The sequence below is a fragment of the Erinaceus europaeus genome, chromosome X, assembly GCF_950295315.1.
Source record: "Erinaceus europaeus chromosome X, mEriEur2.1, whole genome shotgun sequence".
NCBI classification, from domain to species: domain Eukaryota; kingdom Metazoa; phylum Chordata; class Mammalia; order Eulipotyphla; family Erinaceidae; genus Erinaceus; species Erinaceus europaeus.
In genome coordinates, this window is record NC_080185.1 from 5,717,779 (window position 1) to 5,789,533 (window position 71,755).

At 48.1% G+C, this 71,755-nt stretch overlaps 2 protein-coding genes, 1 long non-coding RNA gene and 1 pseudogene across 3 annotated transcripts; 1 reads left to right on the top strand and 3 right to left on the bottom strand.

Annotated features, from left to right (window-relative positions):
- Positions 1-8,233: 8,233 nt before the first annotated feature.
- On the bottom strand, positions 8,234-23,023 carry LOC132535914 (uncharacterized). The gene is made up of 3 exons (XM_060183465.1): positions 21,650-23,023; positions 21,124-21,319; positions 8,234-8,250 (listed from the first exon to the last, which is right to left on the bottom strand). The coding sequence occupies exons 1-3, from the start codon at positions 22,940-22,942 to the stop codon at positions 8,234-8,236; spliced, it is 1,506 nt and encodes a 501-aa protein (XP_060039448.1). The 5' UTR covers positions 22,943-23,023.
- A 4,671-nt stretch (positions 23,024-27,694) lies between these two features.
- On the bottom strand, positions 27,695-29,245 carry LOC103120129 (melanoma-associated antigen 4-like). Its single transcript, XM_007530494.2, has one exon. The coding sequence runs from the start codon at positions 29,193-29,195 to the stop codon at positions 28,155-28,157; it is 1,041 nt and encodes a 346-aa protein (XP_007530556.1). The 5' UTR covers positions 29,196-29,245; the 3' UTR covers positions 27,695-28,154.
- A 28,158-nt stretch (positions 29,246-57,403) lies between these two features.
- Positions 57,404-58,057, top strand: LOC132535867 (uncharacterized). Its single transcript, XR_009547615.1, has 2 exons — positions 57,404-57,520; positions 57,694-58,057. It is a non-coding gene; the product is annotated as an uncharacterized LOC132535867 (long non-coding RNA).
- Positions 58,058-69,539: 11,482 nt separating this feature from the next.
- The window catches only part of LOC103120130 (major facilitator superfamily domain-containing protein 6-like), an 8,319-nt pseudogene continuing 6,103 nt past the window's right edge, over positions 69,540-71,755 (bottom strand).

Genomic DNA, 71,755 nt, shown 5'->3' on the forward strand with positions numbered 1-71,755 from the left:
GGAAAACCCATAAGATCAGCAGCAGAATTCTCCACACAAACACTACAGGCCAGAAGAGAATGGCAAGGTAGCTATCGAGTGCTCAATGAGAAAGGCTTTCAACCAAGACTACCGTATCCTGCTATACTGTCATTCAGACAAGATGGAAGTAGAAAAACCTTCTCAGACAAGCAACAGTTGAAAGAATCAACTATAACCAAACTGCCCTGAAATAAGTTCTGAAAGGTTTCCTATAAACAGTCAGACAATCATAAATATGCCATCTATCAGAACACTCTAAAAAATACAATAATGGTGTTAAAATATCTTCAGTCTTTGATATCAATAAATGTCAATGGCATGAATTCACCTTTTAAAAGGACAGAGTAGGAAGATGGATCAGAAACACAACCCAACAATATGCTGTCTACAAGAAACCCACCTAACTCAACAAGACAAAACAGACTTAAAGGTAAAGGATGGAAAACTATTATATAAGCCAGTGGCCCACAAAAAAGGCCAGTAACAGCTATTTTCATATCTGACATGATAGACTTTAACATAAATAAAATTTAAAAAGATAGGAATGGACATTACTTAATGCTCAGAGGATCTGTCAATCAAGAGGATTTAACAATTATTAACATCTATGCACCCAATGAGAAGTCATCTAAATACATCAAACATCTACTGAAAGAGATACACCAATATATTAACAGAAACACAGTCACAGTAGGGGACTTCAACACCCCACTCTCTCAACTTGACAGAACATCCAGGCAGAAAATCAATAAAAAAGGAGGGAGCTAAATGGGGAGATAGATAAACTAGAACTATTGGAAATTTTCAGAGTCATTCATCCCAAGAAACTGGAATACACATTTTACTCAAGTCCACATGGGTCATTCTCAAGGATAGACCATATGTTAGGCCACAAAGACAGCATCAGCAAATTCAAGAGCATTGAAATCATCCCAAGCATCTTCTCAGACCACAGTGGAATTAAACACTTAACAATCAACAATATATTAGTAATAGTTTCAAAATGTAGAAGCTCAACAGCACAGTACTTAACAACTACTGGCTCAAAGAGGAAATAAAGGAAGAAATCAAAATTTTCGAGAGTTCAATGAAAATGAAGACACAAGCTACCAAATATTTGGGACACAGCTAAGGCAGTACTGAGAGAGAGGTTCATAGCCATACAAGCTCACATTAGGAAACAAGAAAAAATACAAATAAACAACCTGATTGCACACCTTAAAGACCTAGAAGAAGAAGAACAGAGGAACCCTAAAGCAACCAGAAGGACAAAAATCACTAAAGTTAGGGAAGAAATCAATAACATTGAAAATAAGAAAACCATACAAAACATCAGTGAAAGAAAATGTTGGTTCTTCCAAAGAATGAACAAAGTCGACAAGCCTTTAGCAAACTCACAAAACAAAAAAGGGAGAAGACCCAAATTAATCAGATCATAAATGAAACAGAAGATATCACAACAGACACCTCAGTAATTCATCATATCATGTGAGACTTCTATGAATAACTACGTGCCATCAAGCTTGAGAACCTGGGAGAAATGGACAATTTCCTAGATACCTACGAACTTCCAAAATTAAATAAAGAGGAAACAGGTAATAAGAACAGGCCCATCACAGCTAATGAAATTGAAACAGTTATCAAAAACCTTCCCAAAAATAAAAGTCCTGGACCAGATAGTACTACCAACGAATTCTACAAAACCTTCAAAGAAGAACTAATACTTCTACTTGTAAAAGTCTTCCAGAATATTGAAGACTCTAGAATATTCCCTTCCAGCTTCTATGAAGCCAATATCACTCTGTTCTGGTGCTCATGTGGAGTGGCTCCAACTTGGGGGAGGGGGGTAAGCCTCTGACCCTCCCTCACCAGCTCTAGTGGCTGCTGGTGAATTTCTAGTGAATTAGAAAGATACATCGGGAGATATTCTGGTATGAACATCTGTTTATTTGGAGATGTGTAAAGGATTTTATACTGAGTTAAACAAAGAACATTTTCCACATATGTCAGAAATTACAGGCTTCTTAAATGTCAATGAAATGAATCCAATTACAAAGAAGACTAAGGCAAGCATAAACATATGGGACTACATCAAATTAAAAATGTTCTGCGTAGCAAAAGAAACCAATTCCCAAACAGAGACTCTTCACAGAATGGGAGATCTTTCCATGTCATACATCAGACAAGAGGCTAATAACCAAAATATATAAAGAGCTTGCCAAAGTCAACAAGAAAACAAATAACCCCATCCAAAAATGAGGAGAGGACATGGCTAGAATATTGACCACAGAAGAGATCCAAAAGGTGGAGGAACACATGAAAAGATGTTCCAAGTCTTTGACTGTCAGAGAAATTCAAATAAAGACAACAATGAGATACCACTTCACTCCTGCGAGAATGTCATACATCAGAAAAGGTAGCAGCAACAAATGTTGGAGAGGTTGTGGGGTCAAAGGAACTCTCCTGCATTGCTGGTTGGAATGTAAATTGGTACAAGCTCTGTGAAGAACAGTTTGGAGAACTCTCAGAAGGCTAGAAATTGACCTACCCTATGATCCTGCAATTCCTCTCCTGGGGATATATCCTAAGGAACCCAATACTCCCATCCCAAAAGATCTGTGTACACATATGTTTTTAGCAGCACAATTTGTAATAGCTGAAACCTGAAAGCAACACAGGTGTCCAACAACAGATGAATGGCTTAGCAAGTTGTGGTATATATACATAATGGAATACTACTCAGCTATTAAAAACGGTGACTTCATCATTTTCACCTGATCTTGGATGGAGCTTGAAAAAATCATTTTAAGTGAAATAAGTCAGAAACAGAAGGAAGAATATGGGATGATCTCACTCTCAGGCAGAAATTGAAAAACAAGATCATAAGAGAAAACACAAGTAGAACCTGAACTGGAGTTGGCATATTGCACCAAAGTGAAAGACTCTGGGGTGAGTGGGAGAATACAGGTCCAAAAAGGATGACAGAGGACCTAGTGGGGGTTGTATTGTTATATGGAAAACTAAGAAATGTTATGCATGTACAAACTATTGTATTTACTGTTGAATGTGCAACATTAAATCTCCAATAAAGAAATTAAAATAAATAAATATTTTTAAAAAGAAAAACAAAATGAAAATATGTATGACAAAAAGATAAAGAAAACATTTTTAGAGAACAAAGGTAGCCATCCACACATTTGGAATACTTGTCAGCAATAAAAAAAGAAGTGAACAACTGGTGCACACACACAGCTTGGATGCATCTGAAAAGCTATCTGCTTAATGAGCGAGGTCACACCCCCAGACTGCATAGCATGAGACCCAATTAATTTCACCAGTTCTGAAAGTTAGAACTGTAGAAATGGATTTCTCACCAGTGACTAATAGGGCTTAAGGCTGGGGAAAGGCCAAATCCAGAGAGGCAGTTTCAGGTGATGGCTGGTGGGGTGGGGGGTGTTCTTCTGCTAAAAAATAAAATTAAAAAAGTTTCGTCTTCTAGAAGTCATCCATTCTATCTCTAGACATATGTGAGAGAATCACATAGCCACTAGAAGGGTAAATGAAGACAAGAACATGCTGAGCCATTTTCGTGGTTACAACCACAACCTTGAGACTAAACCCACATCTGAAAACATCAGAACAGTAGAGCAATCCTGGCCTCATCATGGAAGGGCATGCTGCATAGCTGTATGACAACGAGAGGGAAGGAAAGCAGTGGAGGCACTATAGATGAATCTCACCCAAACAAGGAATCTTGAGAACAGGAGCTAAGAGGCCCATGCCGAGTTTGAGCCCTGTCACCATCTGGGAGGTGCTAAAGCACTGGAGAAAGTTCCCAAGATGTACTATCTCTCTTTCTGGTTCTCTCCCCATTTATCTGGAGGAACAAAAAAAAGTTAGCTCTGAGTGGTTGAGATCATGAAGCCATGAGGCCCTGACTCTACAAAAGATTGAAAGAAAGGGAAATGAATTAAGAGGAAGGGAGGATTTTAATGAGCATCTATCTAGATGGACTAGGTAGAGGACACCTGGTAGAGTGCACACATTCATGTGAAAGGGCCCTGGTTGAAGTCCCTGGGGGTGTGTCTCTCTCCCTCTCCCTCTCCCTCTCCCTCTCCCTCTCCCTCTCCCTCTCTCTGTCATTCACCCTGCCTTGTATAAAAATGGCCACCATGTAACAGTGGGAATTGTGTAGCCACCAAGCCTCAGCCACAATCATCATGAAAAAACAAAAAGAAGAAAAAAGAAAAGAATTTACAAGGCCTGAGAATTTAAGACCAATCTATGAAGCCAGTGTTGCTGGAGTCATCTGGCAGGTGCAAATGTCAACACACAGACATTGTTTGGGCCCCATCAGAGAGGATACCATGTGACGTGGTAGGCATTTGAGTTGCCTGTAGTTGAGAGGAGAATAGGTACATTGAGTCAATGCCAAGGCCTCAGGGAGAGAAGAGTATCAGCCCACAGCCTCACACACCTGGGGAGGAGGCAGGACTGGTCAGAGGGAGGAGTGAAGGGAGGACTCAAGCATCCCCGGCATCCCCCCCACCCCTCCCCCCCCCGCACGCCTGCCCCAGCACTGTAGTAGCTTTCATTCCCAGAAGTCACTGCTCAGGTTCAGTCACTTGCCTCAGCTCCCCAGCCACCTGGAAGGAACGGTGCAATTGCACGCGATGGCCACCAGAGAGCAACGTCCTGCGGCCACACTGCTGCTAGCCCATCTAGACAGAGGGTGCATGAACTTCTTGACTCTTGTCCCAGTGCCACTCACCAGCACCTCAGCTGGCTGTCACAGCTTCCCGAGGCCAAGCCACTGCCTGTCCGAAGACAACGCATGTATGCAATGAGCCTACCCTGGAGCCTGACAGTGCTGGAAGCTTAGTCCTCAGGAAGAACTATCTAGAGAACCTGTGGGAGCCTGTGCAGCGTGTGTTCTGGCCTGCGGGAGACTCCCCTGGGCCTTGACCCCTGGTCCTTTCTGCATGTAGCAGTGGAGTCCTGCGGGTCGCCTGGTCCTGCCCTGGCAGCCGGGTCACGTGGTAAGGGAAAGCCAAATGTGCCGCCGCCTGGACTAGTAAGCTATTGGCCTGCACCTGCAGCAGAAAGGAGGGGGGGCGACCTGAGTTCTCAGTACCCCACCACACCATTGGACTACCTCCCACCACCTACCACTACACCACACTCCACCCCACCTCAACCCCACCCTGACTCCTGGTGGCCCTGCCCCACCACACAGCCATGACAGGTCAGATCTTCTCAAGACAGAAGCAGTGGTTACCCAGGGACACCTGGGTCCTGCAGCTGTACCTTCCCAGCCTCGCTGCTTGCTCGCCATCTCACAGCCCCAAAACCCACACTAGCTCACAGCCCGTTCTCATACCCCAACTCAAAGCGCCGCCCCCACCCTTCTCACAGAGCTACCCACATCCTGTTAATGGCCCGAGCTCCCCAGCTCATAGCCCTGCCCACATACCCACTCACAACCTACTCTTAGCCCCGCCCCCAGCTAATACTCCCAACCCTCCCTCAGCTAATGCTCCCCTCCCCACCTCCATACCACTCATAGCCCCACCCCACCTAGCTCACAACCCCGCCCACAGCACCAGATAACCCCGCCCATATTTCTTGCTCAGCCCCACCACCAGCCTACTCAGAGACCCACCCCTACACTGCTCACAACCCCACCCATATGTCTCGCTCATAGCCCCGCCCCACCCTGCTCACAACCCTGCCTACAACTCATATAACCCTGCCTCCACCCTGCTCACAGCACAACCCACAGCTCTCACTCATAGCCCAGCCACACTGTGCTCACAATCCCTTGCACAACTTCCCATAGCCCCAACAATGTTTCTCTCTCACAGCCCCATCCCAGCCTACTCAGAGCCCCGCCCTACCCTGATCACAATCCCACCCACAACTTCCCATAACCCCACCCCACCATGCTCACAATCCCACTCACAACTTCCCATAACCCCACCCATATTTCTAGCTCACAGCCCTGTCCCAGCCTACTCAGAGCCCCACCCCACCCTGCTCACAGCCCCACCCACAGATCTCACTCATAGCCCCGCCCCAGCATGCTCACAATCCCACCCACAACTTCCCATAGCCTCGCCCATGTTTCTTGATCACAGCTCCAATCCATCTAGCTCAGCCCCGCCTACAATTTCCCATAGCCCCACCCATATTTCTAGCTCGCAGCTGTCCCAGCTACTCAGAGCCCCGCCCCCACCCTGCTCACAGCCCCACCCATATTTCCTCGCTCACAGCCCCACCCACTCTGGACACAGCCCCACCCACAGCTCTGCTCATAGCCCCAGACCCACCATGCTCATAATCCCACCCACAACTTCACATAGCCCCACCCATATTTCGTGTTCACAGTCCCTCCTTACTCTGCTTATAACTCCACCTTCAACTTCCCATAGATTCGCCCATATTTCTTGATGACAGCCCCACGCCACCCTGCTCACAACCCACCCACAACTACCCATATACCCGCCAATAATTCTTGCTCACAGCCCCACCCCATTCCACTCACAGGCCCCCCCTGCTCACAGAACCTCCACCCTGCTCACAACCCCAACCAATTTTGCTCACAGCCATGGCTCCAGCCTATTCAGAATCCCACCCCACGCTGCTCACAGCCCCACCCTACCTTGCTCACACCCACCCACAACTTCCTATAGTCCGCCCATATTTCTTGATCACAACCGCACCCTATTCCACTCACATGCCCACCCCCAGACTACTCAGAGCCCCAACCCAACCCGCTCACAGAACCACCCACAGGACACTCATAGCCCCGCTCCAATCTACTCACAATCCCACCCATAAATTCCATAGTCCAGCCCATTTTTCTTGCTCAGTGCCCAACCCCATCCTACTCATAGCCCCGCCCCCACCCTGCACACTGCTCACCCACAGCTCTTGCTCACAGCCCTGCCCCACCCTGCTCACAATCCAGAGGTCTTATAGCCCCACCCAAATCTGTCACAGCCCCGCCCCAGCCTACTCGGAGCCCACCCTCACCCTCCTCAGAGCCCCACCCAGAGCACTCGCTCATAGCCGCACCCCACGCTGCTCACAACCCCACCCACAACTTCTCATAGCCCCGCCTATATTTCTTGCTCACAGCCCTGGCCCCATACTGCTCACAGCCCCAACCTACCCTGCTCACATCCCCACTCACAGCTCTAATAGCCCTGCCCCTCTGTGCTCACAATCCCACCCACAACTTCCCATAGCCCCGCCCATATTTCTTGATAACAGCCCCACCCCTTCTTGCTCACAGCCCCAGCCCATATACTTACAGCCCCACCCACAGCTTTCACTCATAGCCCCGCACCACCTGCTCATAATCCCAACCACAATTTACCACAGCCACACCCATATTTCTTGCTCACAGCTCCACCCCATGTAGGTCATAGCCCTGCCCCAGCCTACTCACAACCACGCCCCACCCAGATCACACCCCCACCCATACCTCTCACTTATGCAACACCCCACCCTGCTCACAGTCCCACCCAGAGCTCCCGCTTATACCCTTGCCCTAGCCTAATCAGAGCCTGCCCCACCCTGCTCACAGACACACTCACAGCTCTAGCTCACAGCACCAGCCCACCCTGCTCACAACCACACCTACAACTTCCCATAGTCCCACCCATTTTTCTATCTCACAGCCCCACCCCATCTTGATCACAGTCCTGCCCCCAGCCTATTCAGAGCCCCGCCACCACCCTGGTCACAGCCCCACCCACAGCTCTCACTCACAGCCATCCTCACCTTACTCAAAACCCCGCCCACACCTCCCATAGCCCCACCCATATTTCTTGATTACATCTCCACCCAATCTGCTCACAGCTCTGCCCCAAGCCTACTCAGACCCCGCCCCACCCTGCACACAGCCCCATCCACAGCTCACACATAGCTCCGTCCCACCCTGCTGACAACCCCGCCCACTCACAGCCCCACCCCATCTCGCTCACAACCATTCCCCCAGCCTACTTAGAGCCCTGCCCCCACCCTGCTCACAATCCACCCACAACTTTCCATAACCCCACTCATATTCCTCGCTCACAGCCCTGCCCCCACCCTGTTCACAGCCACCTCACCTTGTTCAAAGCCCCACCCACATCTCTCATAGCCCCACCCCACCCTTCTCACAACCTCGCCCACAACTTATCATAGCCCTGCTGCCGGGCTAGGGCTAGCGTTGGGGTGCCTCTTCCCCGGGTGAGCGCTCTCTGGGTTGGAATGAACTTGACTGGAGTCAGCCTGGGCTACTACTCACTCAGCAACGCAGAGATTCTTGAACTCGTGGTGGAGTAGTAATGCAATACCTTTTTTGATCAGAGACAAGGCTTTTATAGGATAGAACCGGAAGTGGCAAGTCAGAAACGGAAATGGATAGGAAACGGGGGTGGAGAAAGCCAAAAGCGAGCTGGGAAGGTAAAGTTCCTCAGCAACCTTTGCGAAGGTTTTATCTGGTGGGATTAATGTTACCCTGCATGCGGGGAGGGTCTCGAGGTAGAAAATAGATCAAAGGAATGGAATGGGAAAAACAATGATTATGTAAATAGGCAATAGTATCAGGAATGCAGGGTGGAACAGGGGGAGCTGGCTTAATGCCCAACACCCCACCCATATTTCTTGCTCACTGCCTATCCCACCCTGCTCAAAGCCCTACCCACAGCTCTCGCTCACAACCTGCCCCACCATGCTCACAACCCACCTACAACTTCCCATAGCCCCCCCATATTTCTTGCTGCCCCACCCTGCTCACAGAACCATCAACAGCTCATTCATAGCCCCACACCACCCTGCTCACAGCCCCGCCCACAACTCACATAGCCCCCGCTTCCAAAATGCTCATAGCCTCACCCAATCTTTCTCAAAGCCCCACCCACCCTGTTCACAGCCCCACCCACAGCTCTCGCTCATAGCCCAGCCACACTGTGCTCACAACCCCGCTCATAACTTCCCATAGCCCCGCCCATATTTCTTGCTCACAGCCTCACCTCATCCTACCCACAGCCCCACCCTCAGACTACTCAGAGTCACACCCCACCCTGATCACAAAACCACCCACAGCTCACCCATAGCACCACAACACCTTGCTCACAACCCTGCCCACAACTCAAATAGCCCTGCCTCCATCCACACTGCTCACAGCCTCTCCCAATCTCACAGCCCCAACCCACTCTGCTCACAGCCCCAACCCACTCTGCTCACAGCCCCACCCACAACTTCTCATAGCCCCGCTCATATTTTTTGCTCAAGACCCACTCCATCTCACTCACAGCACCACCCCTAGCCTACTCAGAGCTCTGCCCTCACCCGGCTCACATCCCCACCCACAACTTTCACTCATAGCCCTGCCAGACCCTGCTCACAATCCCGCCCACAACTTTCCACAGCCCCGCCCATATTTCTTGCTCAGAGCCCAGCCCCATTCTACTCACAGCCCCGCACCCAGAATACTCAGAGACCTGCCCCCTGCTCAAAGCCCCGCCCCCTGCTCACAGAACCATCCACAGCTCACTCACCCTGCTCACAACCCCACCCACAACTTCCCATAGCCCCGCCCATATTTCTGGCTCACAGCCCCACCCCATCCTGCTTACAGAGCCGCACCCTCACCCTGCTCACAGCACCACCCACAACTCTCACTCATAGCCCCGCCCATATTTCTTCCTCAGTACCCAACCCCATTCTGCTCACAGCCCCGCCCCAAGACTACTCAGAGCCCCGCCCCCACCCTGCTCACAGAACCACCACAGCTCACTCACCCTGCTAACCCCACCCACAACTTCCCATAGCCCCGCCTATATTTCTTGCTCACAGCCCCACCCCAGCCTGCTTACAGCCCAGTTCCCAGCCTACTCAGAGCCGCACCCTCACCCTTTTCACAACTTCACCCACTACTCACTCATAGCCCCGCCCCACCCTGCTCAAAACCCCGCCCACAACTTCCCATAGCACCACCCATATTTCTCGCTCACAGCCCAGACCCAGCCTACTCAGTGCGGTGATCACACCCTGCTCACAGCTCCACCCACAGTTCACACTCATAGCTCCGCCCAACTGTGCTCACAATCCCGCCCACAACTTCCCATAGCCCCGCCCATATTTTTGCTCAAGCCCCACCCCATTTCGCTCACAGCACCGCCCCCAGCTTACTCAGAGCCCGGACCTCAACCTGCTCACATCCCCACCCACAGCTCTTGCTCATAGCCCCATGCCACCCTGCTCACAATCCCGCCCACAACTTGCTGTAGCCCCGCCCATATTTCTTGCTCACAGCCCCGCCCCATCCTGCTCACAGCCCCACCCTATCTCGCTCATAGCCCCGCCCACAGCTGCTCACAGCCTTTCCACCTCCCCAACTACTGTCTCTCCTCGCACTTCATGGGGGCCGGCTCCTAGCAACGCTTCTGAGTGCTGACCTAAGCCGGCTTTCACGTATGCGCAGCCTCCCAGGTTCGAGCCCTATGATTCCTGCGACCCCCGCGCAAGCTACTGATGTCCCGTGCGTGACGTAGAAAGGTGGAGTCCACCTGCGGGGCCGCAAACGCGGAAGTGCCCGGGACCTCCCATGCCTGTTCTTTACCGGTCCCATGTCCTCGCGGACTCTGACCCTGAGCACAGGTAGCACCGCCGGGGACTGGGCTGGCCCCAGTGCTGTGGACAGGCCTGCGGTGTGTCTCCTGGGGCGGAGGGCTGGGGAGCCCCTGACCCTGCTGTCGGGGTAGGGGGGCGGTCCCTATAGGCGTGGTGGATGGTCCCCCAGCTGACCAGCCCCAAGGGACCCGCCCCAAGGGACAAGGGACCCCACGCTTTCACTGGCGCAGCCACCGCCTCAATGTGGAGCCTTCACCTCCAGGCAGGATGCCTCACCCTGGGGCTGAGACCCCCCCCCCCCCCCCCCCCCCCCCCCCCCCCCCCCCCCGGTCTGCCCCCTCCTCCTGCCCCTGCCCGGGACCCTCACGGCCAACCTGCACCTGGGAGGGGTGTCTGCCCTCCACCTGTGGGCGCCAGACCACACCCGTGCCCACCCTCCCTCCTGGCTGCCGTGTGACCTGGAGCACTGGCTGCAGGGGCTCCTGCTCTCAGCCTGCAGGGGCTGGCCCTACATCCATTCCTGCCTGCCGAGTGTTACAGGGCGAAATCAAACCACCATCCACTAAGAGGAAGCAAAAGATGTTTATTCACGAATTGCAATCTGGGCCAAGATGGTGACCGGCGGCAGTCCACCAAGCTCGACCCTGAACAAGGCTCAAACCACACAATTTATAGGAATTCAGACTACACTCAGGGAGGGGGAACACATCACCTTATCAACCTACATCCAATAACAGGCTATAGCAAACACAAAATCCAATCATTTCAAACTTAGCAAAAGCATGATCCATTCAAAGCAAAGTGCGGGCTAATTTCAAACATTGCAAAGTCACACAACCAATAGAATCTAGCCAGGTTGGGTCACCACATCCCCCCGCCATCAGCGGCCCCTTCCTAGAAAATAATTTCCTAGTGCAAAGGCCCTGATAAGCTTTGTCTGTTTGCAGGGTCTTGGTAAACATCCGGTGGCTTACTGATTCTGGGTAAACAACCAGTGGCTTACTAATTAGGACCTGTTCCTTTCAACCGGTGGCTTAGTAATTAAGTCCTATTCCTTTCAACCAGTGGCTTACTAATTAAGTCTTGTTCCTTAAGGGACAAAGGGAAAGGAATTTTCTCTATCTCTCACCACCAACAACTTATACTAAAAGCACTTAACGAATAACTGCATGAAAGAGAACTTTTAAAATGACTTCTAACGTTCCTTAAAACTACTGCTTCTAATATTCCCCACTAGTCTTGGCTAAGAATCAAATCCTTGATTCATCTTCATCTTCTCTTTCTGTTGAAGCATCAGCATACCCGGTTCTAAGAACCATTATCTTAAGAGTCCTCTGTTTCAGTGGGCTCAGCAACTGCCCTCTTCAAACAAGTGTGATGAATCTAGTGGCACTTTCCGGCAACCTTTGCAGCAGTTGGTGTACTCAGGATCACGATATAAGGTGTTTCCCAAAGGCTCGTAGCACAACATTCTAATTTGTCCTGCAATATAGGCTGGAGATCTGTAAGAACTTGGTAACAGTTCTGGGATGGATCAGAGACAAAAGCATCACAGATCATGACAGCAGCAGTCTGCCAAAAGCCATTTCAGAGGGAGACAGTTAGTTTACAAATAGCAAACAGTACACTCTCAGAAGAGCCAGGGGCAGCAGTGGTACCCATCCCCCATCAGTTTCAAGGGTTAATTTAGTTAAAGTCTCCTTCAGGGTCTAAGTTATCTCTCTCTTTCTCTGCCCAGAGCTATGGGGTCCATTAGCACAATGAAATTTCCAATTTGTTCCCATTTCTCGGGCCACTAACTGAGACACAAAAACAGTGAATGTCTGCTTACCAGAACCAATAGTGAGAGGCAACTCTCCACCTGGGCACTATTTTATCTAAAATTTTCTTGCTCACCATCTATGCCCCCCCATACTTTATTGGGTAAACCTCTACCCAACCTGAAAATGTGTCTATAGATATCAGCAAGTACTTAAACCCAAAAGTCTCTGATTTTACTTCTGTAAAATCTATTTAGTTTCTAGTCCTAATCTCTCACCCATCTTATCTTTCTCCTTACTGTATCCAGGGTCCTTTGAAGCAGGGAGTCTAGTAGAATCAATGCCAAGGCTGGCCCTGCTTGCTGTGTAGCTGCACAAGTGGCTTCATCTGCCCTCCAGTTTCTCTTCTGATGTCCGGAACAATGGGTCACGGCTGCTTCTTGCAGGGTCCATGCGGCCTCCAGTAGGTTCCTTGTGCTGGATCATCTTCCCGGTGGGAGTCAGGAATCTTCCCTCTCCATGTGCTCCATGCACACGCCATGTAGCAAAGGCATACCCCTTGGCAGTCATGTTTTTGCGGGGAGCCTCAGGATCCGTCTACAACATCAGGGTGGCAGAGTTCAGCACTGAATTTCACTCATGGCTGGTCTAGGAACAGAACTTGGTAGCAGGTTAGGTGGGCATTGGACTTGCCCCAGTGATTGCTTCTCTGCTTTCCTTACCAGCTGTGCCACAGGTGCTATTGTCCTCAGTCATTTTTGTCCATCCAGCAGCCACTGGGCCAAATATTTGACAAATAGGCAGCGGGTCTGTGCCATGGCCCAAGGTTTTGGGTCAGCACTCCCCGGCTTATGCCTTTAAGTTCATCCACAAGCAGTCTAAATGGCTTGTTAATAAAACAGCCTTTCTTCCAGTGTCCTTTTTTCTTTGCAGTAACATCACTGATCTTTCTCTACCCTTAGCCCCATCTTTCTGACTTTTCTTTTCCCTCTGGGCACTGTCCCAACTTTCTCTTTCTTTCTTTTCAAAGTCTAATGTCAAAACATTTACCAACTTCTTAAAATCTCTCTGAGCAATCTCTCAACTTTTCTTTAAATCTTTCTGTCTTCTGTAACTTTTTTCTAACACCTGGGGCAGATTTGAGCAACAAAAGGCCAAATTTAGTGCCATTTTATTTACCTTAGAGAAATTTGTGGGCCATTTTACTGCCCCTTGGAAACCCCCTAAGAGAATCTGGCAGTATGATTGAAGGGGTATCACTGCTGTACTTGTACATTTGTAACCAGTAAGACATACAAAGCCAAATTAGGAGTTTACCAAAATTGACAATCTAATGACCAGAATTGGCCTATACATCTCTATATAATTTTAGAAGGCCTTTTTAACAAACATATATACCAGTATAGTATAATTTTTAAAAGCAGAAAGATATAAAGAGGAAAGCCAGAGCAAAAGCCTCAGGCTAGAAAATCATTAATATAACCACTGTGTTATTTTTCACTCACCTAAGCCAGTTCTATTTCTTTAGTTGAGAAGGTATTTTTAAACTTTTACATGTCAATAACCTTTCTGCCATTTTCCACAGGAGATAGAGACATATCTTCAGTGTGTTATACCTAACTTGAGAGGCTCTGTTTGAATTTTAAAGAGCATACATTTAAAAGTTATCTTTTTAACCTCCTGTAGCAATCCCCATAACCAGGATCTCTAAACCAAATTCAGTTTAACTAATTTTTAAACTTTAAACAAACTCTAATTACTTAGAGAGTTAACACATACTAGTGACTTCTCAAAACAGTTCCAGTGTCAGACAAATGCCAAATTTACTGTGGACCAATATCAGTTAAATACATAGATAATTTGCATATCAATTTGGAGAAGATGAATTGTCACATTAAATACTTAAGACTTTAAATCTTTAGCTGCCCTAGCAAATTAATTTTTACCCTTATATTACCACATAAGAACTGTATTGAAAACTCTTTTTCTTAAAAAAAACTTTGATAAGAATGCAGCTTTAAAGTTACTTACACTTTTAACCTTAAGATTAACGTTTCTCAGGCCACAAAAACAAACCTAAAACACACATATAAACATGTAAGACATATCATAGTCACCTTTTTATCATTTATATATCTGGGCTGATTGCTTAAGGGAAAAAAACAGCTTTTAACCAGTACAGACACATCTTAGCAACATATCTGGTCAAACACAAATTCAGATCTGCACTCACACAGTTTTCAAGATGAAACATCTCACATTTATACACTAAGATTTTTCTTTTAACCCACAGCTCCTAGGACAACCTTAACTAGCCCTAAAAAAAAACAAAAACAAGGAGGAATAAACAAATTCTTTCAGCTTCTCTCCATGAGGAGCCCAAGAGGACCAAGGACAGTTTCCAGACAGCTCCAGTCAGCTCCGGGGGCATGGGTAAAGCCACACACACACCAGCACTCGCACCCGTCTGCACCCATGGGCCCGTCCCGGGTGACAGCCACACCGAGGCAGGGCAGGGTGTAGCCCCTGCACTAGAGCTGCTGCCTGGCCAGGCTCCAGGCCCCTGCTGCGACCAGCCCGCCTGACTCCTGTGCGGGCGGGGTGGCGCCCTCAGGGTCCTGCCTGGGCCAGCCTGAGGACATGGTTCTGCTACCCAGGCTTAAAAGAGAGACAAACACAAGGCAAAATTCAGCTGGCAACTTCAGGCCGGAACCAAATCTGGTCTCCCGTCGCTCTGAGATGATTTTCTAATGTTGACCAAAAAGACACAGGGACACAAAAAAACACAGAAACACATCTTACCTGGAAGGTGGGCCACTCTGAGGAACAAAAAGTCATGAGTTTATATTTACGCACTCCTACCCCCAAACTATGAGCTTGGGCCTTAACTTCACCCATGTGCCCAGTCACCAGGTCCAGTGGGGTAGATGCCGCCTGGCCCATTCCTGCAAAGTGAAAGTAAGTGAACACGAAACACAGACTGACAGACAAGACACACACAGACAAACAAGCGTGCTTAATCAATTTGATATTAACAAATGTCTAGACAATACCTAACACCCCGGATTCCACGTCGGCGTGGCCCGGATTCCACGGGTTCCTTTCATACTTCCTCTTACAGCCGGCTGGCACACCGTTCTCTCACTCTCACACACTTTTCCAACTAACCCAAAGGGTGTCCACTTGGGACCTTCTCCCTTATCTGGGCCGTATGGAGTTCCTACAACACGCACACAAGCAGTCACATCAAGGCATTCATTTAGTCAAGAGGAGGGTGATTACCTGACCAGCCACCGCTACTAAGATAGAGAAGAGCAGAGGCCACAAACAAACAGTAGAGAGAGAGAGAGAGGGAGAGGGAGAGGGAGAGGGAGTGGGAGAGAGAGAGAGAGACAGCCACAGAGAAGGAGAGCCAGTCCTGCCACGACAGCTCCCCCCTTGGGGCCGCTGCTGGCAGCGGGGCCAGACAGTAGGAGCTAATCGTGCCACAAAAAGCCCCTAGCCCTCCTGGGCGGTGCGGGTCCCCTTCGCAGCCCTTACTGGCAGCTGCAAAACCATCAAACCAGCACCAAACCCCAGTCCCCTGACTGAGCGAGGACCTCAGTCCTCCTGCCTGACCTGGTTATGTGCTGGTGCCTGACCTGTCATTCCGCGGCCCTACAGTCTGTCAAACTTCAGTCCTGGGCCTCACCCAGCTAATTCAGGAGCTAGACAGCTGGCCAGCCGGTCCCTTTCTGCTCCCCCAGGACCTCAACCTACTTCCTCCTGAAGCGGTTGGCAACCTGGCTGCCACGGAGAGGCCGTCGCCTCCGGTGCTGAGGTTGGGATTAACGCGGCGTCCCGCAATCCGCAAGCCTCTCCCCAATCCGCAGAAACAAAACACAAAATGGTACCGTGCACTAAAATCAGGCCTGACTTACCGGCGCCGGGCTTCCAAGGCTGCCTAGGGTCCAGACCCAGGATGGGGCGTCCTCGGGGATCTCTGTCCTCGGAGATCTCACTGGGGCCTCCAAATGTTACGGCGCAAAATCAAACCACCATCCACTAAGAGGAAGCAAAAGATGTTTATTTACGAATTGCAATCCGAGCCAAGATGGTGACCGGCGGCAGTCCACCAAGCTCGACCCTGAACAAGGCTCAAACCACACAATTTATAGGAATTCAGACTACACTCAGGGAGGGGGAACACATCACCTTATCTACCTACATCCAATAACAGGCTATAGCAAACACAAAATCCAATCATTTCAAACTTAGCAAAAGCATGATCCATTCAAAGCAAAGCACGGGCTAATTTCAAACATTGCAAAGTCACACAACCAATAGAATCTAGCCAGGTAGGGTCACCACATCCCCCCCCCCCCCCCCGCCATCAGCGGCCCCTTCCTAGAAAATAATTTCCTAGTGCAAAGGCCCTGATAAGCTTTGTCTGTTTGCAGGGTTTCGGTAAACATCCGGTGGCTTACTGATTCTGGGTAAACAACCGGTGGCTTACTAATTAGGTCCTGTTCCTTTCAACTGGTGGCTTACTAATTAAGTCCTATTCCTTTCAACCAGTGGCTTACTAATTAAGTCTTGTTCCTTAAGGGACAAAGGGAAAGGAATTTTCTATCTCTCACCACCAACAACTTATACTAAAAGCACTTAACGAATAACTGCATGAAAGAGAACTTTTAAAATGACTTCTAACATTCCTTAAAACTACTGCTTCTAACACCGAGCTGCCCTGTGATCCCTCCTTCCTCACCAGCCCTTTTGTTTCTGTACATGCCAGAAGCTGAGGCCCACAGAGTCCCCCTCCTCTCAAGGCCCCAAAGCAGGTACTCCGGGGACCAGGGGCAGAGGCCCTCACCAGCCTGCCTTTCTTCTCAGGTAGCTCTCATCAGGGAAGCCCTGTCCCCCAGTTGAGGCTCCTGGCAGTGACAGGTGTCCACGACCCTGGCCTAGGGGCAGAGTGTGGTGCTGGCCCAGCCCCTGATGATGTTTAGCTCTCACGTTAGGCTATGGGGTCTGGGTTCTGGGTTGCCTGTCCTCACCACCACGTGGAGCCTGAGCCCACCTGTGAGGTGTTCTGTCTGGGCTTAGCATGGACCCAAGGTCCAGTTGAGGGTGCGGAGGCCAAGCTCACTGCCTGGGAGGTCTACAGTTTGGCCAGGTATTGGGGCCTCCATACCTTGTTGCTGGGAACTGAGGTGTCAGGGGTGGAGTAGTGAACATATTACTATATGTGAACCATAGCAACCATAGTGCGCCTGCATAGTGTGATAAGACAGAGAGACATATGTATACATAGGATAAGACGTCAACCTGAACCTGATTGGCCAATGAAGATGTAACCTTAAAACCAGAGGCTAGTTAGTATAAATAGAGGCTCAGAAACCAGCTGAATGAAGCGCCTTCACCACTACTAACCGGGATGCTGCCGGTGCTGCTAAGGAAACTTAAGCACATGCGGCTAAGCTAAGTAGCTGTTTTCCCAGCTTCCAGAGACTCTCGTTCATCTGGTTGCACCAGTGGACGAAGGACCTCTAGTCTGGCAACACAGCGGCTGGTGACTACATCGTGAGTCTTACCTGTGAAGGACTACTGAGTAACGAGAGGTATCGGGTTGACTGTGTGTTGTGTGACCCTTCTCTGGCATCTAAAATAAGTAAAGAATCATTGCATCTGATACGCTCTCTGAGTGAGTCCTTACTCTTATATCTTGTTTGCGACAGGTGGGTTTTGGAGAGGCAGCAGAGCCCAACACTGCCCAGCACCTCCTGCCTCAGCCCCAGCTGGCTGGGTGGTTGGATGGTTGGGTGGGTGGAAAAGCCTAAGACTGTGAACTACTAGCCTTGTCTGCAAGCCGCACTCTCTCCTGTCTGTGCCTTGCTCCAGCTGCCTGCCAAGGCAGACACCATCTGGGGAGCTAGGTTCTCCCTTGTGAGCCCTCCCTTGTGCCCTGGGGCTGGCCATCCAGGTGACAGCAGAGTCAGAGCTACTTTCTCTTTCTTTCCTCTGGTTCAGGGCGGTGGGGGAAGGGCTGGATGCTGGCTCACACCCTTGTTGCTTTTGCCTAGGCCAACTGGGTCCCAAGAATCTGGGCCAGAAAGATCTCCTGCCTGTCTTCCCACCAGTCTTACTCAATGGGGGTCAAGACTCTGGAGACCCTGCTGTGTGTACACCAGAACCATACGCTGGAGGTGCACATTGCCCACCCACAGGGACTGGGGCTTGGAGGTGGCTGCGGCTGGGGACACAGGATATACGCTCCACCCACATCCAGGCCCTGCTGTACCAATGGGGACCAGTTTAAGCCGCTGTGAGGTGATAGCAGGTGCTCAACTCTGAACCCATGGAAAGGGAGGGACTCTCAACTGGATCTGGAGGGCCTGGCTCCAAGCCTTCCCTGACCTGCTGCCTGCCCCATGGCACCTGGCCTGTGCCCTCATGCTGTCTGCCCTCTGGACCTTCAGTGGGGGGGTCTACAACCTACTTTTACACCTACCACCTGGACAGGCTTACCTGCTGCCCAGCTTCTGCCCCTCGCTGGGTGGGTCCTTGAGAAGGTGAATCCTCTCCATTGATCTTTGCTGCATCCTAAATCCCTGCCAGGGACCCCGTCTGAGGAGTGGACTGGAGGAGTAGGACATAGATGCTCCTCTCTACGCAAGGCTGGTGGACATTGGGGAGATGATGCAGTGCCCATACAGCCTGTCCCCCGAGGAGGTATGAGCACTGAGGAAGCTTGCCCTACTGCCTGACCTGCAGCACAAGTTTCTGACTGAGATCACCAACCCCCATTGGCTGCTGGTGCCCCTGACTACAGCATGGCAACCAGGGTGTCTTCCGGGTAGACATCTCTGTGCACCTCATCCCGGGGCTCCCCTCACAGGGAGCAGGTCCACCAATTGCCCTCTCGCCCCTATCTGCTGTTCCTGGTTGAGTCTCTGGAGTTCCCTGGGAGCTGCTGGCCAGTGCTGAGCAGGGTCCCCCTGCCCACACATGAGTCAGGGCCCAGGGGACCTGCCCTGGGCTCAGGGTCACAGCTGCCAGGACTGGGCCTTGAGGAGAGGCAAAGCTCACGCTCCTTGCTCTGAGCCTTGATACTAACTTCTGGAATGGTCAGCGATGAGGGGGGAGCCAACTGGGATCCTGGAAATGCCCAGACCACCAGGTCACTCCCCTGAGTGTTCCTCATTGGCCTCCTTGAAAGGATTATGTGGCGGACTCAGACCAGGTGTGCAAGGTCCAAACTTCCAAGATTATAGTTGTGAGGAAAGGATAGTATAGAAGATGTAGAAAAACTTGGTAAAAGTCCTCCAAGGAGGCCCAAAGAGAGAGGGCCATCCTCCTCCCTCTCTCTGGACTGTGTCCATCTCCTTTTCTTAAACCTTATGCACAGAGGCCCCATTGTTCTGCTGAGACCTCAGGTGTGGTTCCCTTATTAAAAAAAAAAAAAAAAACTTCCACACTGTGCAGTGTGCTTCCTTTGTGCTGCCTAGGACCTGCCTTGCTCCCATTTCCATGGAACTTGCAATGTCTTCCCTCCTGGCATGGGTGGGAGGGGGGCACAAATGCAGTGGGGTACATCCCAGCATCCCTGTTCTGGGTGCTCCTGGGGTGCTTGTGGCTTCCAGGTCTGACTCTCTGGCGTGACTGCCCTACAGACTCCAACAGCCAGGATGCCTGCTTTGTCCATGCAGCCAGGACCACACTGGGCTTTGCACCTGTGCTATCCCCAGCACAGTCTCTCAGTAGGAGGGTACAAAACATAGATGGGCATCCCACAGCAACACCTCACTGCTTGGGGCGCTTCCCTTCAGCACTGTGCTATATCTTGGCTGGACTCTCAGATCAGGGGATGTACCTACCTCCTCATGTCTTTAGGAGTGATCCCAGAGTCCAGCTCTGGGGTCCATGCCCAGTGGTGAGGCTCCCTGGGAAGCCTATGTCCTCCCTGAGGTTGCTTCCTGGGGGACACTCTCCCCTCCAGCCCCACTTGACTGGAACCACCCGCTGCTCTGAGACAAACCACACTGTCCTGAGGTCCCTGGCAGCAGGGGTAATTCAGTATCTGGGGGTCACTCTATGGAAGGCCTCAGCTGCTCAGCAGAAAGGGCCTGGCCCCACCAGGTCCCTGATGACAGACCCTCCCATGTCAGGGGCACTGGTGGTGGCCCGGGTCTGTCCGGCCACTGGTCTGGGCACCTGTGAAACGTGTGGATGGCGGGAATAAAAGACATGGACTGAAGATTCACTTTAGGATGTTTATTTATTCCCATAGAGATCTACTATTTCTTTATTAGGGATGAAAATACATTCTGGCTTGTGAGTAGCCATTTTTATTAACAGCTCAGGCCTCATGGTTTGGGGTTTTTCTGGAGCTGATCACCCACAGAGTGGTTAGGATCAGCATTATTCTCCTCGGTCTCAGGGCGTCTATTGGCAGCCATGGCAGAAAGTGTGGCCATGAGTATGGAATAGCAAGTGTTGTACAAAGACAGCACTGATTCGTAATTAGGATAATCTCGGGATCTATTGGACACACGCCCTGAGCCATGCCTTCTGGCCCTTGACAGGGACACAGAGGGGATGCTTCTGGATGTCCCCTCCCCACTTGGGCCACTCTGCTCCCTAGAGTAGTTGTGGTTCCCGGGGCAGTCAGCTGTACTGCTCACCGAGCAGATCTCAGGGAATGGGATGGGTTGGGGTGCCCTGAGTCCCTCAGCACTTGGGACTCCCTGCAGGGCATTTTCCTCCATGTAATCTTTCTGGTGGAGTCGTGGGGATCGTCTGCTGCCTTTTGCCTTCTTTCTTCGCTTTGGAGTTGGCTCTGCCATCTCTGAGGAGCTGGCCACATTGATTTTTTTCTGGATGGTCTCAACAAGCATAGGCTGGTCTCTCTTAAACTTGGAATTGCGGTAAAACTGTAACGAAAGGAAATCAGTCAGTCACTTTGAAGCAGTGTTCCCTTGCCCACCCAATCCTTGCTTTGGAGAAAAGGTCTCTTCAGGGCTGGGGAGATGGCATAAATGGTTCTGCAAAAGACTCTCCTGCCTGAAGGGGTACCATTCCTGTGAATCTCTCCACTGTCAAGGGCTTTATCCATCTTCCCATGAACTTCCTAGCTCTCACATGGGCAAGAGCCTTCCTAGAAAGTGAGCCCTGCCTCTGTGTGTCCTCCCCGCCCCCAGGCCTCCTCCCAGGATGGGGTCAAGGAACAGGGCACAAGAGTAGGGGGAGAGTTTTTACTCTACCATGATCTTCCTGTTCTGGGAAGAGTGAACTGAAGGGATCTTAGAGCGTGCCCTTCTGAAGCCATACAGGCTCATCAGCCGTTTGAAGATTTTCAGGCTATCTGTTTCAAACAGCTTCCCTTCGCCTTCTTGTTGGAGAACATTAATCTGGAATTCATGCTCTTCAATGATTATAGTGTCCCCCTCATCACTCCAGTACACGGAGGGTAAAGCCTCATCCTCCACTGCCATCCAGAGCCTAACAGGGAAAGGCAGGCTCAGGGTGTTACTTTCCTCTGGCTTAGCTTTGCCTGGATATGGCTTCCATGGCCAGGGTTTGTTTCCAGTTTGTGAGTCTGGGCTCATGTTTTCGTTGCTGTCCATCTTTAAAGCCTCCCCTGGACTCTGGTCATCCTCGGGGCCCAGTCCGTCACTCATATCCGGGACATTTTCTTGTCTCAGGTGGCCTTCGGGATCTTGGCTTGCTCTCACAACTTGATCATCATCTATCTTCAAATCCTGTTCTTGTCCCTGGTTGTCATCAGGCACTTGCCCTAGACCCAGATGGTCACCATCTATCTCCACAGCCTGCCTTGGTCTCATGGCTTGGCCTACCTCCATCTCAAAAACTTCCTCTGGTGTCTGGTAGTCTTCAGGGGATTGGGTTGAACTTACTACATGACTATCATCTATCTCCCAAACCTCCATTTGAAGCTTGTACGTAAAGCCTAGACCTGAACTTAGGACCTGTTGAGCAACCATGTCCAAAGCCTCCTGTTGTATCTGGTCTTCATCAAGGCCTAGGGCTGAGCTCACAACTGGGTAACCAGCCATTTCTATAGCCTCCTCTGTTGTCAGGTCATCTTCAGAACCTGAATCTGCGCTTATAATTTGTTCTATTTCTACCAGTAGAATGTCGCATGTTAGTGTGGTGTCCTCTGGACTTGTGCTTTCAGCTTGGTCAAAGACCAATTCCAAGGCCTGATTTGGTTGCTGGCTGCCTTCCCCATCTCGTCCTGCACTCACAACTTGGTCACTATCCATCCCTGATACCACTTCTAGGCATGGGGCGTCTTTAGAGACGGGCTCAGCCTTTACTACTGGAGCATCGCCCATCTCAAGCACCTCCTCTGCTCTTGGGTTGTCTTCAGAGCTTGACTGTGGGCTTTCAGGTTGACTGAAGCCCATATCCACACCATCCCCTGCGTCCACTCTCGGCCCCAGGCTTGAATCAGGTGGGAGTTCCATGGCTGGTTCTCCATCTCTCAATGGGGCCAGATCCACTCCATAAATCTCACTCGGCTGAGTCTCCATATCGCTACTTGCTACTCTAGATCATGGGCACTTCCTACCTGAAATACTCGCACTGCTGCCTCCAGGCACAAATGGCTCTGGCCAGAGCCAATATGCCCAGTGTAGGCTGTGCCTCAAGTTCTAGAATCTCTGTAGTGAGGCAACCAGCTGCTTAAGTCACCAGATTCTTTATTTGTCATATGATGTCATGACCAATCAGGACCAAGTGTGTGTATGTATGTTGCGGGGGAGGGGTGCATATTTCCCTCTTTTATGAAAGTAGGACAGTGTGATTTCAGTCCCATGAACATCTCCCATCTACTGACAGGACACTTTTTTAAAATTTTATTTAAGAAAGGATAAATTAACAAAACCATAGGGTAGGAGGGGTACAACTCCACACAATTCCCACTACCCAATCTCCATATCCCACCCCCTCCCCTGATAGCTTTCCCACTCTCTACCCCTCTGGGAGCATGGACCCAGGGTAATTATGGGTTGCAGAAGGTGGGAGGTCTGGCTTCTGTAATTGCTTCCCCGCTGAACATGGGCATTGACTGGTCAGTCCATACTCCCAGTCTGCCTCTCTGTTTCCCTAGTAGGGTGGGTCTCTGGGGAAGCTGAGCTCCAGGACACATTGGTGGGGTCTTCAGTCCAGGGAAGCCTGGCCGGCATCCTGATGACATCTGGAACCTGGTGACTGAAAAGAGAGTTAACATACAAAGCCAAACAAACTGTTGAGCAATCATGGACCCAAAGTTTGGAATAGTGGAGAGGAAGTGTTAGGGGGATACTCACTGCAAACTCTAGTGTACTTCTGCTTTCAGGTATATATTTTGCAGTAGTTTATGGATACGTGTGAACATATGCTCTCTCTTACAGAAACTGGTGTATATCTAGGTTTTGGGACTTTGTTAGAAAGTGAACCACCTGGGATAGAATTAAGAGTATACTATGAAAGGAAAGGTCTCACCCGAGTAGTGAAGCTGAAGGGTTGTCATTCCACACGTGAAGTCTCTGGACACAGTCTGAAGTGAAGCATGTTTAGGTGCCAGCTGTGGCGTTGATTAGGTTGTGATCAGCAGATGCAATATTATTTTATATGGATTGGGAGAGGCATACGGGAAAGTGGGCCCTATCCAAGGGTTCCAGGACTGGGGGAAGTAGAGGTTCTATAGTGGAGACGTGAGGTTCCTGCTGTCTTAGGGTTCCAAAAGACAATCGATAGTTAATGTTATCATCACATTATTTGGTAATTGGGTTAACTTTGAAAAGTCTTTTAGTTAGGGTTTGCTGTACAGTACCCAGTATCTTGTATATAGCTGTGCTATTGGTTGCTTCTTATCTACTTGGTCTAGGCTTTTGAGAGAGTCCGCATATCAAATACACAGCCTATATATTAAAAAGACTCAGTCTGTGTTTTAAAAAAAACTTCGAGACATAGAATTAATTTTCCCCCTCATATTAATTAACTAGTGATTTATATGACTACATTTTACTAGGAGTGTACATAAACACCGTTCCCACCACCGAAAGACTGTGACCCATCCCTCCCACCCACTCCCACCCCCCACTGGCCCAGGAAGCTGCATTGACAGGACACTTTTATGGGGGGGGAGCAGGCCCCATAAGGGTAGGAATCCAAGGCCCTGACTCCATCCCCACCCATAAGCCAGGGAAGGCCTGTGGCTGGCCTTTGATTTTTTATAGGGATCTGGACATTTCTGGTTTGGGCACAAGTGAGACATCCTGGGTCAGAATGGCCCAGGGTGAGGGTGTCCCTTAGTGACTACTATGTAACCTAGATAAGTGGAATCATAGAACAGTTGTCATTTTATAAAAGGCTTATTTCACTTAGCAGTGTCCTCAAAGACATTCTGTGCTGTGGCAGATGTTACAATGCATTCCTTTTAAGATTAAGTAATACTTCATTGTATGTTGTTACCCCATTTTTACCCACTCATCTACAGGCAGATACTTGGGATGTTCTCACATTTTAGCTATCATGAACAGTGTCACTGTGAGCCATGGGTATACATATACCTTCCTCAGACCCAGTTGTCAATTATTTTTGGTACATTCTCTGAAGCAGAGTCGCTAGATCATATCAGTTTTAATTTTGTTTGAGACTCTTAACTGCCATATTGTATTCCACAGTGATGTATCATTTTCTAGTCTCATCCTTGCCAACTGGTGTTATTTTTATTCTTTTTATTTATTTCATTGGGGGATTAATAGTTTATAGTCTACAGGAGAATATAGTAGTTTATATGTATGTAACATTTCTGTTTTCCACCTAACAACTCAACCCCCACTAGATCCTCCTCTGCCATCATGTTCCAGGACATGAACCGTCCCCCACACCCCAGAATCTTTTACTTTGGCACAATACACCATTTTATTCTTTTTTTTAATTAAAAATACCCCCCCAGAGTCGTTACTGGGGATTTGTGCTGGTATTATATATTCACCTTTCCCAGTAGCCATATTTTTTCCTTTTTATTTTTTGTTTCTCCTTCTATTTATTTTATAGGACAAATAGGAATTGAGAGAGAAGAATAAAAGAAAGACAGATAACTGCATATCTGCTTCATTGTTATGAAGCACCCCTCCCCGCAGCTGGGGAGTAGGACTTGAACCCAGATGATTGCACATGGCAACATGTACATTTAACCAGGTGCACCACCACCCAGCCCTCCTCTTCTTTTATTAAACAGTAGCTACTATAATGGGTATGAGGTGCTCTCCCATGCTGGTCAAAATCTGCACCTCTGTAGTGATTTGTGGGGTTCAGTTTTCATGGGCTGTTAGATGTGCCTCTCTTATTTGGAGAAATGTCTATTCCAGTTCTTGGCTCATCTTTGTATAAAGTTTCTTGATAATTTTTGCAAAAGTACAATACATGTTCTGTTCTGTAAAGATCCTGCATCCATCTTCTGAAGTGACCAAGGCAGGTGGCAGGTCATGTACACATCATCACTCATGTACAATAAAATACCAAATACCATCTGTTTCCGTAAGAAACCCTAGCAAAATAACAGATACCAACATATTTTGTGACTTTTGAGGTTGAACTTAGGAGAAAATCTATAAAGGGAGAAACTCCTATATCTGTATTTTTGGAACAAAAGTATGTATCAACATAGTCACTCTCGTGTCATGTGCGTATAACCCTACCAGCACAAACCGTAGGTGTGACTGTCAGTGTCCTTGGCTGGTGTACTGGAGGTCTGAGATGGACATGGATTTTCATGCCCAGACATTCATGAGTTATTGGGCAGGGGTCCTGCCCTGTCTGACCCAGAACCCCACTGCCTCCACCCTGGGCTACCATGTTTGTTGGAGACTCCAGGCAAGAAAGGCTACCATGGTCAGTCTGGCTCTCCACTGCCCAGAGGTAGTACAGAGCTCCTGCTCTTGTTAGACGCACGGGTCCCCATGTGACCCTCTGACTGCACAGTGGACAGGGTGGTGGCTTCTGTGTCTAACAAGGGGAGAAGGGTTGTGGGGAAGCATGGCATAGCATCCTCTGGCAGGGCCCCACACAAAGCAGCCAGCTCTGTGTGCACCTCAGCCCTCAGGGCTCACAGGCCTGCTATGCGCTCCCCTCCGCAGCCCAACCTCAACCCCAGCAGCCTGAGACCTCCCTCCCCTCCTTATGGTCAGTTCCCAAAGCTGCCTGCAAGTCACAGGTACTCCGAGTGGTGGCACTACCGTAACACTTGATCTTGCACTAAGATACCTGAGGAACCAAAATGGTCCTGTGTTGCCAGTGTAGACAAGGGCTCATTTCTTTTTTAAATGCAACCCAACCAGTAGTGGTTTTTGCCCAGTGATCCAGCTATGTCTATGGCATATACAGATAGCTTACTGGAAACAGAGTCCTTCCAGGCACTGAGTTAGATGCACCTAATATGATTATTTTTCAACACTCTTCTCTGTTCCTCTCACACACATGATATGTAGCTATAGATATAATATCTATCCACTCATAGTACAGAATTGTGCTGGTGACAAGTCAAAGCAAACAAAGCAAGCCTTGGCAGCAAGTAAACAAAGTTAATCAGAGTATGTACCCCTAGGAATCATGTTCCACCTCTTAGGAGGAACCATGAATCTCAGGAACTTGGATTTGGTGCATTTTTTCATCTCCCACCTATGAAAAGGCAGTGTTCAGGGACAAGCGGTGGTGCACCTGGCTAAGGCTACACAAGGACCTGGGTTCAAGACTCTGGCCCCCACCTGCAAGGAGAAATATTCACAAGTGGTGAAGTAGGACTACAGATCTCTCTCTACCTATTTAATAATAATACCTAATAATAATAAGGTAATATTAAGGCACTGTTCTGACCGCCCAGTAGCTCACTCACCTGTTTGTCATTAGCTCCCAATCTCAGGTACCAAGCCCACTAAAGTCCTTCTTAACCCCCTGTGGTAGCTGCTGGGTTACTCCCCAGCCCCGCTGGACAGAAGCCCAACCCCACATTTCTAGAGCCCTGGACTGCGCACTCACACCAGACTTCTCTTACCTAGAGCCCCAGCCACTTCCCCTTCCTTCACTTGTTCTTTACATCTTAGGAGTCTTCTCACCCTGTCTCCAAGAAGACTGGGGCCCCATACCATCATCCTGCTCTCATCCTAGTGTCCCCAGTAGTAACACAGGGCCACCAGAGAACAGAGAGACTCACTGGATGGGTGGGGAGAAACCAGCCATGAAGTGGAGGATGTAGTCATTGAGACTCAAATTCTACTTTCATGAATAACAGAAGCGAGTCCAGATAACATATTTTAATTTCTAAATGAACATAAAACAGGTAAAACGATTTAACTCTCCTGTACAGTCATTTTTCTACTTGTCAAGTACATTTCTTGCTAGGTTCTTTAACATTTCCAAGAAAATTCCAGTTGTAATGCCATGTTTTCTAGTTCCTGATCACAAAATAAGATGAGGTTTTCCTGACTTGTTTTACAAAATAGCAAAAACACTTTTAGATGAACTGGCTAATTAGAAGTATATGTGTGATCTATTAATTTTGATCTTCCATTTAAATTGGACCACAAACTTAAATGTTAAAGCTAGTTACATCTTCCATTAAAAGAAAATTTGAAAAATGTTTACATATCAAACATATCAAAGAAAACACAAACCCAAAGATATTCTCTGCACTGGTTTCCCAGCTTAACCTGGATGCTTCCACCTAGGACTTTGTACTCTACACGTTGGCTCAAAGACTTAGTTAATCTCCTCTCCAGACAGAGCAAGGAAGCATCCAGGATTCATGCTATAGACCATGAACAGACGATACAGAACTCTCTGGCGGCTGGTCTCCGCATGTGCCCGGGGACCCCACAGGAACTCATAGTGGGCAGGCCGGCTGCCGCGCACCCGCTGGTATACCAGGTACTGCTCCTGCACCCACTCATTAGTGAGAAGCTCCCGGGGCTCCCCAAAAATGTAATGCTCCCTCCCAGCACTCAGCCCCATCAAATTCAGTGATTCCCACATGTCCGCCTCAGAAGCGCAGTCGCCCTGCAGGACGATGACACCCAGCACCATCACCAGCAGGCCAGTCTTGGGCACACTGTCCTCAGCCTCGGTCAACCCATCGTAGGTAAGACCCAGGGTGGGAGCCAGGACCCAGGATAGGCCCGGGGGGTCTACCTCCTGCACATCGATGCCAAACACCAGCTGCAAGCACTCGCGGGCCTGCCTGAAGATGAGAGGGAAGTGCTCCTGCTCCTCATCAAGGACTTGATTCAGAATCTCGACCTGGGTGGATATCTCCCTCCTGCGGTACTTGTTCAGCAGGAAAGACACCAGGTCGGCCATCTTTGTATACAATAATTCCTGAAAGTGGGCGAACTGGGCTCCTGCTGCCTCCTGCCTGGGACCAACTGCTCCCTCCTCTTCTGCGTTTCTGGGGTCTTCCTCCTCAGGCTGATTGTGGGCATTCTCTACCTCCTCCTCCACATCCTCCTCTTCCTCTTCTGACTGGCTGTCAGTGATCACCTCCTGGGGTTGTCGCCACTCAGTGTCAGCCGCAGCTCTCGGGGAGCAACTGGCCCTTGGAGGACTCTCCAGAGCCCCAGGAACACCTGTAGCAGCTTCCCTGAGAAGGGTGTCCGGAGACAGGGCAGATGCAGAGGAGGAAGAAGAGAATACTCCTTCCCTTGCACCTGACTGCTGCCCCCCAGCTAGGCCTGGGGCCTCTTCTGGGCCTTGAAGGTCTTCCTCCATCTTGCGGAGCTCAGCCTGATCACAGTGAGAGGACATGGTGGTGGTGATGATCACAAAGCCAGCCGAAATGTGCGAACAGGCAGGTAGGACACTAGGCCTGAGGAGAGGAGTGGGTAAGAGCCCTGTAGAGCAGGACTTGGGGGGGGGGGCTGTGACAGAGGTAACTCACCAACTGCTCTCTGCGGTACGTAGGGCCTCACAGGCGTCCTCCTGGGCAAATGTCCCCTAGTTCCTGAAGGAAGAAGCGAGCTCCTTTCATTGTCCTGACAACCTGCTCCCAATCTCAAGTCCCCCACCCTCTCAGGCCCCACGCAGAAGTCACAACCCCACAGATCATCCCTCCCAGGAACCTCCTATCTCCCAGCTGCATAGGTTGGAATCTGTGGCTCTCCGCTACCTTGAGATCAAGGGTTCAATGTCTCTCCTTCCCTCCTGTGCACCTGCTCTACAACCCTAAGGCCCTGCTCCTATCCCAAATCCCTTCTGATGATGCAGAAGTCAGAACACTATATGCCCCTACACCCTGGCTTCTCCCAGCTGACCTTATTCCAGGATTCAGGTCCCTCATTTTACCCAGGGTCCTCAGTGTCTTAGGACTTGGGGTCCCCTCTGAGTCCCTGCTCCTGGTCCCTAGTCCCCTCTTTGACTCAAGAGTCAAAGGTCAGGACAAGACATGCCCTCCCTCCTGCCATGGTATCCACATCCCACTTCAGGCACTGTCCTAAGGTACAGAGGTCATCACCATCTCTCCCTCAGGAGATGCAGTCTGCTCTGAGATTGTGCTGCTGACTCCAGTCCCCTACCTTAAGCCCAGAGGGGAAGTTTATCACCCTATATGGCCCTCCTACCATGGAAACTGCTTCTTGCTACTGACTCCAGTCAGGGATGCAGGATTCTTAATACCCCCAGGGTCCTCACCAACTCTCCCTCAGGAGATGGAGTCCCCTTTGACACCCTGCCCCTGACCCCTGTCTGGGATGTGTCCTCCTTCCTGCCCTCTGTCCTTCCCCCTCTCCTGCCATAGCATCCCTCTACCACTTCTGACCTTACTCCCTCCTGACTCTTCTGGGAGATGGAATCCTCATACCCCCAGAGTCCTCACTGTGTCTCTATCTGGACTAGGGGTGGTCCTCTCAGCAGCCTTGAAACCCTACTCCTCACCCAGCCCTCCTTAATCCCAGAGGGGAGGGGTCAGGATGCTAAGTGGCCTGCCCTCACTCCAGCTGTCGGTCAGGCCCTCCCAGCCATGATGTCCCTCTTCCGCTTCCTAGCCATTAGGATTACAGGGTGTTTATACCCCCAGGGTCCTCATCTCCTTTATGACTGGAGGCCCCTCTGATAGTCTGCTCCTGCCCCAGTCCGCCATCTTAAGCTTGGGGTGGGGTGGGTCAATACACAATGTAGCCCTCTGTCCCTCCTTCCCTGCATGGTATCCTTATTTTTGACTACTTCAGGATATAGGGGGTCTTCATAATCCCCAGGGTCGTCTCTGTGTCTCCTTCAGGGCTGGGGATCCCCTCAGAGACTGTCCCTGGCCCCAGTCCTGTCTAGGACCCAGGGGTAGGGGTCACAACACCACAAGATCCTCTGCTTTCCATCCCCTGCTCCTGCCCTGGTGTCCTCCTGCTTCTGACCCTGTTCCAGGGTGTGGGGTGCTCATACTCCCCAGCGTCCTCACTGTGTCTCCCTCAGCTCCAGGGGTTCCCTCTGAGACCTGCCTCTGCTCCCAGCACCCCCCCCACTTTAGACCTAGAGGGAAGAAGTCAGGATGCCACGTGGCTCTCCCGCCCTATTTCCCCCACCTCCAGCCATGGTCCCTCTCTCATTCTGACTCGGTTCCAAAGTGGGGGATCCTCAACAGTGTCATCAACAGTGTCTCCCTAAAACCTGGGAATGCCCCCTGAGATCTGTCCCTGCCCCCATCTCCCCACGGTAGGCTCAGAGGGGAGGGATCAGGACGCCACGTGAACCTCCCTCCCGCCCTCCATCGCCCCCCCACCATGGCGTTCTACTCCTACTCTGACTCTGTTCGGAAGCATGGGGTCCCCTTACCACCAGGGTCCACACTGTGTCTCCCTCAGACCTGGGAGTCCCCTATGCGATCCTACGCCTGACCCCAGCCCCCACTTTAGGCCCAGAGGGGAGGGACCAGGATGCCACGTGACCCTCCCGCCCTCTGTGCTTCCTGCCAAGGCATCCCTCTCCCACTCCTCCTCCTGGGGCGTGGCATCCTTATACTCCGCCCAGGCCTTCACTCTTGTCTCCCTCAGACCAAGGGGGGCAGGGGTACCCTCTCAGACCCTGAAACCCTGCTCCTGGCCCAGCCTCCACCTTGGGCTCAGAGAGGAGGGGTCAGAAACACCACGTGGCCCTCCCTCCAGCCCTGGCATCCTGGTCCTAACTTTGTGGCTGGTATGGGGTCCTCTCACCCCCAAGATCCTCAGAGTCTCCCTCAGCTCAGGGGGCCCCTCGGAGACACTAACCCTGCCCCCTACTTTAGGCCAAGAGGGGAGGGGCCAGGATGCCACGTGGCTCTCCCACCCTCCTTCCCCCATCCCATCATGGCGTCCCTATCCCATTCTTAACTCTGTTCCAAAGTGGGGGTCTTCTTAGCCCCCCAGGGTCCTCACAGTGTCTCCTTAAAACCCGGGGATCCCCCTTAAGATCTGTTCCTGTTCCCAGACCCCCACTTTAGGCCCAGAGGGGAGGGGTCAGGACGCCACGTGACCCTCCCTCCCCCACCATGGTGTCCTGCTCCCGTTCTCTGTTCTGAAACATTGGGTCCTCTGTGTCTCAAACCTGGAGGCCCCCTGTGAAATCCTATGCCTGACTCCAGCCCCCCCACTTTAGGCCCAGAGGGGAGGGATCAGGATGCCACGTGACCCTCCCCACCCTCGTCCTTCCCGCCATGGCGTCCCTCTCCCACTCCTCCTGGGGCGTGGCACCCCCATACTCCGCCCAGGTCCTCACTATGTCTCCTACAAGCCTGGGGGGTGCACTCTCAGACCCCGAAACCCTGCTCCTGGCCCAGCCTCCACCTTAGGCCCAGAGAGGAGGGGTCAGAAACACCACGTGGTCCTCCCTCCAGCCCTGGCGTCCAGCTCCTGCTCTGTTCCTGGTATGGGGTCTTCTTACCCCCAGGATCCTCACTGTGTCTCCCTCAGTTCACGGGGTCCACTCTGAGACACTAACCCTGCCCTCCATTTTAGGCCTAGAGGGGAGGGGTCAGGATGCCACGTGGCTCTCCCACCCTCCTTCCTCCATATTCCACCATGGCGTCCCTCTCCCGTTCTGACTCTGTTCCAAAGTGGGGGTCCTCATAGCCCCCCAGGGTCCTCAAAGTGTCTCCTTAAAACCCGGGGATCCCCTTGAGATCCGTTCCTGTTCCCAGACCCTCACTTTAGGCCCAGAGGGGAGGGGTCAGGATGCCACGTGACCCTCCCTCCCCCACCATGGTGTCCTGCTCCTGCTCTGACTCTGTTCTGAAACATGGGGTCCTCTGCATCTCTCAGACCTGGGGGCCCCCTGTGAAATCCTATGCCTGACTCCAGCCCCCCCCACCTTAGGCCCAGAGGGGAGGGATCAGGATGCCTCGTGACCCTCCCTCCCGCCCTCCATTGCCCCCACCACCATGGCATCCTGTTTATGCTCTCTCTTCCAGAGCATGGGGGTCCTCTTACCAGCAGAGTCCTCACTGTGTCTCCCTAAAGCCTGGGGGAGTGCTCTCTCAGACCCTGAAATCCTGCTCCTGGCCCAGCCTCCAGCCTCCACCTTAGGCCCGGAGAGGAGGGGTCAAACACCACGTGGCCCTCCCTCTAGCCCTGGCGTCCAGCTCCTGCTAACCCTGTTCCTGGTATGGGGTTCTATTACCCCCTGGAGTCCTCACTGTGTCTCCCTCAACTCAGGGGATCCCCTGAGACACTAACCCTGCCCCCCACTTTAGGCCCAGAGGGGAGGGGTCATGATGCCACGTGGCTCTCTCACCCTCCTTCCCCCACATCCCGCCATGGCGTCCCTCTCCCATTCTGACTCTGTTCCAAAGTGGGGGTCCTCCCAGTGTCTCTATAAAACCTGGGGATCCCCTCTGAGAGCCCCTGTTCCTAGCCCCCCACCTTAGGCCCAGAGGGGAGCAGTCAGGACGCCATGTGACCCTCCCTCCTGCCCTCCACTGCCCCCCCCACCATGGCGTCCCGCTCCTGCTGTGATTATTCTGCTCTAATTGTTCCAGGGCTTGGGGTCCTCTTATCACTAGGATCCTCAGTGTCTCCCTCAGACCTGGGGTTTCTCTCTCTAACCCTGGCCCCAGCCCCGCATTCTGGATCCAGAGGCAGAGACTAGGATGCCACGTGACCCCCTTCTCCCCCCCAACTATGGCGTCCCTCTGCACTGACTCTGTTTGGGGTCCTCATAGGCCCCCCGGGTCCTTGCTGTGTCTCACTCATGTCTAGAGTCCCCTCTGAGACCTTGAAACCATGCTCCTGGCCCAGCCCCCACCTTAGGCCCAAGAGGGAGGGAGGGAGTTCACCACGTGGCCGCTCTCTCCTCACTTCCCCAGCCCTTTGTCCTTTCCTCTTGCCATGGCGTCTGCTCCTTTTCTGACTTGATTTCGGTGTGTGGGGTCCTCACTGTGTCTCCCTCAGGACTTGGGGTCCTTTCTCAGACCCTTATCCTGCTTCAGACCCCAGTCCTGTCTAGGGGTCAAGACGCCACGGCCACGTGGCCGGCCCTCTGCTCCTGGCGTCTGGGCTCTGGCCAGGGACTTGGGGTCCTTTCTCAGACCCTTCTCTTGCTTCAGCCCACCCAGTCCTGTCTAGGTCTCAAGACGCCACGTGGCCCTCTGGCCCTGGCGTCTCTGGGCTCTGGCCAGGTTCGTGGTGTCGGGTCCCCTATCCTGGCTCTGTCCTCCTGATCACTGCTGGCACAGATGCTTCTACCGCCTTGGTGACTTGAACCCTCATTGTGAGACCTGGACTCTGAGCTCTAAGTTCCCTGGGGGAAGGGGGTCGTACACCCCCAAACCACTCCCGACTCTGGGTGCTCACCTGCTCTCCTGGAAGACCAGACTCCTCTGTCCTCTGGCCACGCCCACAGCTCCCCACCTACTCTGGAACCGGATGCGGAAATCAAGACACACATATACTCCCGCCCTCTGCGCCTAAAGGGGGTGTTTGGGCGGGTCCTCTGGGGGGCGGCGGCACATCGCTTTATGCAAACTGTTCCCTCAGGCTTGGTCCTGCCATCCTTCACAATGCACCTTTCAGGGCCCTTCAGATCCCGCATTTTTTTTCTTTTTTAAAATATTTATTCATTTTATTCATTCCTTTTTGTTGCCCTTGTTTTAAAATTATTATTATTGTTTTTGTTGTTTTTGATGATGATGTCGTCACTGTTGGATAGGACAGAGAAATGGAGAGAGGAGGGGAAGACAGAGAGGGGGAGAGAAAGATAGACACCTGCAGACCTGCTTCACTGCCTGTGAAGTGACTCCCCTGCAGGTGGGGAGCCGGGGCTTGAACCGGGATCCTTAACGCTGGTCCTTGCGCTTGGCGCCAGGTGTACTTAACCAGCTGCGCTACCACCCGACTCCCCAGATCCCACTTTTTACCCTCAAGTCCTCTGGAAGATGAGAGAGCTAGCATGCTCCCCCCATAACCCTGCCTGGGTTCCTCAGGGACCCGGGGGGTCACCTGTGGGTCCCTGAGACCTCCCTGGAGCTCTTACTTTGCCTCTTAGCAGAGCTGGGTCCCCACGGCCAAGCCCATACCTCTGAGACCCAGCACCCCCTTGGCTTCACTGGAAACCCAGCCTCCACCCTCCCCACCATGGACAGAAGGAAAAGCGGGCGTGTTATGTCCTGCAGCCTGTGTGTATGGGCTCCCCCCTAATAGGCCCCACATGGACTTATGGGGCTCTCTATCTACGCTGAGGGGTCCTCCACACTCAGGCAGGAGTGGCCCCACCCTCTGCCCTCTGTCCTTCTCAGCCTTCACCGAGATCCTATTCTGACTATTGACATCAGAGAGTGCACCCTACAGCCTTTCCTGAGCTCCCTCAGGCTGGCATCAAGGGGGAGCTGGGCTCTGATGGTGCCCTCTTTTCTGGGGAATGGAGTCCAGGGGGGAATGCCAGATAGGGTGCTGCTGCCCCCCATGGGTGTGGGGAAGGCAGGACATAAGCTTCCCTGGGGCTGGCATTACTGCAGAGATCCGGTGGCCACAAAAGTCTGGGGTCCCGAGGTTTGGGGGTAACCTAGTAGTGTATGGTAGGGGTAGTAATCTCACTTCTTAATCTGCATTCACAGGAAGATATGCACTCACCTCCCCCATCTATGCCCTGTGTGTGCTGAGTACCTAGCACCCACACAGACTGTGTGCATGTATGTTGGGTAGGCATGTACACACGGGAGAGGGCACCACGGGAAAACATGCATGTCTGCATGTGTGCATTCTCCTTGTTTCCCATGAGGTGCCTGCACTTCTGTGTATCTGTGTGTACACATGAGACCAGACTCTGCTCACCCAGAGCCAGGCTGTGTCACCTCGAGTGTTACACTCTGACACTCTCATTGTCCCAGCCCCTGGGACTTACTACCTGCTAACACAACTCTGTAAGACTGGGGTATCCCACCTAGAGGCTTCTGGTGACACTGGCTTGCAGCCTGGATTGAAGGCCTCTATTGTCTCACTTTATCCCGTGTCCTGTGTCAGCCCAGAGCTCCTGGCACATGTGGCCGAATACCAACCTCACATCTGGACGGTGAAGTTGAGCAGATGCTGTACACTTGACTACTAACCCTAACCCTAAGCCCGCACTCCCAACTTCCAAACACAAGCACTGGCTCCAATCTTCAGGCTCCTGTTGCTCCTGTCTGTTTAGATTTTTTGTGGTGTGTGTGTGTGTGTGTGTGTGTGTGTGTGTGTTTTCTCTCCCTTCTTTGGTTTGCTAGTGTGATCTGGAGTGTACAAGTTCACCTCCAGTTTAATTGTCATTTGGAAATTCCAGATAAATCACCAAGGCTGTAAATAAGCAGAATTGACACATGCAGCATTCTGTTCCTATAAACGAATATGATAGTTGCTCCACGTTTTCAGGAATTTGTTTTTTTTCCATGAATCTGCCAGCAAACTTTTAGAGTTGACTTCATAAATTGTGTGTGTGTGTGTGTGTGTGTGCGTGCACACACACACACCACCGGAGGGGCTGTTGCTAAGATTTAGTGTCAATATTTAGTGTGAATACTGTGCCCCAGTATGGTTCCGTAGCCCCCATGTCCACTTGGTCGATTCCAAATTATATTCCTCCATGAGGATAATTTCTGGAACCATCCGTTCCACCCCGGTTCCATGGCTGCCAGTTCTTAGCAACATCGCCCCGCCAGATATTCGTCGCGATGCGGCATCATCTAAGTTCATTTCCCACGTCTACGCTCGACCAGACCTGCCAATATATGCGGATATCTTCGCCCACCCTGTCCAACGCTTGACGTCTCGTCACCCAATCTGGTCCCCTACGCCTACATTGAACTTCTCTGTTCCAGACTCTTGGAAACAGAGTTGGCAGTCAGCTGAGGTCAAGAACAAACACCTCATCACAGACCCCTGTGAGCGTCAACCCGGCTTTGACCTAGCACGTTATGATTGGGCCCTCCTCAATCGCTATCGAACAGGCTGTGGCTGGTGCGCCGCTATGTTCCATCGCTGGGGAGCCAGAGACGACCCGAACTGCCCCTGCGGCTCCAGACAGACTGTGACCCACATAGTCAACGACTGCCACCTCTCCAGATTCAAAGGAGGTCTCGAAACTTGACATCAGGCTCAACCTGACGCTGTTGACTGGCTATGGAAGAAGGGCAAACGCTAGAAGAAGAAGAAGAAGAAGAAGAAGAAGAAGAAGAAGAAGAGGAAGAGGAAGAGGAAGAGGAAGAGGAAGAGGAAGAAGAAGAAGAAGAAAAAGAAGAAGAAGAAGAAGAAGAAGAAGAAGAAGAAGAAGAAGTGTCAATATGACACTACCAATCCCAATGATCTTCTTTCCTCTAGATAAAGAGTGAGAAATAGAAGAGAGAGACAGAGAAAGCAGAAATAATACTACTCTACCTCTCTTTGAGCCTCCCCCACCCCCACACTGAATCAGGCACTCCAATGTGGCTCAAACCCAGGTCCTTGTGCATGGTAATGTGTGTTGTACCAGGTGATCCACCTGCCAGACTTTGGATCTTGCATACTTTTATTAGTCTTCTAAGTTGTATTGGGATGCTTTGGAGAAGGTGATATTATGCATTAGATTCTTTCCTTAGTCTTAATTTCTGTTTGCTGAGACTCTTGATTTTGCTATGGTGACTTGCCTCAAATGTTTTTCCGAGACCTCATCTTCATGTGAATAGTACACATGTCTCTGTGTTGGCATTTTCTAAAACAATGAACATTATGTCAACTAGTACTGGTGGTTTCTTTTGGACCCTCATAGATCTTGTTTATTTTGATGGCTGCTGCTTTGCTTTGTGGTCCTGCCAGTAGGGACAGTGGGAACTGAGTGTGCATGGCTGAGACTTGTCTCTGACATTTGGGAGTGCCTCTAATACAGCACATTTAAGTAGGTTCCTGCCAACTTTAAGAAACAGAAGTAACTGCCTTTTAAGTCTAGTCTTCTAGACAGCTTTTATCTTGAACATATGTTAAAATTTTCTTTCTGAAGTCCATTGGTGTGGGCAGATTTTTTTTTTCTACTCTACCTTTGATGTCAGGAACTGCAGATGGAAATTTTATTTTTCTGTTTACTTATTTTTGTCTAATTTCACATGTTTATTTTTTATTTTAATGAGAGATAGACATATAGAGAGAAGGGCCAGAGAACTGCTCATCTCTGGCTTATGGTGGTGCTGAGGATTGAACTTAGGATCTTGTAATTTAAAGCATCAAAGTCTTTTGCATAACCATTATGCTGTCTTCTCAGCCCTCCTAATATTTTTAATTTGTTGACTACAGTCTGTATGCTCACTTACTTGAAAGCTGTGTTAAATATGCTATGACCCTGTAATCCGTTCTCTTCTATGTGGATAAACCTGGCTCAAAAATTCTCTTTCATGGGATAATTGCCTCCTCTTTCTCTCTGCCCCCCTTTCTAGTTAAATGACTTAATACTTCAAATCTGCAAGAATTAAAGAAGCTTCTAACTGCCACAAACTTTTCTTATTCTCTGGGTATGACTGCTTACATCATTTGTGGGTCATTGGAAATAAAAATATGAGACAGATTTTTTTCAATAAACTCAATATTTTAATGAGAGCAGTGACTCATGTTCTGGCCTCCACAGGCACACAGGGTCAGCCCATGTGCACTGATAATGTGTCCACCATGCTTTGCCTGCTTCACAGAACATTTGAAAAACCTTCAGTGTATGGTCTTCCAAAACATAATCTGTGCTCCTTATGTGTTATTCATTTGTTTCTGGCCTTGCTTTATATGTTGGTTACAAATCAGTTGTCTTCTGAATGGTCCTCACTTCCATGATTCTCCATAGAGATGAACAACATCTGAAATCATAATACACCATTACTCCTGGGAGAGGTGGGGAAATCCTCAGTCTCCTGGCTGAACTGGGACAGGTGACATTCACAGTTGTCCATTTCACATCCACTTGCTTCCTCAGATAAATGAGACAGGACCCCTAATGTTGGGCCCAGTTCTGGGACAAGGACACTTGGGATCAGTGTGCCCCCAACTCAATGTCTGGTGCCAGCCTGCTCCCCTGGCATACACATCATCTTGTAGCCATGTTCTTCCATGGATGAAATCTTGTGTGGGGTTTTTAATAAAGGAGAGGCAGCTTAGGAGAAGGAAGTGAGCAATTGACCATCTTTTTGTGTGCTTAGGGGAAGCTGAAATCATAAGTCTCCCTGACTATGTGAGAGAAGTGGTCATCAAAGTGCATTTTCCTGGGAACATCTGAAGGTGACTTGAGTTAGAGAGTCACTTAGGAGCACATTGCTTAATTTCCATGGATCTACAAATCCCCATGTTTCCTTCTGCTCCAGATGTCTAATTTCATTCCCTTTCTTGTAGAGAACATACTTGGCATGACTTTTTCATTTTATTTATTATTGGGTAGAGATGGCGAGAAACTGAGAGGGGAGGGGGAGATAGAGAGGGAGAGAGACAGAGGGAAACCTGTAGCCTTTCTTCAACAGTAGTGAAGCTTTCCCCCCTGCAGGTGGGGACCAGGGGATTGAGCCCAGGTCTTCGTGTACTGTAATGTGTACATTTAACCAGGTATACCACCACCTGCCCCCTTTGGCATGACTTCTGCCTAAGCCCTGTAAGTTTATTGAGGGTTGTTTCCTGGTCTGTCGTGTGGTTATTATGGAGAAATTTCTAGGTGCACTTGCAAAGTATATTAGTAGAGTTCTTGTTGGTGAAGTTGTGTCTACATGCCATTAAATCAGGTTCTTGGGAGTCAGGCGGTAGTGCAGCGGGTTAAGCGCATGTGGCACAAAGTGCAAGGACCAGCAGAAGGATCCCAGTTCAAGCCCCCGGCTCCCCACCTGCAGGAGAGTCGCTTCACAGGTGGTGAAGCAGGTCTGCAGGTGTCTATCTTTCTCTCCCCCACTCTGTCTTCCCCTCCTCTCTCTATTTCTCTGTGTCCTATCCAACAATGACATCAATAACAATAATTATAACTACAACAACAAAACAACAAGGGCAACAAAAGGGAATAAATAAATATTAAAAAATAAAATAAATAAATCAGGCTCTTTCATAGGGTTGAGTCCTAGATTTCCTGTGGCGCTTAGGTCTAGTTCCATTGAAAATAGGATGTTATAGTCTTCCAGGGAGAATGCAAGGAAACACCACAGACTGAGTGGCTTGCACACCAGAAATTCATTTTCTCATAATTTTGAAGACTGGAAGTCCAAGTTCCAGTTGCAAAAAATTTTGGTTTCTCCTTAGGGGAGACTTCTCATCCCGGTTTATAGAGGATCACCTCACTGTGTCCTACTTGCCCCTCCGTTTTCTTGTTACTGTTCCTACTTTGATACTCCAGGTCAAATTTTCTGAAAGAGAAAGAGAGAGACAGACACATAGACAGAGAGACAGAAAAGAGAAAAGAAGAGAAGAGAAGAGAAGGGAGGGGAGAAGGGGAGGGGAGGGGAGGAGAGGAGAAGAGAAGAGAGGAGAGGGGAAGGAGAACAGCATTAAAGTTTCTTCCAGTGTTGTGGGGACCAAACTTGAACCTGGTTTGCATACAGGGTAAGTCCATTGCACTGTACAGGCGAGTCAACCCATAATCCCTTTTCTGTACATAGATGGAAAAGAGAGAGAGATCACTGGTGTCTCTTTATCTTAGAAGGCCACCGGTGCTATCAGCTTTGAATCCTATCCTTCTGACCTCAGTTAATTTTCATCAAGTCCCTAAGGGTCCTCTTTCTATATGCAGATACACTAGGGGTTAGAGCTGCACATATAAATTTGAGGGTGGGTAGCACCACCCATTCTGTCACACAGGAACTGTTTCTCTACCTTCTAGTATGATTTTGCCCCTTCAGTTGTATTGGGTTTCATACATTTCATTAGGGAGTTTCTGTTGTTAGGTTGCTCAAGATATACCCCTGACTTTCATGGGATACTGTATTGTGATCCACAGGTGTGCTATGCAACCCTTCAACAGGCAGAGCTGGGTTCATTTGGCTGTTGTTGGTTGTAGTTTGCTTGTACTTTATCCTACTCTCCCACCTCACCCCCCAGCCTCAGCTCAGTGTGTGAACTCTTCCTTCAGTACACAAGAATATGTTATGCAGGGCTTTTAAGGCAAGATGGCCTCTGGCTCCCACACTGCATTTGGGAAACATAAAAGGGAAAGCCCTTAGGTGCCTTCTTCCCAAATGATCTTGAAAAACTTTTCATGACTCTTATGCTTTCTCCTCTCTTATGGGGTGATCTGGGGACTCAAAACAATTCTAGATTCCAGGTCCTTGTTCACAGGACTCTCCTCATGGGCAAGGAGAGAGCAAGAAGAGGACACAAGACTGCTTTGGTTCTGATCACAGGAGTCTTGAAAAGCTAGAGTTGTGTGACACCTTGGTCCCACCCAGAACCAATGAAGGCATGCCCTGCAAAAGCTTGATCTCCAGCTCTTACTGGAGACTCTGAGAGGAGCAGTGGGATCAGCCCACATCTCTCCAGCACTACCATTGGCCAGTGGTCACTGTTTTTTACCAATAAGAGACTAGGAATGTGGGCTTTTTGTCTGAGAGGTTATATATAGGCAGGTGCCGCTCTCTGAGGTGACCCTGGAAGTACAGTTATGAAGTTCTGGTGATAAAATTGTTGGAAAAAAACCCATAATACTGTTAGTATTTGGTTGAGATTCCACTTAACATATCCATGAACTGAAGAAAACTTGAAATCTGAACAGCAGTGATTCCTTCATGAATTGATGTCTGCACTATTTTGTCATTTTGGCATACATATATACATACATACACACAAACACATACATACATTATATATAATATAAATATATACACATATATATATATTTATATCTTCTAGTGATATTTTGAATCCTACTATTTAAATTTAATTTTCAATTATTCATTGCCAGTATATAAAATGTAATTACATTGATTCTCTTGATCTTTTACCTTAAAACTTTACTAAACTAAATCACTAGTTCTATGAGATTCATTTTGGATTGATAGAATCTATCTGATAGACTCTCTTGTGATCAGTAAATAGATAATCCTATTTTTCCCTGCCAATCTGGAGACCCTATTCCTCTAACTGCACTGTTCTTCAGATGTGATTTTACTTCTTTATTATATATTTTTTATTTTTTTAGGACATAGATAAGTTAAGAAAAGTGGAGATAGAGAGGAAAAGAGACACCTACAGCACTGCATTACAGCTTGTGAAGCTTCTGCTGTGAAGGTGAGGAGTGAAGACTTGAATTTGGATCTTTTACATATTGAAACATGTGTACTCAACCGCAAGCTCCCAAGTGTGATTTTAAACCCTCCTGCCCCTGGTGAACAGGCTATCAACTGCTCATCCATGCCACAGATGCCAACGAGGTTCTCTGTGAGGTCTACAACCCTCCAGAGCTGCCATTGGCTGCTGGATACCACTTATGACCAATCACATCCTAGGGGCGTGTCCCCTTTGTTGGCGTGGCGGGGGTATATATACAGGCAGGCACAGAGGCCTCAGCGGACCTTGCAAGTGCAGGTGAAGACTCAATTATACCAGAGTCATGGATCCGCCTGCTGGAAGCCCTCAAGGCAAGGAAAAGGGAAAGGAGCCCCACAAACCCAGAAATCAAGATATGACGAAGGTAAGATTATGCCACCCTCCTCCTCACCCATTGACACCCCAAAAGCCTGTTGCTGCCCTGTCCCGCACACTGACCCTCATTATTATCTCTTCTTACACAACCCCTGTCCCCTCCATGCCACACCCCCTCTCCCACAACTCCTGTATTTCTCTGACCATCTTGTGGTCTTTCCAGGTGAACAAGCCACTCGGTATCAATAAAGTCCCTCTTCGTGACAAAGGCAAAAACAGCTGTACAAAATCTCGAGAGTTCCTCTACTATGCCTACTTTTTACAACAAGCGATCTGTGAGCATTGCTTGAAGCTCTTTGAGGAACTGACTGTGGAGACTCATGAGAGGGGGGCGCAACCCACAACTTCAGGTAGCTCAGAAGCTACACCAGAGGCCAAAGAGACAGTGCCACCATTTCAGCAGGATATGAACCACCAGTAGCTCCCAAATGAGGCGGGGCAATCAGAGACCTGTGTCTTCTGCTTAGGGGGCACAGGCCTTGAAATTGACCCCGATGAAATAAAAACCTAAATAAAAACATCTGGTGAATATTTGTCTCTAAAAGTTATTTGATAGTGTGGAGGAGGGACAAAGGGAGAGACATGATAAAGGAGGGAAGGAGATGGGTCCTGGGATGATGTGGGCCTACCAGAAGTCTCACTACAGCCAAAGGGTGGGGAACACAGGAGAGTTCAACATGAAGACAAACTTCCATGAAGAGGAGGGAAAGAACATCACATGGTGGTGTTTGCAGAGGTGGGGAGACTCCACAGGGGGGGGTGGGTGGAGATGGGTGGCAGTGTAATTCCCCCCAAAAAACACTAGAGGGAGTTTTCATGGAAACCATCCTCACGGTGTTGTCACAGGTGACTATATCAGCCACTAGGTGCCCCGCCCCCCCCCCCACATGTCACTGATATGTCTCCAGCCCTGAAAGACCACTGTCCAGACTCCCCAACTCAATTCTCGCTTGGCCACATTCTCTCTCTGACCATGGGGAATGGAGTTGTAGGGCTGGGAAGACAGAATAATTATGTGATATTTTTTTCCTGCCTGAGGCCCCAGAAGCCCCAGGTACAATCTTCTGTACTAATAAAAGCCAGAGCTGAGAATTGCTCTGGTGAAAAGAAAAGGCAAAGCAAAGAAAGCAAACAGAAAAAGTCTGTTGTTCAAATGCTGGAGAGGTTGTGGGACAAAGGAACCCTTCTGTACTGCTGGTGGTAATGTAAATTAGTCCAACCTCTGTGGAGAGCAATCTGGGGAACTCTTAGAAGGCTACAAATGGACCTACACTATGACACTACAATTACTTTTCAGAATATATAATCTAGGGAACCAAATACATCCATCCCAAAAGATTTGTGTATATCTATGTTCATAGCAGCACAATTTGTAATAGCCAAAACCTGGAAGCAATCCAGGTGCCCAACAACAGATGAGTGGCTGAGCAAGTTGTGATATATATACACAATGAAATACTACCCTGCTATTAAAAATGGTGAATTCACCTTCTTCACTTCATCTTGGATGGAGCTTGAAGGAATAATGTTGAGTTAAGTCAGAAGCAGAAGGATGGATATACAGTGATCTCACTCATAGAAACTGAAAAATAGCACATGGAGCAAAGCGCAAGGACCGGCATAAGGATCCTGGTTCAAGCCCCTGGCTCCACACCTGCAGGGGAGTCGCTTCACAAGTGCTGAAGCAGGTCTTTAGGTGTCTATCTTACTCTCACCTTCTCTGTCTTCCCCTCCTCTCTCCATTTCTCTCTGTCCTATCCAACAACAATGACAACAGCAGCAGCAATAATAACTACTACAATAAAAAACAAGGGTAACAAAAGGGAAAATAAATAAATATATATTTAAAAAGAAGTTGAAAAATAAGAACTGAATGGAAAACACAAAGCAGAACTTGGACTGGAGTTGGTGTATTGCACCAAAGTAAAAATTCTGGGGTGCAAGGAGGGTTCAGATTCTGAAACATGATAGCAGAGGAGGACCTACTGGGTGTAGAATTGTTATGTGGAAAACAGAAATGTCACATATATAAAAACTATTGCATTTTACTGTTGACTATAAACCATTAATCCCCCAGTAAATAAATAAATGAATTAATAAACTATAAAATAAATAAAAATAAAAACAAACAAAAGTCTGTTGCCATCAAAGTTGAGACAGGTAGCATGATGCACCTCAGGGGCGGACAGTGACGTGAGTGATCATTTGCAGATTAGTTATCTTCTACATACAAATTTTACTGAGATAATTACAAAGGCTCCCTTTCTTTCCTACTTGGATTATCACTGGGTCTTTTCACCTGTAAAATGATTCCATAACTCCTGTTGAACTGTTGTTGTTCTTGTTGTTGTTATTTTCAAGGTGATTGGTTCTCAAGATAAATCCACCACTTCTGGTGGTGATAGTCTCTCTCTCTCTCTCTATCTCTCTCCCACAGAGAAATAAACTTGGAGGAAAGCATAAGACAGTGAGGCTGAGATAGGAACACCTGTAGCATTGCTTCACCATTTGCAAAGCTTTATCCTGAAGATGGGGACTGGGGGCTAAAATTTGTGTTCTTACACATGGTAATGTGGAAACTCTATTGGATGAGAGGTTCCACCTACTCCCATTTTATTTTCTCAAGATAGAGCATGAATAGTAGCACAGTGTTAGAATGCCCCCGTTGCAAATATGATATCTTGAATTCAATCCTCAGCATTACATATGCCAGAGTATTGCCCTGATTATCTCTTTCTTTTTTTTTTAATTTTTTAAATTATCTTTATTTGCTTATTGGATAGAGACAGCCAGACATTGAGAGGACGGGGGAGATAGGGAGAGAGACAGAGAGACACCTGCAGCGTTGCTTCACCACTCGTGAAGCTTTCCCCATGCAGGTGAGGGCCAGGGGCTCGAACTCAGGTCTCTGTGCACTGTAACATGTGCACTCAACCAGGTGCGCCACCACCCGGCCCCTGATTATCTCTTTCTATCTATATCATTAATAAGTAAATAAAAATTAGAGTGTGAGAGATAGAGAGGGAGAGAGAGACAGGGAGAGAATGAAAGACACCATAGCACCACTCCACCAATACTGAAGCTTTCCTTTTTCATGGTGCTCCCATGTAATGTCCAGGGTCTCAATCTCAGCTCTTTTCTCATAGTAAAGTGTATGCAATACTAATTGAGGTAACTTCTGTCTCCAAGTTACACTCACTTTCATGATATAATGGAAATAGTGCTGATAAGACTGGTCACCTGGATAGATTCCCACTTTGTCATGTAGGGGCCCCAAATTTGAGCCTTGCTCCCATTGCACTGGAAAAAAGCTTTGGTCTCATTCTCTCTCTCTCTCCTTCCTTTGCTCTTCCTCTCTTCCTCTGTACCTACCCCTTCTATATCAACTTCTCTCTATCTCTACCCAAAAGTTTTTAAAAAATGATATGAAAAAGGACAAAATGGGAGTGATTATGTTTAATGAAGTAATTAAGGAGGTGAAAGGCAACTACTTGATGGTTTTGCTTTTATGTGCAATATATATTGAACAACATGAACTCAAAAAGAAGGAAATGAGGAAGGAGGAGGAGGGGGAAGGAGGGTAGCCAAACTCTCTCTTAGATTGTAAGAATAATGTGGTCATAGGGAAGTGGAGAACAGAACCTCGGTGGTGGCTGTGGTGTGGAACTATATCCCTATAATCCTATACTCTTATAAACCTTTATTAAATCGCTAATAAAATAACAGAAGAAATGTAATAGAAAGAAAAGAGTTTTACTCCTTCATTTTATCGTAGAACTGAACCTTCATCCTATACTCAAGTTACTCTGAAAACTTCCTGAACAGGTGGTTGTTTATAGAACTCAATGACAAACTCAAACTACAAAGAAACATGAGAAATGGACTCAACTCATTTCCCAAGGCTGATGTTCCTTGATCAAAGTCACTAAGAAGTGAACCCCATCATGAAGGAACACAAGTGAAAATTTCTCATAGATCATCAAATATCCTAAGTGAAGAGCACATCCAATAAAGTGGGGAATTAAATGAATTTTCTAAGTATAAGCAATGAAACAAAATGGTTTAAAAGTAGAAAACTGTTTTAGCCACCGATCAGTGGTGTATCCAGTGGAAGACACAAACCCCTGGTCCCTACCTGAATGGGGGAAGTTCTGTGAGTGGTGGAGAAATGCCGCTGGCATCTCTCTGTTCTTCTACCTCTCTTTCTCTGTCTCTCACTTTATAAAATAGGGGGAACAAAGCAAGGCAAAATGGCCTCTGGGAACAGTGAAGTCATGCAGGCACAGAGTTCTAGTTATAATCGCAGTAGCAAAAAAAAAAAGGTAAAATAATAATGGCTTCAACAGTAATTGCTACAATCAAGAGAGAAAAAAAAGAACATTTCATCACATCAATGTATACACAAAAAGCTTTGAAAAAATTTCACGTGAGTTAATAGTGAGAGAGGGGAACTTACCAATATAATATTTAAAAAGGATTTTGCTTTCCTAAAATCTGTAGCAAGTAAACTGCAAGGTGAAGTGCTGACATGTTCCTGTCCAGGACAAAGATTTGCTTGTTTTCAGTCCTGTTTCTCCATGTCACACTAAGTCAGAGATATGGGCAGCAAAATCAACAGCAGGTATGGATATTGAAAAGAGGAGCTGGGGGTTGGGCGGTAGCACAGCGGGTTAAGTCCAAATAGCTCAAAGTGCAAGGACTGGAGTAAGGATCCCGGTTCAAGCCCCGGCTCCCCACCTGCAGGGAGGTTGCTTCACAAGTGATGAAGCAAGTCTACAAGTGTCTGTCTTCCTCTCACCCTCTCTATCTTCCTGTCCTCTCTCAATTTCTTTCTGTCCTATACAACAACAACATCAATAGCAACAATAACAATAATGATGACAACAAGAGCAAAAAAATGGGGAAATATGGCCTCCAGGAGCAGTGGATTCATAGTGCAGGCACCGAGCCCCAGCAATAACCCTGGAAGCTAAAAAAAAATTAATAATAAAAAGTAAAAAAAGAGAAAAGAAAAGAGGAGCTAATATGTGGTGGGTTAATGCAATCACTTTCTTTAAAGGAAGAGGCAAATCAAATATGCAAATAAAAAACAGATGTCTGAAAAAAATGAGCAAGAGGAATACATAGCAAAATGAAAATATTGTTTTAAAAAAGGAAAAGCAATTCCAGAAATGAAACAGAAAATACTCCATTCATAAATACAGGACAACACAGCACTTAATAAGGAGAAGGATAACAAAATGGATAAATCTTCATGAAGGTGGCTGGAGGACCCCACTGTCTCATCGAGGTGCAATATGTCTCCCACAATGAGCCAGGTGCTCTGCTCATCCAGGGAGAACAGAATATAATGCCTGCCAACATTGTGTACAGACTTAGTCTCTTGTCTGTAGCTACCACGTGACAGTCAAGCTCTGTGTCACCTGCTCACAAATCATCCCTGGATAACTACACACCATGCAGATATGCTTGCCATAACACCACACCCACCAGACGGCAGCAGGCTGGCACAGTGACAACACCAAGTTCTGATACGAATGTCAATTAGCAGCACCATCCTTTCACTGCTGGTGGAAAGGCAAAATTCCCTGGTAACTTTTCAAAGTCAGAAGTTCTTCCCAAATGAACATATTCTACATATATCTGGCAATCCGTGGGCACTGTACCCAAAGGAAAAGATATGTCCCCCCACACACCAGGATTGTCAATGGGGCTAGGTGGCTATTTCCCCCCTCTCTTTTCTTTCTATTTTATTTATTAGTACAGAGGGAAATTGAGAGGGAGGAAAGGGAGACAGAAGAAGAGAGAGAAATACTTGCATACCTGCTTTGAGGGCAAGGCCCATAGAGAGCACAGAGTCTCTTTGGTGTCCACTGGGCAAACTCCAGGCACATGGACTGTGGGACAAGACGGGACAGACTGCTTTGCCTTCTGTCCAGAATGACGAGGAGGGTTGAGTCAGGGTTATGGACAAGGTGGGGACTGGGTCTGAGGGGTGCAGCCAAGGAGAGGACTGAGTCTCAGGGGTGCAGCTGATGGGGGCTGAGTCTCAGGAGCACAGAGAGGTGATCCAGCTCTACCAGGAGGCAAGGTGAGGTCTCCAGGGAGGTCTTGTGGACCCAGAGGTGACCCCAGATCCACAAGGGACCCTGGCAGGGTTATGGGGGTGTATGCTAGCTTCCTCACCTCCCAGGGGTCAGAAGCGGGGTCTGAGGGGCCCCCAAAGATTCATTGTGAAGAATGGCAGGATCAGGCCTGAGCGAGCAGTATGTATAGAGGAGCCCTCCAGGGAGCTCCCATACCCCACCCCCAGCACCCCCTCCTCCAGGTGCAGAGGGCGGGACCACACTTGTCTCCCGACTTCCACATCCGGGTTCAGAGAGGTTTGGGGGCCTGGGGGTGGGGCCAGGGGAAGTGGAAGGAGGCTCTAGTTTTCCAGGAGTTAAGGTGAGCTTCCTTAAGTTGGGCTCAAAGTCCTGAAAACCTGTTCCCTAAGGTCCTCCAGGGTCCTGGCGTGGTACTTGCAGTGCACGACTCCTCCCCCCAGCCCCCAGGGAACTTGGGACTCAGAACCTGGATCTCAGGATGCAGGTTCAGGTTGCCAAGGAGGGTGGGGGCAACTGTGCCAGCAGCTGTCAGGACTGGGGGCCTGGATCAGGGGCATGGTCTGAGAGGGGACCCCCCAGTCCTGAAGGAGACACAGTGAGGACCTAAGGGGTACGAGGACCTGCACTCTAGAACAGGGTCAGAGCAAGAGGGGGACTCCATGGCAGGAGTGGAGGATGGAGGGCCGCCACGTGGTGTGCTGACTCCTCCCCTCTGGGCCTAAAGTGAGAGGCTAGGGCCAGGGTCTCAGAGGGAACTCCAGGCCTGAGGGAGACACAGTGAGGACCCTGGGGGTAAGAGGACCCCACACTCTGGAACAGAGTCAGAGCAGGAGCAGGACACCAAGGCTGGAGGTCGGGCCACATGGTGTGTGGACCCCTCCCCTCTGGGTCTAAGGTGGGGGGCTGGGCCAGGAGCAGGGTTTCAGGGCTGCCAAGGGGCCCCCTCAGACAAAATTAGGATTTTCAGGTATGAGGACCCTGAACCTTGACACAGAGTCAAAGAAGAGAGGGACGGTGGTCGCCATGGCTGGAGGGGTGGGTCAGAGGGAGTGAGGGAGGGAGGATCACATGGTGCAGTGATCCTCCCTGTCACTGCTGGGAGCAGTGACAGGTTTCAGAGGGGACCACCAGACCTCAGGAAGACATTGTGAGGACCCTGGAGTAGTATGAGATCCCAGTACCTTGTAGCAGTGCCCAGGCAGCAGGCAACAAGGTGGTTGTGAGAGGAGGGGAGCATGTGTCCTTCCACCCTAGGAAGTCCTTGAGGAACCTGAGCAGGATATGCGGAAGCACTCCCCACCCCACCACCACAGAGAAATTGGGGGTTAGAAGCCAGGTCTCAGGACAATATAGGGCTGCAGGCAGGCAACCTGCTATATGTCAGCAGGATGGAGGAAGGGCAGGATCACCTCCACTCCTAGAACAGGGTCACAGTGTGGTGTCGGGTCAGCAGTGGGAAGATTTCCAGGCCATGAGATCAAACTAGAAGGTTCCCCACCTGAAACTTGGACCTCCCAGAGAAACCAGCTCCCATGGTCTCTCCAGGGTGTCAGGGATAGGTGCACTCTCCCCCCCCCCCATATCTAAGTAAAATGGTGGCCCTGGTGTGCAGAACACAGCTTTGGGTCAGCAGAGGGAAGAAAGCCAGTTCTGGGGCTGGGTGGTGGCACACCTGGTTAAGCACACGTTACCAAGAGCAAGAACCCAGGCTTGAGCCCCCAGTCCCCACACGCAGGGAGAAAGCTTTACAAGTGATGAAGCAGTGTTGCAGATATCTCTGTCTCTTTATCCCTCTCTATCACCCCCTTTCCTCTCAAATTCTGTCTGTCTCTACTCAATAATAAATAAAGATAATTTTAAAAAAAGAAAAAGAAAGCCAGTCCTGACAGAAGTAAGCACAGATAATGTGAGGAGGAACAGGGTGTCTTCACAGCAAGTGAATATGGAGGGATGTCCCCACCACAGAATAAGGGCACCTGGTAAAGTGGGCCCCAACACTCCTATCAAGACTGCTTACAGTCTACACTAGGAGGTGTCCCTTCCTTTCTCTCCACAGTGCCTCCAGGGACTGGGCAGTGACAGTGCTCCTCAGAGACACACTCTTCTGGTCACAGCACACAGGAGGCCCCGGAAGTTGGGGACTTGAGGTGAGTTGCATGCCTTGAATGTGTGCCCAGGGGTTACCTGCACAGAATGGTGGGGGCCCTTGAGCACCCACCCTTTCTCTCACCCCTTTGTGAAACCAGGTTTAGGCTGGTGGAGGCTGCACCCTGAGGAGCCATCTCACTTCCTCCTTCCCACTCTTAGGAGCCATCTGCCCAGGAGGACAGAGTCTGTGAGACCTGACAGCACCTGAAAAGAGACTGGTGAGTCTCCCTTCTCATAGCCTCTCAGAATGCACTTCTCAGCCGAGGTGCTCACACTCTACTCTCACCCCCCCAAGCCCATTGTCTCCATCAGCCACCTCTGTGCAACTTCTGCCTGTGTGACGAGTGTCATCATGCCTCAGAGTCATAAGTGTATGATCTGCAAGCTGGAGGGGAAGCAGCAGGAGCCTAGAGAGGACCAGCGGCTGGAAGAGTGGCAAATGTTTTGGGCTGAGGAAGGAGGGTTTGATGATGAAAACAACTACTACTTTTCCTCTGACTCCTCATACTCCTCATACTCCTCTTCTTCCTTCTCCTCCACCTCCACATTTTCCTTCTCCTCCTCCCTCTCTGTCATATTCTCTGATGCTTCTGAGGAGGGAGCTGGTGGTGGGACACCCAGTGCTTCCCAGACTCCTCCCTCGGCCTGCTCCTTCCTCTGGAGATCTGCTGACAGTCCCTGAAGCCAGTGAGAGGAAGAGAGCACCAGCAACCAGGATGAGGAGGGCGAGGATGCCCAGTTTCCACTCCAGGAAACTGCTTGGAAAGATGGCCGACCTGGTAGACTTCCAGCTATCCAGCTCTGCAAGGACCCCTCCGAGGCTGAGATGCTGAGGGAGGTCTTTGGCAACCAGCAGGACAACTTCCTTGTAGTCTTCTAGCAGGCCCATGAGTGCTTGCAGCTGGTATCTGGCTGGCATCGAGGTGCTTGAGGTGGACCTCCAGGCCCACTCCTACATCCTAACCCCCACCCTGGGCCTCACCTATGATGGGGTGACAGAAGCTGAGGACAGCAAGACTAAGACTGGCCTGCTAAGGGGTCGGGCGGTAGCGCAGTGGGTTAAGCGCATGTGGTACAAAGCGCAAGGACCTGCATAAGGATCCCGGTTTGAGCCCCTGGCTCCCCACCTGCAGGGGAGTCACTTCACAGGTAGTGAAGCAGGTCTGCAGGTGTCTTTCTCTCCCCCTCTCTGTCTTCCCCTCCTCTGTCCATTTCTCTCTGTTTTATTCAACAATGACATCAATAACAACGACAATAACCACAACAATGGTAAAACAACCAGGGTAATAAAAGGGGGAAAATGGCCTCCAGGAGCAGTGGATTCATGGCCCGAATAATAATCTGAGGCCCAGTAACAACCCTGGAGGCAAAACAAAACAAAACAAAACAAAAATGGCCTGCTGATCCTTGTCCTGAATGGCATCCTCCAAGGAGGTGAATGCACCTCCGAGGAGGCTGTCTGGGGAGCTTTGGGTGTGATGGGGGTGTTTGATGGGAGTGAGCACTCCATTTTTGGGGACCCCTGGGAGCACCTCACCAATGAGTGGGTGCAGGAGCAGTACCTGGTGTGCCAGCAGGGGCCCGGGAGCCAGCCCTCCTCCTATGAGTTCCTGTGGGGCCCCTGGGTGCACGTGGAGACCCGTAAGGTCAGACTCAGGGAGCTTTGACTCCGGGTCATTAACAGGCACCACCATTTGCCCCTCTGCCTTTCTGGATAGGATGGTGTTGTCCAGGAGCAGGAGGGCCCTGGCTCAGAGGCAGAGAGCAGTCTTTGCCAACAGGAGGCAGCCCAGGCTGAGTGGCGTCAGTGTAGATGCTCTTCCTGTGCCTGTTCTCTGTGATGACTGATCTTTCCTTCTGGGGTTTTCCAAATGTTGTTCTTTTTGGTGAAAGGTGTAATTAATGTCCATTGTATAGGTCAGTGCCATTGCTGACTCATGTGCCTGTACTTACCCAGTTCAAGTGGAGCTTTGCTGATCTGTAAAACTAGCTGGGGATCATTCCATCTTGGTCTTTGATCTCAAATTAGGCCAGGTGACATTGGCCGAGGACCCTTCTTGGGAATGGGAAAGAACTTGGCAGTCAACTGGAGTCAAGAAGCAGAGAGATTAAAGTGAACAGTTCATTCTTGGCTGTGTCTGCTTTTCTTATGCCCTTCAATAAAACAAAATACATATGTGCATGATGCCTGGACTACTGAGGGAAAAGAGTTAATTCTGAATGGATACAGCCTCTGATCACACAGGGGCTGGTTTCTTCCCATCTGCTGAGCCCCCACCATAATGTGGGGAGAATGGTGAGAGGTTCCCTAATATCTGCAGTACAAGTGGAGGAAGAGAGATCACTGGGCTGTGGGTGAGAGAAGTGTTCCGATGCCCTGGTGTGACCAGTGCGTGCTCTGCAAGCTGGAGGAAGACTGAGAATGCTAGTGAAGCCCAGGGACCTGAGGAGTGGACTGCTGCTCTGCCCTGAGCAGTGGGGGTGCACATAACCTCTCTTCCTCCTCCCCTCTCTCACACTCTGTCCTGATGCCTGAGACTCCTTAGCACGAGGCAGGTGGGGGCCCCCTCACCCGAATGCTTTGGAGGGTGCCATGCAAGTCCAGGGTGCAGAGCCCAGCTCTGGAAGCCCAAGGGAGCATGGAACATGTATGGTATCCATTGGGGCCATGGAGGGCACTCTGTCATCCCAGTGTGCAGAGCCTAGCCCTGCTAGCCCAGGGGAGCAGGAGTCAGTAGCCCCACAGAATGAGGCAGCAGCCCAGGCCTCCCTTAGGGAGGCACTCAGCGGGCAGGACTCAGCCATGGTGGCCTTCCTGCCCCAGAAGTATGGGCTCTAGGGAGCCCATCACTAAGGCCGAGATCCTGAGCAGGCTCTTCCCTGGGCGGCAGCAGCTGTTACCTGCTGTCTTCTCAAAAGCCTGCAAGTGCAAGCAGGTGGTCGTTGACACTAAGATGCAGGAGGCCAACCCCCGGGCCCAGAGCTATGACCTGGCCATCACCCTGGTGCTCAGCTATGAAGGCCTGCTGGGGCCTGAGCAGAGCGTGCCCAAGACCGGACTGCTGCTCACGGTCTTTGGCCTCATCCTCCTGCAAGGTGACTGTGCCCCCCAAGGAGGCTGTCTGAGAAGCACTGGCGATGATGGGCATCTATGCCCATCATATGGGTCCCCGTGCCCACCATGAAGACTGCAAGCTCAGACTCTTATTGCTACGGCTCAACAGCACTGAGTCCACTTCTTTCTTCTACCCCTATCAGAGACCTGGGGGGCAAGGAGGAGTAGGCTTCCAGCCAGCTTACAGGCCTAGTCTAGGGCGGCCACCACAGGACCACCAATGGAGCCACAGTGTCTTGGGGTGTCTGTGCCTCTGCAGACTGGGGGCTGGCTTTATTCTGGGAGTTTTCAGATGTTACTTTTATTCGTAGTATGTGGTTTCTTTACATGCAATTCTGAGTGTGTGTGTTAAGCCTGATGACACAGTTACATTCACCCAGTTCAAGCTGAAGACCTTTGCCATTTTGCAAACTCCGTTGTAAAAGGTTTACAGATCTGTAAAAACCACCATATTGATTTGTGACTCAGAGCTGGATTGTTGACACTGGATTGGATATTGCCTGGAAGTTCAGAAGAATGTTGCTGTAAATATAGGCAACACATGGAGATGTACATTAAAGCAGGCATTTATTTCCTATTGCTTTCTTGTATTTCAGAGAAATAAAAATACCTGTGTTTGGATATTTTTTCAAGGATAATTTTTCTGCTAGCTGGTGGTGGTGCACCTATTGGAGAGCACATTATACCAGGCACAAAAACCTGGGTTCAAGCCCTTGGTCCCAACCTGCAGGCGGAAATCATCACAGGATGTGAAGTAGTACTACAGGTATCTCTTCATCGCTTTCTGCCTCTTCCCTCTGTGTTTTCTGTCTCTATCCAGTATAATAATGAAAATATTCAAAAAGAATAATTTCTTTCCAGTGACTTAGACTGCTGATCACCCAGTTTCTCCTCACCCAGTAGTAAGTCTCTGCTCTCTGGTGGCCCTGAGTTACTAGTGGGGAATCTAGGATGAGGCAGATGTACCCCAACCCTCAGAATATAAGTGGGAGCCCACAGGCCTCTCCCAGACAGGGTGGGTGATCCCCTAAGGTCTACAGAACAAATTAAGAAGTCTCCTGGTGAGAGAAATCAGGTGTAAGTGTCAAGGGCCAGGGCAATCCTGCTCCACATGAATGAGCTCTTTTTTTTTTTTTTTTTTTTCATCTTGGGTGACAGGAGGCAGACATTAAAAGGTAGTTCCTATGGCAAGAGCAGCTTGAGCTCTGAGCATGCTCCTTAGAGCCTGAAAAAACTTCATAGAAATCAAATGTGGCAGCTATGTGGGATTCTCCTCCCTTGAATACTTCCCATCTTGGAGGGGTTTCTCCCTGCTTGGGTCATGGTTTCCTTAGAGGGAGTGTCTTGCTCCTTGAAGCAAAGCCCAGAATCCACTGCACAGACCTCTTCCTACCATGTCTAGAGAAACAAAAGGGCCTTCAGACTGAGTCTCTGGGGGTGAAATGAGTGCAGACAGAAGTGTGTTTGTGTGAGATAACCTTCAGAGGGAAAGGAGGTGGGAACATACAAGCTCACCTGTTTAGTGTGCCTTAGCCCCAGGTTGGAGCTGCCTACTGCATCAGGGGAATCTGCACTTTTGGTTCCTTTCCCTCTGTCTCTCTGTATGTCTAAACAATTGGCCCATAAGGCTGTGATGTTCTGGTGAAGACTAAAACAAAAAGAGGAAATAGTTTGGTCTCTGAAAGGAATGTTGCAAAACTAACTGAAATAATGTGGAAGTTAAGCAGCCCCCAAATCCCCTCTATCTCTAGACACGAAACTAAATTTCATGTCTTCTAGGTGAGAATATGCAGAGCAATGATTCTAGTAGATTCATTATGGAGGAAGTGTTGAGTCATCCAACTCCCTGTAAGACAGGGGTTTCCACTGGCTCGGCAGATGGGAGAGCAGGGTCCAACTCTGACCCACATGAGTGTGTACCTCCAGTGCCCATGTCCAGATGTAACTTTCTACTTCCCTGTGCCTTGGCTCCATCTATTTCAAGGAGACACCTCTTCAAGAAAGACAGTGACCAAGTAGGCACAGGAGGCCTTGTGGCAATGCTCCCTGACAAACTCTAGTTGGTAGGGATTCATGGTTTTCCTGTAGTTCCTCTGAATGGCACAGGGTGTCATGCTTTTGCTGATTCTGGGAGGTAGTGACAAGTGTACCCAGTTTTTTTTGTTGTTTGTTTGTTTATTTGCAATCAGTGCCAGTACAGTGGCTTAGTGCCTGAAAAGCCCATTTCTGGCAGTTGTCGGGCTAGCATCGCGAGAGGGAGAGATGACCCAGGAACTAAGCTCGTGGTGGCAAGGCAATACAAATCTTTATTCATCCGAGCGCCCCAGAGTCAGTGGTAGCACACTTGGTTAAGCCATATGGCGCCAACCCCAATGGCCGGCATCAGCCTCTCGGTCTACACACCAGCCCTCCTCCAACTCGGGACACGGAAGAGACAAAACAGAAACGGAAGTGGCTTGACAATACCATACATGGTTAGGAAAGGGGCAGAGAAAAATGGAAGGGGCTGGAAAGGTAGGAACTTCTGGAAAGGTAGGAACTTCCTTAGAAAATGTTGCAAGGATTTTAACTGGTAGGATAAATAATAATACCATGGAGGCATGGAGGGCCTTGAGGGTAGAAAGAAGATAGATCAAAGGAATGGAATGGGTGGGGATCTTTCAGGCAAAACAATGATTATGTAGATGTCCCCTCAAGTCAAGCCCTGCCAAGCTCAAAGACATCCTCACCTAACAGGCAGTCATTTTTTTTTTACCTGTTTGTTAAGGGGCAGGTACAAGAGAGACAGAGAAGAAGATACCTACTGCAGCACAACCCCACCTTTTGTCTTGCAACACACACATCCCCCATATGTATTACTATGCAGTGACCTGGAGCTAGAATGAGGTAAGCCTCCTGCTAGGCCCTGTAAGGAGATTCTTGTTCACTATGAGGATAAGAATTTCAGGGTTGGGTGGTGGCACATTCACTTGAACACACATTAGCAATGTAAGGATCTAGGTTCAAGCCCCTGATCCACACCTATAAGGGGATAGTTTCATGAGCAGTGAAGCAGTGCTGCAAGTGTTTCCTTTTATCACTATCTGTCTCCTGCAGAAGTTGAGAAAGGCAAAGACTCCAAGAAACACCAGAGCAGGATGGGAGATGGAGTGCCTCATCTGCATAGAGACACAGGTACAGCCCATGGGCAGGAAGAGAGCTGGGGGGGGGGTGCCAGTGATGGTGAAGGGGGGAGCAGAGGCACCATGGCCTGGCTTGGGGGCTGAGGGGAAATCCTAGTCCACAGCTGGCATCACCATGCAGGGGTAGGTCAGGACAGCAGGCTCTTTAGGGGAGTAAGAGCCCCACCGCTGAGTCCAGTCAGCACAAGCTGGTGGCTGCCCATCCCCCCACAGATGGCAGTGAGGTCCTCTGTGACGTCGATGATCCTTCAGCACTGCCATTGGCTACTGGGCACAATTGATGACCAATCAGAGCCTAGGGCGTGGTCCCTTTGTGTGTGGGTGGGGCACAACTATATATAGGAGGGCCTAGAGGCCAGGGGCCACATTGGAGGTACAGAAGAAGACCTAACTCATCTAACCTCGAGGATCAGCCCTCTGGGAGCCTCCGGAGAAAGAAAAGGACCAAGCAACACAAGGATCATTCACCATGGTGAGATGATGCCACCTGCCTCCTCCTTCCCCCAACTGACAGCCCAAACCCTGCCACTGCCCTGTCCCACACACTGACCCTCACCGTCGCCCCTTCTCACAGAGCCCCTGTCTGCTCCATGCCACCCCCCCTCTGCCCCACCGCGTCCTCTGATCATCCTGTGGTCTTTGCAGACGAACAAGAAGCTCCGGATGTTCAAACACCCCCTGGAAGAGGAAGATGAAAACAACAAACTTGCAGCCCTGACCGACTACTTGTACTTCCTGTACCTTTTCCATGCTCTCATTTGTTATAGATGTCTGAAACTACTTAAGGAGCTGAGAAACGGGGCAGCCGGTAATGGGGCAGCTGAACCCCGTGACAAGACCACTGGGCCAGCAAGCCAGAACAACTGAGACGGCAGCTGCTCCCTAATGAGGCGCGGCACGCAGAGACCCTTGCCGCCTGCCTAGGGGTTGCCTCGCAGGGGCACCCAGGACATGGGCCTGGAAATTAACCCTGAAGGAAAGGGAGACTGAATAAAACCTCTTGTGAACATGTATGTGTCTCAGAAAGTTCTTTGATGGTTTAGAGGGAGGGATGACGGGAGGGGTATGATGGAGGGCAGGTGATGTGTTCTGGGAGAGTTAAGGCCCACCAGAAGGTTCACTTCTAGCCATGGGGTGGGGAGCATGGGGGAGAGGTGAGCAGGAAGACAAACTTCCATGAAGAAGAGGGAAAGAAGGAAAGAACATGGCATAGTGGTGTGTATAGGTGGGAGGAACCCACGGAGGAGGGTGGGGGTGGATGGCAGTGCTATTCCCCCTAGAAACACACAAGGGTGTTGCCATGGTGACCATCCTCATAGTGGTGTCACAAGTCCCCTATGATGTCAGCCACTGGGGGTCTTCAGGGTGCCTCCCCCATTTACTACCTGTTCCTGTTGTCCCTCAAACCCTAAAAGACCACTGTCCAGACCCCTAACCCAGTTCTCTGAGTGTGGGGAATGGAACCATTGCTACCAAGGATGGGACTTGGAGCATGGTGCAGCATGTGAAAGTCTATCCAGGGATTCTCTCATATGTTCTTATTTTTAATACATATACATTTTATTAAGGCATCCAAACTGCCTTTGAGACTTGGGGTGACCTCTGATTCTTATCAGGGCGACCATCCTCACGGCATCACAGGTGCCCTATGATGCCAGCCACTGGGTGTCCTCAGGGCCCCCACCCATCTGCATGTCAGTAAAGTCCCCCAAAACCTAAAAGACCATTCATTGTCCACAACCCACAAGCCAACACTGACTTGACCATGTTATGTCTCTCTGTGTGTGGAGATCAGAACCACTGCTACCAAGGGTGTAACTGGGAGTGTGGCTCAGGCAGTGTAGTACCAGCCAGGGACTCACTTTCTTTCATGGAGACACCAAGGATCTACTGAGTAAAACAACAAAACACAGAAGGGAGAAACAAATGATCAGAAGTGGCACAGTGGGGTGATGAGGAGAGCACAGAAATAGAAAGGACTTTTTTTTTTTTTTTTTGATATAATGAATTTGTTTTGGCCTCCATGCTAACCACAGAACACAAATCTGAAGCAGAAATGCTTTAAAGAAAGGAAGGACTCAAATCAGCAGGGAATCCAAATGAAGACATAAAGAAATGGAAATAGAAACAATAGAGTTTGGGGCCAGGAGGGCATGTAGCAGTTGAGCACACTCATTACTGTGACCAAGGACCTGGGTTCAAGCTTCCACTCCCCCACCTGCATGCGGAACATTTCTTGAGTGGTGAGGCAGGTTTGCAGGTGTCTCGATATCAATCTCCCCATTTCATTTCAATTTCTCTCTAACAAATGAAAAAAATAATTTAAAAAGCATCAGAAAGTTGACAAAAAATCAGAAAAGAAGATACAGTGACAGCACTTTCAGCCATATAGCAAAACCTATTCTCAGTATGAATGGTCTAGGAAGGGAAGGGCATGAGTCAGCTCAGCTCATGGAGCTCAGGGCTTCTGTGCCAAAAGGCTGAACTCAATTCCAGCAGCACATTTTAAGAGCTGTCCTTTGGTCTGTTTCACCCTCTTTCTTTCTTTTTTAATTTTTTATATTTATTTATTTATTCCCTTTTGTTGCCCTTGTTTTTTTGTTGTATTTATTCAATTTTTTGTAGTTATTGTTGTTGTTATTGATTTTGTTGCTGGATAGGATTGAGAGAGATGGAGAGAGGAGGGGAAGACAGAGAGGAGGAGAGAAAGATAGACACCTGCAGATCTGCTTCACCACCTGTGAAGTGACTCCCCTGCAGGTGGAGAGCCGGGTGCTAGAACCGGTATCCTTATGCCAGTCCTTGTGCTTTGTGCCACCTGCGCATAACCTGCTGCGCTACCACCTGACTCCCTATTGTTGTATTTATTATTTTTCTTTTTATTGATGTCATAGCTGTTGGATAGGACAGAGAGAAATGGAGAGAGGAGGGCAAGACAGAGAGGAGAAGAGAAAGATAGACACCAGCAGACATGCTTCACTGCTTGTGAAATGACTCCCCTTTAGGTGGGGAACTGGGGGCTCCATACAGGATCCGTGCGCCATTGACCCTCTTTCTTGTTCATAAACAAATTCATAGGCAAATATATACATATACATCAAGAATTAATAGAAGTTTTTAAGGAGAGTGACTGAATGGATTAAAAATCAGGACCCTATATATCATGAATCCAAAGGTTTCATATGATGTCTAAAGATTAAAAACATGCTCACAGTGAGATATTGGTGTGAGGTGTCCCCACACAAAGTCCTCAGAGTAAAGCACAGGAACTGATCTCTTTATATTTGATAATAAAGATTTTTGCCCAAAAATGTTAATGAGAGACCCCAGCTGTAGGAAAGAAGCTTCATGAGCAGTGTATCAGTGCTGCAAGTATTTGTCTCTCTTCCTTTCTATTTTTCCTTTCCTCAATCATTTCCTTTCTTTTTAAAAAAATTTTATTTATAAAATGGAAATATTGACAACACTATAGGAAAAGAGGGGTACATTTCCACACAATTCCCACCCCTAGAACGCCACATCGCCTTTCCTTCCTTGATAGCTCCCTTATTCTTTATCCCTCTGAAAGTATGGGCCCAGGATCATTATCGGGTGCAGAAGCTGGGAGGTCTGGCTTCTGTAATTGCTTCCCCGCTGAACATTGGCGTTGACAGGTCGATCCATATTCCCAGCCTGTCTCTCTCTTTCCATAGTGGGGCAGAGCTCTGGGGAAGTGGGGCTCCAAGACATATGGTGGGGTGCCTGCCCAGCAAAGTCAGGTTCGCATCATGGTAGCATCTGGAACCTGGTGACTGAAAAAGAGTTAAGATATAAAGCATAACAAAGTGTTGAGTAATCATGAACCTAAAGACAAGAATATTGCAGATGAAGATTTGGGGTCTCCTTTTTGGAAAACGCTAGTAGGTCTTTAATTCCTTTCTGTACTATCAAATAAAATGATAAAGTAGAAAATAAAACAAAAGCATGTATTAGAGAGCAGGCAGGAGTGAGAAATATTCAGCTGAGATATGTCAAACATAATCAAAGAGAAATCAGACATGGGTCTGAATTGTGCTAGAGGTCACCCTTATTTGCCTGGATGGACTGTCTCCCCTGCCCCTAGTCTCTCCAGAAGAATTTAGACTTGTGCTCACCTCGAATCCACATCCAGACACCTGACCAGAGCCTACCTTCATGCCTAGTAGTTCCTTTTTTTCAGTTGGGGGATTGATTATTTTTTTAAAAAAATTAATATTTATTTACTAATTTTCCCTTTTGTTGCACTTGTTTTTTTATTGTTGTTGTAGTTATTATTGTTGTTGTTGATGTTGTCCTTGTTAGGACAGAGAGAAATAGAGAGAGGAGGGAAAGACAGAGAGGTGGAGTGGATAAACACCTGAAGACCTGCTTCACCACCTGTGAAGCGACCCCTCCAGCAGGTGGGGAGCTGAGGGCTCAAACTGGGATCCTGAAGCCAATCCTTGTGCTGCACGCCACATGCATGCCTAGTAGTTTTTAGGTCACCCCACTCAGCCACCCTATACTGTGACCACCACCTGTCCCCAAGCAGATGTGGCATCTGTGCTCCTAGGTGTCCACTTGCTCAACATACCGCTAAGAACACAACTGCAGATGGAGCTGTTCTATCCAAACCAGGAAAATGGTGACTGGAAGTAGGGAGAGCTCTCAGTGAGGCCTGGCTTCCACTGCTCTGTGTCTACAGGCCTGGAAAGATCTATCCACATATTCAGAAACTGAAGGAATTTATTACCACTAATTCCACCTTGCAGAATTACTGAGACGAGTCCCATAAAGGGAGAACCAAAGGAATTCCAACTTTAATGAGATGATCAGTATTAGGAATAGAATCAGAAACACAATTACAGCAGGTGAAAACAGATACTGACAAGGGGTGAACAAAATAAAGTGATATATTCCAATATTGGTGAGCCTAAGCTGACTTAAAAAGCACTGTTGTGGATATTGTAAATTAGACATGATACCCATGCAACCACAATAATAAGAAACTCTTTCACTTCAGGTGGTGATGAATGTGGTCAGTATGACAAGGAGTACAAGGTTAAATCCAGGAACAGAATTTGGGAGCACTGACAACCATCAGTACCATTGCAGGTCAGTGTAGCTGCAGGCACAGCAGCACACAGTGATGGCTGTGAGATATGGAAACTCCAACCTTTTAATCCATGGCATCAGGATATTTAGGGCACTGAACTACTAGAAAGGACATACCACATTGGCAGGGGAAATATGTGGCCCAAAGCTGTGTTATCTGTCCCAATCCTACTTGATATTTGAGAATGTGGGTTGCAGGGAGCTGGTGGCTACTTGGTAAAATAAATCCTGCATCTATGAACACAGCTGCCACTTCACAGCAAGCCCACAAGTTTTTTTTTCAATACTTTTTCATTTGAACTCACTTTAATATATATATATATGTATATGTATATATATTTAATGGCATATAGCACTTTGAAGACAGAAATAACTTAACAAAGTCCACAAATTCATGAAGGTGTCTGTCTACTCTACTATGCTGAAGATTACAGTAGTATTGAATAAGCTCTCACAGGAACCAGTTCCTAGCAAAGGTCTGTTGGATTTTTCTCATTCTCTTGAGTGGAGAACTTTTGTTTGGTCACATCCTTCGCACTTAAGAAATATTTTTAAATAGTCTATTTTTATTTCAGCATGTCAAATGTCAACAGTAGGTATTTAAAAGAAACAAATCAGATTTGTAAACACAACATATAGTAAAATTTTATGACTTCCTACTATTTTCACAAATCCACATACCATACATTCATAGGTGGAACTCAGTTTGTTACCCATTTTTTAATTTTTTTTATCTACAAAATACTTTATTGAACATAGGAATAATATGCAGCACCTACCAAACTGGGGTTAACGGGAGTTTCAATACCATGGTTCTTTTCCCTCTATCCCTCTGTTTTTCTCTTGGTATTTGAAAAAATATATATGGAAGATAATAGTTACATATATATGCATATTTGTCTAGGAAAATCTAGACATACAAAAAAACTTTAGAAATAATTGTCTCTTAGTTTATCTCTGTTTCTTTTAGTTGTTATTTTATTTTATTCTTTATTGGGGAATTAATGTTTTTACATTCCACAGTAAATACAATACCTTTTACATATATAATATGTCTCAGTTTTCCAGATAAAATACAACCCCCACTAGGTCCTCTGTCATCCTTTTCTGGGACCTGTACTACCCCCAACAACCCACCCCAGAGTCTTTTCCTTTGGTGCAATAAACCAACTAAAGTTCAGGTTCTGTTTAGTGTTCTCTGTTCTGATCTTTTTTTTTTTCAATTTCTTCCTGTGAATGAGATCATTCCATATTCATCCCTCTGTTTCTGACTTATTTCATTTAACATGATTTCGTCAAGCTTCATCCAAGACGGGGTGGAAATGGTGAATCATCATATTTAGTAGCTATATATATATATATATATATATATATATATATATATATATATACACACACACATTATGTATATATATACACCACAACTTGCTCACCCACTCATCTATTGTTGGACACCTCACCTGGGTTGCTTCCAGGTTTTGGTTATTACAAATTGTGCTGCTAAGAACATCAGTATACACAAATATTTTTGGAAGGGTGTGTTGGGTTCCTTAGGCTATATCCCTAGGAAAGGAATTACAGGATCATAGTGTAGGTCCATTTCTAGCCTTCTGAGAATTCTCCAGACTGCTCTCCAAGGGGATTGGACGAATTTACATTCCCACCAGCAGTGCAGGAGGGTTCCTTTGTCCCCACAACAGCTCCAGTATTTGTTCCTGCTACTTTTACTGATGTATGCCATTCTCACAGGAGTGAAGTGGTATCTCATTGTTGTCTTTATTTGCATTTATCTGACAATCAGTGACTTGGAGCATTTTTTCATATGTTTCTTGGCCTTTTGGATCTCTTCTTTTTTTTTACTGTTTTTTTTATTATTTTTTATTTAAGAAAGGATTAATTAACAAAACCATAGGGTAGGAGGGGTACAACTCCACACAATTCCCACCACGCAATCTCCATAACCCACCCCCTCCCCTGATAGCTTTCCCATTCTCTATCCCTCTGGGAGCATGGACCCAGGGTCATTGAGGGTTGCAGAAGGTAGAAGGTCTGGCTTCTGTAATTGCTTCCCCGCTGAACATGGACATTGACTGGTCGGTCCATACTCCAGTCTGCCTCTCTCCCTAGTAGGGTGTGTCTCTGGGGAAGCTGAGCTCCAGGACACATTGGTGGGTTCTTCAATCCAGGGAAGCCTGGCCAGCATCCTGGTGGCATCTGGAACCTGGTGATTGAAAAGAGAGTTAACATAGGAAGCCAAACAAGTTGTTGAGCAATCATGGACCCAAAGCTTGGAATAGTGGAGAGGAAGTGTTAGGGAGGTACTCACTGCAAACTCTAGTGTGCTTCTGCTTTCAGGTATATATTTTGCAGTAGTTTATGGATACGTGTGAACATATGCTCTCTCTCACAGAAACTGGTGTATATCTAGGTTATGGGACTTTGTTAGAAAGTGAACCACCTGAGATGAAATTTGAGTGTACTATAAAAGGAAAGGTCTCACCCGAGTAATGAAGCTGAAGGGTTGTCATTCCACACGTGAAGTCTCTGGACACAGTCTGAGGTGAAGCATGCTGAGGTGGCAATCGTGGTGTTGGTTAGGTTGTGATCGGCGGATGCAATATTATTTGGTATGGATTGGGAGAGGCATATGGGAAAGTGGGCCCTATCCAAGGGTTCCAGGACTGGGAGAAGTAGGGGCTCTATAGTGGAGATGTGAGGTTCCTGCTGTCTTAGGGTTCCAAAAGACAATCGATAGTTAATGTTATCATCACATTACTTGGTAATTGGGTTAACTTTGAAAAGTCCTTTTGTTATGGTTTGCTGTACAGTATCCAGTATCTTGTATATAGCTGTGCTATTGGATGCTTCTAATCTACTTGGTCTAGGCTTTTGAGAGAGTCCACATATCAAATACACAGCCTATATATTAAAAAGATTCAGTTTGTGTTTTGAAAAACTTTGAGACATACAATTGATTTTCCCCCTCTCAAATTAATTAACTAGTGATTTATATGTCTACATTTTGCTAGGAGTGTACATAAACACCATTCCCACCAACAAAAGACTGATCCATCCCTCCCACCCACTCCCACCCCCCACTGGCCCAGGAAGCTGCATGTCTACCCCTCACCACAGGGCTTTTACTTTGGTGCCCTACTTACAATTTGGTCAGGTCCTGCTTTTAGTTTCCCTTTCAGATCTTCTTAGTCAACTTCTATTGATGAGTGGGGTCATCCCATACTCATCTTTATCTTTCTGACTTAGCTCACTTAACATAATTCCTTCTAGCTCTGTCCAAGATGGGTCAGAGAAGGTGGGTTCATTGTTCTTGATAGCTGCATAGTATTCTTTTGGATATCTTCTTTTTTTAAATATTTTATTTATTTATTAATGAGGAAGATAGGAGGAGAGAGAAAGAACCAGACATCACTCTGGCACATGTGCTGCCGGGGATCGAACTCAGGACCTTATGCTTGAGAGTCCAAAGCTTTATCACTGCGCCACCTCCCGGACCACGGATCTCTTCTATGGTGAATATTCTGTTTATGTCCTCTACCCATTTTTGGATGGGGTAATTTGTTTTCTTGTTGAGTTTGGCAAGATCTTTTCTGACTTATGGCATGTAAAGATCTTCTCCCATTCTATGAGGGGTCTCTTTGTATGGACAGTGGTTTCCTTTGCTGTGCAGAAGCTTTTTAATTTGATGTAGCCCCATCGGTTTATTCTTGCCTTAGTCTTTGTAATTGTATTTGTTTCATTGAAGATGTCATTAAAATTTATGCGGAAAAGAGTTCTGCCAGTATTTTCCTCTGAGTATTTGATAGTTTCTGGTCTTACATCCAAGTTCTTGATCCATCTGGAATGTACTTTTGTGTTTGGTGAAATATAGTGGTTCAGTTTCATTCTTCTGCACGTTCCAACCCATTTATTCTAACACCATTTGTTGAAGAGATTTCCCCCCTCCCCATTTAATAGTCTGGGCAACTTCGTCAAAGATTAGATGTCCATAGGTGTGGGGGGGCTTACTTCTGGGCTCTCAATTTTATTCCACTGGTCAGTGTGTCTATTCATGTTCCAGTACCAAACAGTTTTGATGACAATGGCCCTATAATACAATTTGAGATCTGGGAGTGTGATGCCTCCAGTTCTGTTCTTTCTTCTCCAGATTGTTTTGGCAATTATAGGTCTTCTCTGGTTCCAGATAAACATTTGCAGCATTTGTTCTATTCTCCTAAAAATGTGGTTGTGATCTTTGCATTAAATCTATATGTGGATCTGGGTAGGATATTTATTTTAATTATGTAAATTCTTCCAACCCATGAATATAGTATATCTTTCCACTTTTTCGTATCTTTTTCTATTTCCTTGATTCATTTCCTTGATTCTATTTCCTTGACTTATAATTTTCAGTATACCAGTCTTTCACTTCTTTGGTTAGGTTTATTCCTAGATATTTTATTGTTTTTGTTGCTATAGTAAAAGGAATTAATTTCTGGATTTCATATTCTTCTAACTTAGTGTTTGAATAGAGGAATGCCACTGACTTTTGTATGTTAATTTTGTAGCCTGACACCTTACTGTGTGATTTCCAAAAGATTCTTGCTGGTGATTTCCAAAAGATTCTTGCTGGATTCTTTGTTTTTTTTCTATGTATATTGTCATGTCATCTGCAAATAGTGAGAGCTTAACTTCTTCTCTTCCAATCTGTACCCCTTTAGTTTCTTGCTCCTACCTAACTGCTATGGCAAGAACTTCCAACACTATGTCAAATAGTAATGGTGATAGTGAGCATCCCTGCCTAGTACCTGATCTGAGGGGAAATGCTTCCAGTTTTTCACCATTGAGTATGATGTTGACTGTAGGTTTGCTATATATAGACTCTACTATCTTGAGGAATTTTCCATCTATTCCCATTTTTGTAGCATTTTGATCATAAAGGGATGTTGGGTTTACTTTTTTAAAAAAATTTCTGTAATTACATAAGCATAATAAATACATCTGATTTTAAAGGTCACTTAACATGAGTCATGATAATGTACAGTGCAGTACATTTCAGTTCAAGTGTAAAAATAACTATTTGTTAACTCTACTTCTTTCCACCATTTTTTTTACATTTTTTTAAATTTATTTAAGAAAGGAAACATTAACAAAACCATAGAATAAGAGTGGTATAATTCCTCACAATTCCCATAACCCAATCTCCACATCCCACCCCCTCCCCTGCTAGCCTTCCCATTCTCTATCTCTCTGGGAGTATGGATCTAGGGTTGTTGTGGGTTGCAGAGGGTGGAAGGTCTGGCTTCTGTAATTGCTTCCCCGCTGAACATGGGCGTTGACTGGTCGGTCCATACTCCCAGTCTGTCTCTCTCTTTCCCTAGTAGGGTGGGGCTCTGAAGAAGTGGCTCTCCAGTACACATTGATGGGGTCGTCTGTCCAGGGAAGTCTGGTCAGCATCCGGAACCTGGTGGCTTTAGGATGCTTTCCACTATTTTTAAGCTGTGTTTTGGGGTGAAGCTGGACATCCCAGTGTAAGATTTCTTCTCCCAGAGCTGTGGTGTCGTGGAAAAACTGTCACTTTACACTGGACCCTATGTCATCAGGGTCTGAGGTAAGGTGAGCTGCTTATCCTTCACTCTGTTCTTTCCTTGCTCTTGTGCTCATCCACAGAACCACACACACTCTAACTGACCTTCATTCCGCTATAGTAGCCTCTCCCACATCCCTCTCCTGGGGCTCTGGATGAACCTCAGCTTTCATTTTTAGCAACAAGCTTCATGTGTAATCCACACCCAGTCATTGTTCTGACTGTAGCTGTAATACGTAAAAGAGCTTATCTATATCTGAACTATCCAGAGTCTGTCTACATCTCCACAGGAATGGAGATACTGAGGCTCATTTTCTTAGTAACTGGAAAGTATACTTAAGCCTTAATTACATCCTTTGCATTCCAGCCTTCCTACTCAACACTCTCCCTCTTACCAAAACACCTATACAACTTGAAAAATTGTATCCCTCCCCCAGCCACTTAAATATTATACTATTATTTGCAAATAGTACTACTTAATTAATTAAAGAAGCCCTTAGGAATTTAGTAATTTGGTTTTTTTTTGTTTTATTCCATTAACTATTTGGAGCCCAAATCACCATAAAGCTGTAAATAGTGAGAATGGCCATTTACAGTATCACTAGATCTAGTGGAGCTTTCCCTACCAAGCCTTGAGATACTGAGTTGGTTTGTTTATTTGATATATTCCTTCTTCTGGTCTTAAAGCCCATTTAGAGCAAAAGGCATTTTAAGTCTCAGCTAAGTTTGTAGTAGTCAATACTGGCTTTTGCTACTCAAATGTCTAACACTTTCATTATATACCGTACACATATAATAATATATCTGCTAGAGATATGCCAAGTTTCTAATAAATCTTTCTTTTAACAAAAGCATATATATGTTACAAACTGCTGTCTGGTTATTTTCCTTAAATACGGCATGGGTTTTTTTTTTTAGTGGTTCTCTTTTCACCCTGAAACATTTCCTCTCCCTCACTGCTGGTTACAATTCTTTCTGTGATGGCAAAGACAGCATGTCACCCTTAACCTAACCAACTGTGACAGTTCTCACTGAACAACATTCTCTTCTCTGAGATAAATGGCATTGTGGACATTAACTTGTGTGCATGTACTGTATAGCTCCAACGTGCGGATGTGTTTCCATGTTAATGAGGTCAGATGTTTGGAAGATTCGATGGTACCATGCTCCTCAAGGTGAGATGTGTCTTGGGATCAATGAGCCTTTCTCCCCTGGAGAGGAATCTAGTTCCATGCAGGGTGTGAAGTGAAAAGGACCCCTCAGTGTCCTCCCTCAGCAGAAACCTGTTAGTCCCCGCTCTCCTCAGCATGCTTCCCCATGCTTGGGTGAGTTCTGTGGGATGTTCTGTGTTGGAGGTGCTTCTGCTTGAGGGGGTGCCTGGTTTCTAGCTGGATCAAAGTGAATCTGACAGGGGACATGCTGGGCTCCACCAGCTGGAGATGTTTCCCCGAATCTCACTGGTCACCTATTGTTGTTAAAATCCGGAGGCTCTAGCTGGCCGGGCTAGCTTCACGGGCAGGTAACAGAGACGACCAGAGACATACGGCTGGGCAGGGAAGCGGTATTTCTTTATTCAGGAACAACAATTAATAAACTAACCCAAACTAATCACCAAACAGAACTCTGTTGCCTCTTTCCCCCGCGGCGGCGCCAAGCACTCTCGAACTCTGGAACTCTGGAACTCTCTCGGGGTTCCTTGGGGTGGGGACAAGTGAGCCCACGAAACCAGCAGGACTGAACCAATTTTCTTGGCAGGGGGAGAGCTAGAACAACCCAATGTAAAGCATACAACAACCTATAACATCTGGATCTCCAAATTATGGCTGTCTTTGGTTAACTGCATCATCTCTTTAATTTGATAGAGTGCATAGATGAAGGTTCCCAAAAGTGAGGAGCTGACCCTCCCAGGATGGCTTGTTCATATCCTCCTTTTCTTCCTGCTGCTTGGTTTTCTTGGGTGGAAGTCTGGGCTTAATGCATGACATGACGTCTACTGTCTGTTTCTATACCAAATCGATGGCTGCCATTTGGGATGGGACTTGAAGGAACAGGAATCCTCTCTGTCAGCATTGTCTTTTCTTCTTCCTCATCTTGTACTGCCAGTCACTGGATTAGGGAAAAGAGCAGGAGTAACACCAGGCAGGCCATGTTAATTTCTTGGAAGGTGGCAGCAGCCCCCAAATAATTGACTAATATGCCTCTGATCATGGCACTGCAGCCTCTCCCCAAGATGTTGTAGAATTTAAGCCAGAATTCAGAACTCATGGGCTTGCTGTAGGTGAAGGCCCTGCAGAATGCCCTGGGTGGACATCTTCAGCTCAGGGGCCACAGCTGCACTGAAGTAAGAGATGCAGGCCACCCAGATGGCTATGTGTGTCACTCTTTGATGCCCAAACAGATTAATTACTAAGCCTCCTTCCTAAAAGCACACAGAACCCTCAATAATTTTTATTAGTGATTTAATAATGATTGACAAGATTTTGGGATAAGAGGGGTAAAATTCCACACAAGTCCAACCACCAGAGTTCCATATCCCCTCCCCTCCATTGGAAGATTCCCTATTCTTTATCCCTCTGGGAGTATGGACCAAAGATCTTAATGGGATCCAGAATGTGGGAGGTCTGGCTTCTGTAATTGCTTCTCTGCTGGGCATGGGCATTGGTATGTAGATTCATACTCCCAGCCTGTTTTTATATTTCCCTGGTGGGGTAGGGCTCTGGGGGTGGGGTTCCAGGGTACCTACTGAGTTCCTCTAACCAGGGAGGTCAGGTTAGTTCATGATAGCATCTGCAACCTGGTGGCTGAAAAGCATTAAGCAGAACAGTCTGTTTAACAATAAGTGACCTAAAGGTAAAAATATAGTTGATTAAATTTGCAGTCTTCATGTTGGAAGGAGCTATGAAGTCTATTTTAGATATATTCCAAGGGGCCCATGATTTTTCACTGAGTTTTATTTTTTACTAATTTTTCACTGAGTTCAATAGCTAATATGTAGGTGGGCTAGGAGTATTGTCTGGGAAGATCATGTCAGAGTTGAGGATAGGTCTAGAAAGCTGGGTAAGGGCAGAGAGTAGCTCCCAAATATGGGAAAAGCATACAAATACCATTATATGTAAACCCCACAGTTCTGACCTAGGGCCCATGTCTATTCATATTTAGCACAGGGACCTCTGTAACCTCTGCATCCTTGTCAGACTGAGCTCACATTCCATGGCCATAACTAGGAACATTCTAGTCTGCACTCATTTCAGGACCCATCTTCCTCAAGTGGCAAAGTATGTTGACCCAGCCTCACTTCAGAGAGTGGGTGGTCCCTATCATTGCTGTTCTACATTGAGGGCAAGGTCCTGTAGAGAGCCACAAGAGGGTTTATGATGTTGTTCCTGGATATGACCAGTGGTAGTAGAGAGAGGGATCTGTTAAGAGGTCTAGGTGTTGGGAAACTGTGCAGATGTGTCAAACAGGGCCCACAAACCACTATATTTCAATGCAAGTATTATTTACACATCTCCACCACGTTATCCTCTCAGTGTATTGCTAATTCAGTTAAAATCATTGCAACAGCTGCTAAGGATGCTTCCACCTTCCCAACATGCCTTTTGCCTCTCTCAACCCCCTTTCCTAGCCAATCCCATCCCGACTTGCCACTTCTGGAATTCTCCCATAAAAGCCTCTCCTGTTTCTGCTTTTGCTCTCTTCTCTCTTTTTTTCTCTTCTGTGACCAGACTCGGACAAGGGCTGGTGGGCATAGTGGGAAGCGGACATTTTGCTAGCTCTGTGTGGCCTGAACTGCTGTGCTCACACCCAATTCTGGGAAGTCCACGTGAGTAAAGATTTGTGTTCCCACTCCGCCACGAGTTCCTGGTCTCTTCTCTCTTCCCCGTGATGCAACCGGACACTAGGCTCATCATATCTATATGGGAATCCCAGGATTTCCTGAATAGGGCCACAGATGATGGGGTGGCCTGGTAATGACCAAAAGGGCCATCATTAAAGTGTGCCGGTCTCTTG

What these genes read in the sequence shown, in the direction of transcription:
- LOC132535914 (XM_060183465.1), bottom strand. Translation starts at nt 22,942, where the DNA reads ATGGAGACTCAGCCGAGTGAGATTTATGGAGTGGATCTGGCCCCATTG. An exon ending in CCCAGAACAGGAAGATCATG is followed by an intron (nt 21,320 to 21,649) that starts GTAGAGTAAAAA and finishes CTTTCGTTACAG; the next exon opens with TTTTACCGCAATTCCAAGTT.
- LOC103120129 (XM_007530494.2), bottom strand. Translation starts at nt 29,195, where the DNA reads ATGTCCTCTCACTGTGATCAGGCTGAGCTCCGCAAGATGGAGGAAGAC.